Below are 63,570 nucleotides of genomic sequence, written 5' to 3'. Positions count from 1 at the left end.
CCTTAAGCAGAGTGGGCTGTATATACTTGCCGCGGCCCATCTCTACATATCTGTGAGAGCTAATTACTATGAATCAGATAGTTTTTGGCCTCTCTGATGCATCCAGATGTGAACTAATTTGGAACCCAAGGCTTGAAAGGTTAATGTGACCGGTCATGTGTAACGGTCCTTAACATTACCACTGGAGGAAAGACCCAAATGAAGAGGCATTTAGCATACACTATCAGATTCTGAGCACTGCTACTTTATTTCAAATCATTTTTTACGCTCAAGGACACAACATAGGAGCCACATAGTGTACAATGAACATGCTTGAGGTTTGGTGTACAATGACCAACATAAGCTTACATTTACCAAAAGAGTTTCATTTTCAGCAATGTCTAGGCTAACACCATGGGAATTTAGGACTGCATGTGCCTTTTTGTCATTCATTTCTTAAATGTACATCATTGCCGTTAAATGGCTTCGTTGCTTTTGTACAATCTCAACTAAGCAGAAGGAGGCCTTCGAGTCGTCTTACTACAGACAACAATTACTACAATTAGCATGGACACCTGAAAAGATTATTTTTCTGAAATACATGTTTAAAAAAATGCATAGGTAATAAAGTTTTCAGGAACATAATTTTTAATAATTGCAATTTTTTTTTAAAGGCCTTCTCCCACCTCAGCAACATAGGCCATATCCACAGGGAAATAGATAACTTGCTGATCGATGGGGGGACAAATCTAGTCTCACTATATAGGACCTTTTAGTTGTTTTGGCTTGTATCACATTTTCCTGCCCCTTTTTGGACACGTCAGAATTCTGCACGTCAGTTTTCTAGCAGAATTTATACAAGAAAAGTGGTGAAATTTCAATAGCTAATGTGCCACAGTATTGTAATTGTCCTGAAAGGGTTGGGATTAGTGATGAGCGAGCTTACTCGCTAAGAGCAATTGCTCGAGCGAGTATTGCCCTTAGCGAGGACGTGCCCGCTCAAGAGATAAGGTTCGGGTGCCGGCGGCGGGCAGGGAGCTGCGGGGGAGAGCGGGGAGGAACGGAGGGGAGATATCTCTCTCCCTCTCGCTCCCCCACACCGGCACCCGAACCTTGTCTCTCGAGCGGGCAGGTCCTCGCTAAGGGCAATGCTCGCTCGAGCAATTGCCCTTAGCGAGTATGCTCGCTCATCTCTAGTTGGGATGCCTATGAATATTTATGATGTAACTCTTACATAAAATCAATAAGGTAAAACACAGAAGATATCAAAAAGTGGCTAAGGGCAGGTAATGGGTTAAAATAAAAAACAAAATAGTACTCACCAGCCCAGTGCAACCATCATACTTGCCTCTCCGGTCACAGAAGCTTCTGTGTCATTCATAAGTCTTGCAATTAAGGAAGATGGAACTATACCTCTGCAGCGCCTCCATAGGAGATAAGTGAGACCTATAAGGCAATGCAAGCTCCTCTGGGTAATATATATAGAGGGTCTGATATAGGTGACGCTGCAGAGGTATTGTTCTATCTTCCTTATTTGCATATGTTTCCCAGAAGCGCTTGCATGGTCTTATAAGTCTCCTCACTCACCTTCTAGGTGTATTCATCATTCTTGTGACGGCATGTAACCGCTGAGGCCAGTAAATGGTTTCAGCAGTTTGTCTACACATGTTCGCTGAAGCCAGTGATTTGCTGCAGCAGCCTCATGAATGATGCAGGAGCTGCCAGAATCAGAAATGGCAAGGAACAGGGCAATAGTGCTGGGCCAGGGGATGTATGAGATGAGTAGTGCTCAGGTTTTTATTTTTGCTCATTTTTTGTCCTTAGCTACTTTTTAAAAACACACAGAAAACCCCTTCCCGTTCCAGGGCGTAAGTTTACGTCCTGGCAGTGGGGTACTTCCCGCACCAGGACGTAAACTTACATCTTGGGGATAGCGCAAGATGACATATGATCTTGTGCTATCCCGCAGCGGGAGCCGGCTGCAACAGCGGGGGTGCATCGGAGATGCGCCCCCCGCTGTTAACCCATTCCCTGTCGCGATCTATGTATGATATAATCGCAGAGAGCCCGGCCTGTTGCCAGTGCCTGAGATTGCTGTATAATTGCTGTACTGCCCTGCCATGCCTTATCACCGCGATCAGCAGGGCAGTGTTGTAAGTCCCCCAGGGGGTCACAAATTGTGTTAAAAAAAAAGATTTAAAAAATGAATTAAAAAAAAGTGTAAGAAAAAAAGTTAAAAAACCCTTTTTTATGCTTTTTCTTATATTAACATAAAAAAAGTTTTTAAAAAAATTAAAACACCACATATTTGGTATTGTCGCGTCCGTAACGACGCGAACAATAAGCTACACATGCTTTTGACTGTGCACGGAAAAAAAGGTAAAAAAAAAAAAGCTGAAAAACTGAGGCAAAAATGCTAATTTTTAGCAATTTGCCTCACTAAAAACACAATAAAAATGATCAAAAAAGCCGTATGTAACCCAAAATGGTACCAATAAAAACTACAGCTCGTCTCGCAAATAATAAGCCCTCATTGAGCTCCGTACATAAAAAAATTAAAAAAAAGTTACAGGACTTTGAATGCAGCAATTTAGAAAAAAAAAAAAAAAAAAAGATTTCCAAAAAAAGGGTTTATTGCAGAAAGTGGAAAAACCTAAAAAAAGGTAAGAATTTTGGTAGCGTTGTAACCGTACCGACCCGCAGAAAAAATGGATTGTGTCATTTATGCTGCATGATTGACACTGTAAAAAAAAATAAAATAAAAAAATCTATGGCAGAATTGATGCGTTTTCTCTCCCTGCGATCATAAAAAAATAAATAAAAGTTTCACAATATAGTCAAATGTACCCCAAAGCGGCACCAATAAAAACTACAGTTCGCCACACAAAAAACAAGCTCTTATACGGCCGCGTCGACGGAAAAATAAAAAAGGTATGGCTTTTGATAAATGGAGAAGAAAATCTGGCAAAAATCGTTGCGTCCTTAAGCCCAAAATAGGCCATGCCCTTAAGGGGTTAAAGGAGATGTCCCGCGCCGAAACGGGTTTTTTTTTTTTTAAACCCCCCCCCCCGTTCGGCGCGAGACAACCCCGATGCAGGGGTTAAAAAAACCACCCGCACAGCGCTTACCTGAATCCCGGCGGTCCGGTGACTTCAATACTTACCGCTGAAGATGGCCGCCGGGATCCTCCGTCTTCGTGGACCGCAGCTCTTCTGTGCGGTCCACTGCCGATTCCAGCCTCCTGATTGGCTGGAATCGGCACGTGACGGGGCGGAGCTACACGGAGCCGCTCTCTGGCACGAGCGGCTCCATAGAAGACTACAGAAGACCCGGACTGCGCAAGCGCGGCTAATTTGGCCATCGGAGGCCAGAAATTAGTCGGCTCCATGGGAACGAGGACGCCAGCAACGGAGCAGGTAAGTAAAAAAACTTTTTATAACTTCTGTATGGCTCATAATTAATGCACAATGTACATTACAAAGTGCATTATTATGGCCATACAGAAGTGTATAGACCCACTTGCTGCCTCGGGACAACCCCTTTAATCTTAGATTGTAAAAAGTAAATTTATTAGAGACTTTTAATATTTTGAAAAAAAAAGGGTCTCCTTAAAAAAGGGTTATAATATGTACTTTGACATTAAGGAAGGGGCTGTAATAACTTCATAGCTTTCCAGAAAAAAAAGATTAGTTAAAAAAGTAGTTGGAAGGGTTGTGTGGATCAATTGGAAGGGTTGTTTGGATCAATTGGAAGGGTTGTGTGGATCAATTGGAAGGGTTGTGTGGATTGCACAATTCATATCTATGTGAGAGGCCCCCTGAAAATCAGTACTAATCAATCGACCAGTCCAGGGCCCAATCCAATTTCCTTATTGATTGGAATGGCAAGCTAGTCTCTATTTCCGTGAAGTTGCTATGGGCCAGTGGTAAACTCCAAAGATCAGCTAGGTCCACCAGAAAGCACTTTATATGCTTTGGCTGCCCCAGGGTAGCTTCCTCTCTATAACATAGCTCCTAACTGGGTATACAAAGCTCCAAGTATATGTCTCTAGGATACTTGTGCTCATGCAGTGCTTTTAATAGGCAGAACAGTGTATAATACATTGTGGCAATGTGAATGCTCCTTAATTAGGATATGGCCTTGGGGGTTTGCCCAGTAAAGGCATCTATAGTTTAAAATGTCCCGCTATGAACCTTCTCAAGATCAATGCAATCACAAACCGAGTCATTGTCCGAGCTCTGTACGGAATAAATGGAGCACCATGACAAAAATGAACGGAACTAACCAACTCCGTAATATTTACAACACTGTGAAATTGAAAGGTCTCAAGGGATCTTATACAAGTGGCTGAGATGCAAGAGACCAACACTTTTACTTACCCACATGTGGCCAAGCCCTTATGAGCTTTCAGTGCCACTGCATGTGATAACAGAGCACTATGGGTCCCTCAAGTTTAATTAAACCTCTATAAAGGACACCTTTAGTTTAACCACACTACAATTTTTAGAGCCCGTTTTTGATACGAGAACGTGTTACACTATATTATTTCCAAACTGAAGTTGTCAAATAATGTGCCACCCCATCTTCACCACTTCCCAAAACTAGGTGGTCGCTTTGGTGTGTATGATTTTGTGTTTGAGTAGTCGCGCCTTCTGAACAAACCCCTTTCCACATTCTGAGCATGAAAATGGTTTCTCTCCCGTGTGAATTTTATTATGATCGTTTAGTTCTGGCTTCGTTGTAAAACGTTTTCCACATTCAGGGCATTCAAAAGGCTTTTCCCCTGTATGAAACCTCTGATGCTTTGTAAAGTCCGTCTTCCACGCGAAGCTTCGATTGCATTCAGTACACGAAAATGGCTTTTCCCCAGTATGTGTTTTCTGATGCAAGACCAGATTAGATCTGGAGTAGAACGATTTGCTGCATTCAGAACACGGATAAGGTTTCTCCCCCGTGTGGATCCTCTGATGTTTTACAAAATAGGAGATGCTTGAAAAGGATTTCTGACACTCTGGGCACACATATGGTTTTTCTCCAGTGTGGATCCTCTGATGATTGATCAGATCTGATTTCCATACAAAACACTTCCCGCATTCAGAACACACATGCGGTTTTTGTCCAGCATGAATTTTTCGATGCAGAAGAACATTCGAACTTGAAGAAAAACATTTCCCACATTCAGTGCAGGAGTATGGTTTCTCTCCCGTGTGGATTCTCTGGTGCTTCACAAGATAAGATTTGATTGAGAAACATTTGCCGCATTCAGAACAAGCATACGGCTTCTCTCCCGAGTGGATTCTCTCATGTACAACCAGATCTCCTTTCCAGGCAAATGTTTTTCCACATTCCGAACAGGAAAATGGCTTCTCTCCCGTGTGAATCTGTTGATGTTTTGAAAGATGTGACGTTTTCTTAAAACATTTCCCACATTCTTGACAACAGAATGGTTTCTCTCCTGTGTGAATTCTCTGATGGGAAATGAGATTTTCTTTTCGGGTTAGGCTTTTCCCACATTCTCCACAGGTAAAGAGCCTTTTGCCAGCTTTCTGATCCGAATTACTTTTTGACACTGTTAAAATGACTCCATTGTCTGTTTCTTGTCTTTGAACCTCATCTGAAGATTCTGAGTTGAAGGCTACATAATCTGTGCCATTTAAGACATCAGATGATGCACTATGACTGAGTGAACTGATATGGAAGAGTATGGGATATTCGACTGGAGGATATTGTACATCATCATCTCCCATTTTTACATTTGCGTACAACATGTACTGTCTGTCCAAGTTGTTAATTGAAAGAGCTGCATCTGTAAGAGAGGACAGTGGTGATGGAAAACGGAATACTGTAAAATAGACATAAGTATTAACCCCCTTACCCCCCCCCCCCCCCCAACAGTCACAGTAAGGATGTTAAGATGTCACTTTATAATTGTAGACTGTGTGTTGAGTAAATATAGTTGGTGCATTCCTCAGTTGCCTTAAATGGGTGGTCTGAGAATAACCAGCCTTTATTCATCTACTTGTTTTTAATACACAATTGCAAAGCTCTTCATGCTAACACAAGTATTTTGTGGATTCACAATATGGTCATTTTTCCTCACCGAGCTTCCATCGATGTCACGAACACAGTCCACTATACTTTGTGGCATGGTGTGCACATAAGCAGCTACGTGACTGACAGTGGGCCCCTGGGAAGACTATCTGTGCCATACAGTAAGGACTGACTACCAGTGATGTACCTGTTGACGTTGCATAAACAAAAGGAGATAATTGTATTCAAGAAAAACGCAGCAGGCAGCCGTACTTAAGGCTCATTTACACGCAACGATTATCGCTCAAAAGATGTCTTTTGAGCGACAATCATTGTGTCATTTACAGCGCAAGATGAGCGATCACCTTGCGATGCGAGCGGAGGATGCAAAAGACAAGCGGTGTGTCCCCGCTTGTCTTCTGAATCCAGCTGTTCCCCGCTCCGAGCGCCCGGCTGTTATACAGCCAAGCACTCGGAGCGGAGGATGCAGAAGACAAGCTGTAATACAGCCGAGCCCCCCGTGCGGGGTATGGAGAACAGAACTGGACCACTCTGTTCTTCACACCCCGCCTGTGATCAGGGAGCGGGATACAGCTGAAACAATAGTATCAGCTGTATCCCGCTGTGAGTCCCTGATAAGGCTCATCGTCAGCATGCTGAAAGACAACGATGAGCAACAGCATAACGAAAACGGCACGATGTCAGCGCAGTTACACACAACGATTATCGCTCAAAAGACGGCTTTTAAGCGAATTTTGAATGATAATCATTGTGTCTAAATGGGCCTTTACTCATATGGTACATAAATACTGCGGTTTGTGACCTTGCGTATTTTGGCCAAAATATTAACAAATACCTCTTATTTATTGTTACGTTTGCAGTAAGCAGTCCGGTTTTAAAATGCTGGGGGAATTGCACTTGTAAAGTGCAGGGAGGTCTGCTGGATCGATGGTGTCATTAAAGGAGATGTCCCGCGCCGAAACGGGGTTTTTTTTTTTTAAACCCCCCCCCCGTTCGGCGCGAGACAACCCCGATGCAGGGGTTAAAAAAACCACCCGCACAGCGCTTACCTGAATCCCGGCGGTCCGGTGACTTCAATACTTACCGCTGAAGATGGCCGCCGGGATCCTCTATCTTCGTGGACCGCAGCTCTTCTGTGCGGTCCATTGCCGATTCCAGCCTCCTGATTGGCTGGAATCGGCACGTGACGGGGCGGAGCTACACGGAGCCCCATAGAGAACAGCAGAAGACCCGGACTGCGCAAGCGCGGCTAATTTGGCCATCGGAGGCCAAAAATTAGTCGGCACCATGGAGACCAGGACGCTAGCAACGGAGCAGGTAAGTATAAAACTTTTTATAACTTCTGTATGGCTCATAATTAATGCACAATGTATATTACAAAGTGCATTATTATGGCCATACAGAAGTGTATAACCCCACTTGCTGCCTCGGGACATCTCCTTTAATAGACTGCAAGCCTGCGGGGTGCACTACATGTATCAGGCTGACATCCTTTACATGCCTTATTTATGTGCAAACATACGTGCAGTAGGTGTGTTTGTTGCATCTTGGCAAGCTCCCTCATATGCATTTTGCCTTTTCTGCATGCCACTGGTAAGTGGTGTCTTCACCTTCTACTGTACTTATATAATACCATCATATCAGCAAGTTTGGCCCCCTGCTGTTTTTTTTTTTTTGTATGGGATGTCAGCGGAAGTTCTGCGTTTTCGACAGCGCTGGCACGAGATATTACAGATGCATAAAACATATAGAATAACTTATTGATTGCTGCGGCTGGCTAATCCACGCCGCAGTGCCGACCTCTGCCGCGGCGGATTTGCCGTCCCGTGTGGACAAGATTTTTTGATCAATCTCGTCCACATGGCCGGCTAATGCCGGGATTAGCGGCCGCAGGTGGATTTGTGCGGCGAAATTCCGGACGGAATTTCCACGGCAAATCCGCCCCGTGTGAACCCAGCTTAAAAACATTCCTTTTTGCAAACGGATTTGCTTTTGTGTCGCTGCATTCCAAGACCCATAGCATTTTTATTCTTCCATTGTAGTAGCTGTATCAGGGTTTAATTTTGGCAGGACAACCTGTAGTCTTCATCGATATTTTGGGGTACACAGATTTTTTTTATTATTGTTTATCTCTGTTTTTGAGAACAGAGAAACTGCACACAGCTATTCCGGCATTTTTTAATTTTGTGTATTTTATAGTACAGGTGTTTACTAATGTGAGAATACAGATTTTTTTGTAAACTTTTTTTCAATAATAAACAACTGTGTAGAGGGGAAAAAAATTCCCCTTTTTTCTGTAAAACCACTTACATGCCACTTTAGCATGGACTGCATCATTTGAAGGGTCATGGAGACAATAAACAACCTATTTAGGTGCAGAGGAGCAACTGGATGAACAAGTGCTTACCTTCTCACTCCTTTCTCTGGAAGCCCCATTGGGGCTCACAATCTAAATTCCAAACTAACCTACCGCGGGTCCGGAAAGTCTTCAGAAACTTTCACTTTTTCACATTTTATTATGTTGCAGCTTTGTGTAAATAAAACAAAAATCATCATTTTGCACTCAATGCCCCATTAAGAGAAAGTGAATACAGCATGGTAGAAATCATTGTACATTTAAAAAAAATGAAAAACTAACCTTAACATAAGTATTCACACCCTGTACTCAGTACTTAGTTGCAATACTTTTTGCAGCAATGACAGCCTCCAGTCTTCTTGGGTCTGATGCCACAAGGTTTGCACACCTGGATTTGGGGATTTTCTGTCATTCTTCTCTGAAGATCCTCTCAAGCTCTGTCAGGTTGGATGAGGGCCGCCTGTGGACAGCCATTTTCTGGTGTCTCCAAGGATGTTCCATTGGGTTCAAGTCAGGGCTCTGGATGGACCACTCAAGGACATTTACAGAGTTGTCGCTAAGCCACTCCTGTGTTGTCTTGGCTTAGGCCGCCTGCACACGGGCGGAAATCCCTCGGCGGTTTTTCCCGCGGGATTTCCGCCACTGAAAGTTTGCATAGGAGTGCATTACAATACGCACTCCTATGCAGACGGCCGCGGTTTGGCCGCGCGAAATCTCGCGCGACAAACAAACCGCGGCATGTCCTATTTTTGTGCGGGGCTCGCACTCACCCGGCCGCCGGCTCCGGTCTGCGCCGGCTGCGCCGCAGCCGGCACATGAAAGAGCCGGGGCCGCCAGGCGCGGGTGAGTACGCGCTCGTCCCTGCAGGCTCTCGGGTCGGGTCCCGCGGCGAGAATTCTCGCTGCCGGATCCGACCCGCTCGTCTGCAGGCGGCCTTAGGGTCTTTGTCTTGTTGAAAGGTGAACCTTTTGCCCAGTTTGAGGTCCCTTGTGCTCTGGATTGGGTTTAAGAATATCTATGTACTTTGCTCCAGTCATCTTTCCATCAACCCTGACCAGTCTCCCTGTCCCAGCAACTGAAAAACACCCCTGCCACATAATGCTGCCACCACCATGCTTCACTGTAGGAATGGTATAGGGCAGGTAATGGTTTGCTGCAGACGTAATGCTTAGAATTTAGGCCAAAATGTTCAATCTTATTTTAATCAGACCAAAGAATCTTCTTTCTCACAGTCACAAAGTCCTTCAGGTGTTTTTTTGGTATACTCCAGGTGGCTTCCATGTATCTTTTACTGAGGAGGCTTCTTTCTGACCCATCTGCCATAAAGCTCAGATTGGTGGAGGCTGAAGGGGACGGTTGACCTTATGGAAGTTTCTCACATCTGCAGGATCTTTGGAGCTCAGCCAGAGTAACCATTGGGTTCTTGCTCACCTCTCTTACCAAGGCTCTTCTTCCTCAATTACTTAGTTTGGTGGGTTAGCCCGCTCTAGGAAGAGTCCTATTTGTTCCAAATGTCTTCCATGTAAGAATTATGGGGGCCGTTGGGCTCTTTGGAACTTTTAGTGCAGCAGAATTCTTTTGTACAATTCTCCTGATCTGTGCCTACACACAATCCTGTCTGAGCTCTACAGGCAGTTCTTTCCTTCTTGTGCCTTGGTTTTGGCTCTGATATGCATTGTGAGCTGTGAGACCTTATATGCACAGGGAGAGGGGTCTTTTAAAATTATGTCCAATCTACTAAATTTACCTCAGGTGACTCCAATCAGGATGTTGAAACTTCTCAAAAGATGATCAAGAGAAATGGTTGGCCTCTAGAGCTGCATTTCAAGTGTCATACCAAAAGATGTGAATACTTATGTCAATGCAATTTTTTTTTCTTAAAAACTAAGATTTCTAAAATTCTGCTGTCACTTTGCCATTTTAGGGTACTGAGTGCAAAATGGAGAAAAAAATGTTTTTTTTTATTTGCACAAAACCACAACATAACAAAATGTAAAAAAGAAATGAAAGGATCTGAAGACTTTCCGGACCCACTGGCTAAGCATGTTTTTCGAGTCTGGGAGGAGATCCATAGAAACATGGAGAGAACATATCAACTGCATGCAGATGTTGAAACCAAGACCCCAATGCTTCAAGGCAACAGTCGTAACCACAATGCTGCCCCACATGCTCTCTGACTGGTAAGTAGGCTGGAGTTGATATCATGCACAGAAGTCAATGTTGCCCATCTCCCAGGATCATCTGAAGCCATACAGGAACAACCCCCATCTTCTCTGCAAACAACCTGAAGTGAGAGCTGAAAATACACTATATGCAACTGCCACACTAACCACCTAATGAGCTAAAGCCTTTAGAGTATAAGCTCCCTCTGCAGTCAAAGTACTCGAGCTGTGCTGGGGATAAACAGTATTGTCGTCTTCTTAAGGTCTGAGCACAGCTTGGGATAACCAGTTAGGGAGTTAATACCCCCTCCTCTTATTTCTGTCCATTGTGCCACTTTCGTTTTTCTTTGATGGACTATGTTAGCAATTGAGGTCTAAAGAGCTGGTCCGGTTTTGATCAGTTTAAGAGGAAGTCTAGGGATCTGACTCATCGTTTTAGGAACAGTGAATATTCCCATAGTTTGGTGTCTGCGGGGCAATCAAAGTGCAAGCCGTAGTGTACAACTGGAATTGCTCCAGCCTCAGGAGAGAACAGTGGATACTTCATATATATTTCTACCTACCACAATCAGTGGAAGGATGTGAGCAAGATCTTGTGCTCCCACTGGAACATTTTGAGGTCTGATCTTCAAATACAATCAGTAATTCCACTCGTAACGAAACACACTGCTAGATGAGTTCCAAATTTAAAGGATGTTCGTCTGGAGTCATTTTATAAAATCCATGACTAGCATTGAGGGAGGCACTCCTGTTATTGGTTCTTTTCTCTGTGGTGATTGTACGATCTGCCAATTTATGCTACTGCGAGCTTCACCAATCCTATTGATAAGACTTATAAATTATGGTCATATGTAAATTGTAAGTCAAAGCATATCATTTATGCCATTATAGGTTCTTGTCCTGGTGTTTGTGTAGGCCAAACATCACAGGAATTGGGAAAGAGAAGACAAACATTTATCTACCATCTCTTTGGTACAGTAGGACTTGAATAAGCAGAACTCTTTGATGTCAGTGGCGGCATATTTCTTACAGCACCATCAGGGTAAGGCATGAAGCTTTAAAGTAATTGAATTAGATAAAATCTGCACTAATGTCCGATGCAAGGATTACACTGGTAGCCTTTTAGGTTTGGAATCCCGATTGGCTGAATGAGAAGTTAGACAAATTTACAAAAAAAAACCTGTAGAGGCTTTATCCAATATAATAATAATCTTTATTTATGTAGCGCCCACATATTCCACAGCGCTTACAAGACAGGAGGAATAAAAACAAGACCACGGTTACATGAAGTAATCCATTGATGAAAACAATAGGGGTGCGGGTCCTGCTTTAATGAGCTTACATACTACAAATAATAGGGTGATACAGAAGGTAAAGGGGCAGGAGATGTGCGAGGTATGGGGAGGGGGAAAATGCGGGATGGTATATACATAGACAATATTCAAATTGGGCCGTATAGTGGCTGAATTGGTATGACTGCAGGTGCCGGTTGATTATGGCTAGCAGGAATTGCAGTCGGTAGGTCAGGAAGCATGTTTTCAGGCGGAGTAAAGAGTTTAGGGGATATGGTATGCCTCCCTGTAGAAGTGCATTTTTAGAGTACGCCTGAAGTTTTGTGTGTCAGTGACTGCCCGGAATGCTTTTGGCAGCACGTTCCAGAGGACTAGTTCTGCTCTGATTTCGTTAGCAGAGCAGAGGGTGCGGGCTGGGTGGTGAATTGAGAAGAGAGAAGCAATGTAGGGCGGCGAGGTGCTGTGGAGGGCTTTGTGGATACATTGTATTCTGTATTTGACAGGCAACCAGTGAATATTCCTTTCTTAGGTTTTATAGAAGATGTTTGCTATATATAAGATCTCACAACTGGGATATACACCATAAATGTTATGCCATCATTCAAGTCGAATTCTTCCTTGGAGATGCGAGTCAGAGGATGTTCTATTATTTGATGAACCTTTAAATCTTCATATCAGTTGTGACATGCAAATTTCCTATTTTTCCTGCCACTTCTTTACAATTACATATTTTTTTGTAAAGTATATATATTTTAGGCATTATAGAATATCTCCTTGTGTGCAAAGTACTTTTACATCTCATACTCAATGAGTCCTCTTTGTAGTCATTCCAGCTTTATGTATGATTTGCTTTTCTTTTCACACTTGGAGCTTATTTGTATTCTATATATGTGTATTGACACGTCATTATTTTGACACTGGCATGTGTATGTTATATTCTTGTATGCGACACTGTGTATCTATCCTCCTGTTGTGCTTGGGCTCTTTTAATTTTGGCGCACATACTCTGTGAAATGACATGATGGACTGCTTCCTAGCAACGGGTTGCACCTTTCAAAGACAAGAAAGCATATATTTGGCAGGCAACTTGCTACGCTCATTAGGAGAGCTTTAAACTAGAACAATATGGGAAGGGAAGTAAAAGGTCAGGAAAAAATATCCAGCTATTTAATCCATCTGAGAACCTTGTTATTAGAAGTAGAAAGAAAAAACTAAGACAAAAAAATTCAAAAAGGAAGTAGAGGAGCAAGAGACCCCGATCACAAACTAAAATGTTTTTACACAAATGCACAGAGCATGGGAAACAAACAAGAAGAATTGGAGTTCCTAACACAGGAAGAGAAATATGATGTCATAGGCATCACGGAAACATGGTGGAATGATACACATGATTGGAATACAAGGCTTGAAGGATACAACTTATTTATAAGAAACAGACCTAAGAAAAGGGGTGGAGGTGTTGTGTTGTATGTTAGGAAAACATTCATCTCCACAGAGATTCAAGCTTCAGAGCTGGGGGTTCTGTAGAAACTGTTGGGGTAAGAATACAAGGAGAGAACAACAGAAAGGACACCATTGTAGGCATTTACTATAGGCCGCCTGGACAAGCAGAAGATATGGATGAACTCTTTCTACATCAGATGCCAATTTCTCAAATAAGTGCGACATAGTGATCATGGGAAATTATACCTATCCAGACATTTGTTGGCAATCTCGGTCAAAAGTAACGAGTCCAACAAATTCTTATCCGCTCTTGCTGACAACTTTATCTTCCAGAAGGTAGAAGAGAAAACAAGGGGATCTGCTATCTTGGACCTAATTCTTGCCAACAGGGACGAAATGGTTGAGGAAGTACAAGTGGCTGGGACTTTAGGAGGCAGTGATCATGCTATCCTTGAATTTTGGATAACAAGGAGAGGAAGACTCAGACCTCAAGGTTGGATGTCAGAAATGCAGATTTTAATGAACTCAGAAAGAGGGTAGGAAAAATCCAATGGCAGGTTGTTTATAAGGTCAGAAATATCCAAGAAGGTTGGAAATTATTGCAAAATGAGATTCTCAAAGCACAATCGTTAACAATCTAAAAAGAAGGAAGAATGGGAAGTATTTAAAGAAAACAGGATGGAGGAACACAGAACTTGCACACATACTAAAAAGGAAGAAAAATAGCTTTATCAAATGGAAAGAGGGGGAAATATCTAAAGAAGAATATAATGCAGTCTGCAGAAACTGTAGGGCAAATGTCAGATAAGCTAAAGCTAATAATGAATTGAGGCCTGCAGGAGGCCAAAAGCGATTAAAAAGGATTTTGGTATGTCAAAAGCAAAAGAAAAGTCAAAGATGCTATAGACAGTATGAAAATGGTTAATTGGTTAAAAATGATGTTGAGAAAGAAGAAATTTTAAATTTCTATTTTGTATCTGTTTTCTCTCAGAAAGTAAATGTAACATCAGCTGATCTTCCCTGTGCTTTTGAAGCAATACAAGAATGCAGGCTATCTATAAGCAGAGAGATGGTGAGGGAACACTTAGCTAACTTACATGAATGCAACTCTCCAGGTCCAGATGAATTACATCCTGAGGGCTTAGTCACACGGGCGCCGATGCGTCCGTGTGACTGAGCCCTTACTGCAGGAAGAAGACGGCTGTACTTCAAAATGGACGACTCCCCGCAGCGCTGAAGAAAGAACACATGACTGGCAATGAAGCCAGTCACATGTTCTTTCTCCCGGAGCTGCAGAGAGACGTCCGTCCTGAAGTGCGGCCGTCTTCCTCCTGCAGTAACACGGGCGCCGATGCGCCCGTATGACTACGCCCTGAACCACTCGCAGTAATCTGCGAAAATTCCTGAAGAACGGGAGAAGTCCCAGAAGATTGGAGAAGGGCAAATGTTGTCCCTATCTTTAAAAAATGAAAGAATGTGGGTCCAGGAAACTACCGGCCTGTGAGCCTGACTTCTATACTGAGAAAGATCTTTGAACAAATTATTAAACAGCATGTATGCAAGTATTTGGATGAGAATGGAGTAATTAACCAAAGCCAGCATGGGTTTGTAACAAACAAATCATGCCAGATTAATTTAATTTCCTTCTATAACAAAATCCCCAACTGGGTTGATCAGGGAAATGCAGTACATATAGTACATCTTGACTTTAGAAAAACATTTGACAAAGTATCTCATACCATCCTTATTGAAAAAATGACAAATATGGGATCAACCTCAAGGAAAACAATGGTATAACTCCTCATCAACATGGGTTCATGAGGGGTCCATCATGTCAGACCAATTTGATCAGCTTCTACAATGAAGTAAGTTCTAGGCTGGACCTGGGAGAGTCTACTAATCTCATATATCTGGATTTTTCTAAAGCATTTGATACCGTGCCGCATAATAGGTTGATATATAAAATGAGACCGCTCGGATTGGGTGAAAATGTGTGTAGCTGGGTAAAAAACTGGCCCAGAGATAGAAAGCGGAAGATGCTGATAAATGATTCGTACTCTGATCGGGCCACCGTTGCTAGTGGGGGGCCACAGGGTTCAGTATTGGGCCCCATTCTGTTCAATATATTTATCAATGACCTGATAGAAGGACTACACAGTAAAATATCGATATTTGCAGATGATTTATTAAACAGAAGACAATATACGACAAATGGACCTATACAAGCTGGGGGCTTGGGTAGAAAAGTGGCAAATGAAGTTCAATATTGATAAATGTAAGGTTCTGCACATGCGCAGGAGAAACGGATGTTACCAATATACACTAAATGGGGTACTGCTAGGGAAAAGTGAGATGGAAAAAGACCTGGGGGTACTAGTGGACTGCAGACTAAACTGGAGCACTCAATGCCAGTCAGCTGCTGCAAAAGCTAATAAAGTAGTCAGGGCCGTCTGTTTTGTGATTTTGTTAGTCTATATCAGGGCGAGCAGCCACACTGGTGACACTATTGCTTGATCAGCAATTTATTGAAATGCTACCAACTTAGTCGCTACTATAAAGAGCCAGCAGCATATTGTCAGTGGCGGGGAAAACTGAGATAATTTGTTTGGCCATTTTTTATATGGAAAATGGACTCACTCAGATACCCAATAGCTCACCTTTTGATCTAAAAGATACGACAAAATAGATCAAAGATTGCATTCCATAGCATTGTTTTCATCCATATTCCAGACAAATTGCTGAAAGTGATCTGAGCAATGCCAAACTAATCATAGAGAGAATTTCCTCAAAGCAGATGTTGTTGGAGCCTTTCTTATTTCTGATGATCCGCTAATATCAGGAAGTGAAACATGTTGAAAAATTTAATTAACATCTAAGAGCTTGAAAACAAAAACATCAGAGCCTCAATAAAAATTACATCTATTATAGAAATTAAAACCCACCTTAACCCCTTAGTGACAGAACTTTTTTGCTTTTTTCCATTTTCGTTTTTTCCTTCCCCCTTTTAAAAAATCGTAGCTCCTTTATTTAAACATTGACGTTACTGTATGAGGGCTTGTTTTTTGTGGGATGAGTTAAAAAATTCTAAGTGGAGAAAAATTGAAAAAAAAATGACATTCTGCCATCTTTCGGTGCGTCCTGTTTCTATGGCGCACAAACTGCAACAAAAATGACATGATAACTTTATTCTATGGGTCAGTAAGATTACTATAACACCAAACTTGTATATTTTTTTGCTGTACTACTTGTATTTTTTTTAAAGATATTTAATTTTTTTAAATGATGTTCTGTCTCTATTTTCTACGCACAATAACATTTTTATTTTTTTGGCGACATAGTTGTGTGAGGGCTCATTTGGTGCGGTATGTCCTGACTTTTTGATTGCTTTTTATTACATTTTTTCTTGGAGACAGGGTGCCCAAAAAAAGCGCATTTCTGGAGTTCTTTATTTATTTTTTTTAGACGACAGTCACCGTGCTGGGTAAATAATGCATTACTTTGCTAGATCGGACTTTTACGGACACAGCGATACCAAATACATAATTTTGCTTTATTATTGAGATTCTTTTATTGCAAATATGGCAAAAGGGTTTTTTTTTAAAGTTTTATTACTTTTTTTCTTTTATTATTATTATTATTAGTGAAAATGTTATTGTTTTTTTTCTACACTTTCTTTCAGTCCCCAGGGGGGACCAACGATGCTTTAATCGCTCCTGCAGTATGACGTAATGCTATAGCAATCAAAGCATTACATCATACTGCTTTTTGACAGGCTGTCTCCTAAGGCAGCCCTGGAGCCTTTCAGAAGGCCCCCGGCTGCCATGACACCTGCACAGCTTCCCCGATCTCACTGCGGGGAGGAGGTGAGAATTGGCAGCGGCATTTAAAGGGTTAATTGCTGCGATCGGCTGTTCGGCCGATTGCAGCTATTGCCCACGGGCGTCAGCTGTAATAAACAGTTGATGCCCGCGCTGTATGGAGGGAGATAGCGGCGCTATCTCTCTCCATACACGTCCTGCAGGATGTAAAAACACTATTGGGCCGTTACTAAGGGGTTAAAGGGGAAGCTACGACACTAATGCTTCAAATCGCCTTATGATACTAATACTACATAGATCAAGAGATTTGTCCTAGACTTGTTGTGCAATTCTTAATCCCAACAAATCTGGATATCATTATAGCGTGATCTATACTAATATGGCACATCAGGGTACACACTATATAGGATTCCTAACTAGCTGGATAAAGAAATCATTATCTTGGCCCTGAATCCTCTCCAGTGACCAGATTACCAGCCAGGGCCACATCTAATGTGACTCTACCAGCCGTTTGTGTGTCTGAGTACATGTTTTGTACGTTGTTTATGTGTTTTTGTCAGCCCACCTGTAGGATTAGGATTGGATTCCCTCCTTTCCTTGGGGGTAGTTGTGCCCTGTAGTGTACACATTTTTAATAAGTTATCAAATAAATTTATAGTTAAACTGAAGTCTATTCTGTGAAGGGCAAATAATTTATTATAGACTTTTCCTGCTTCTGTGAAGAGTAGAGAAGAGAGGATTAAAAAAAGAGTTAGATAAGGGCGTGGCCTAGCCCGCAGCGGGAACGGACGCCATCTCAGGAGCTCCAGCGTGGAGGTGGAGAGACCCCAGGAGGTTGGACAGTATTGCCCTCATCCTAGACATACCTGGACTACTCCATGTTCCTGCGAATTAGATCTGGACCCTCTATCCAGGACTCTGGAGCTGGTTAGTCCAGTTCAGCTTAGAGAACAATGATCTTCAGCCCTCGACTAGATCAAGACTAGGGGTTTAGGGCAAAAATGGGAGATTGGATGGCGGTTTTCAAAGGTTATAGCCATCTGATTGATGTTAAATTTGATCGGGGTGGTGGTGTGGTGCTTCCTGCAGATTAATCAGTGGGCGCCCACCGCCATGCCGATTTTAAGTACTTGAATATGTAAATGAATGTAACACTAAGTCCTAGTCCAATGGTTGATGGATAGCTGCCTCGTAGTTCAATGATGGTTGGCTCCCTGACAGGACAGACCGATTTCATTCTTGTTCACAAAGGTCCAGTACCGTGTTTATAGAGGTTTCTGTTTCGGATGCGATTTCTCCTTGTATTAGGCAACGACAGGTCACATTAAAAGACTTCTACTGGGAAGGTTGAAGGTCTCGGGAGGAGAGGCTAAAGCGTGCCTAGGCCAGGCCATCCAATGGTAGGTTTGATTTCACATAATGTACGGGGGTTCAACGCCCCAAGTAAAAGGAACAAAGCTTTCCTGACATACACAAAACATAGGCCAGATGTAATGTGTGTCCAGGAGACACATTTTTCTTATAATTCTGCCCCTAGATATTGTAATCAGCACTATTTCAGATTCTTTATGGCCACTGCCACTAAAAAACAGAGGTGTTTTGACACTATTTCATAATTCATTCCCCCTTCAAGTGGAACAGATAGAAAGCGATCAGGAGGGGAGATTCTGTATTATTCTGGGCAAATTACATGACCAACCCTTGGCTATAATTAATATGTATGCCCCCTCGGAGAACCCCTGGCCCACTATGCCAGCAGTTTCTAAGAAGCTCTTTTATAAATTGTTATGGGCGGGTGATTTTAATTTTCCTTTCAACTCAACCTTAGATAGATCAGATAATAACCCAAACAGATTCAGTGTCACAGCGGAGGGAGTGGGAGATTAAATTGTCTCAACTGAGACTAGTGGAAAGCTGGCGGGAGATTCACGGTAACAACAGGGGTTACACTTTTTTTCTCACCGGTGAGTCAGGCATACTTGAGACTCGATTACATTTTGGTATCCACATCCCACTTACCCCACCTAACGACCACCAGGCATTACCTGTGTGCTTGGTCAGATCACGATTTTGTAATGTCAGATAATAATTGCGATATGGCCCAGGGAAACATATTCAGATGGCGGTTGAATGAGGCCTTTATTCGGGATCCCCTCATCTTGGGTCAAATTTCCGATCAGATTGGTCTTAACACTGGCCCAAAGACGAAGCTTCAATGGGTCTGGTTGTCCTATAAGGCTTATATTCGAGGACAGCTTATACGGTTGTCCTCTGAAAGGAAAAAGGAAAAGTCGCCAGCTTCTCTGGCTCTGGAAAGGAGGTTGTTTCTATTGGAAAACTATAACCAGCGAACTCCTTCATGGGCAATGACCAAAGAGATCAGGGATATAAAGCTGCAGCTTAATGCCCTTTTCTCAGAAAAGGTGGAACGGGCACTCCAGTGGACTAAATACAAATATTACAAATATGCAAATAAACTGGATAGACTATTAGCGGCAAAACTGCAAAACACACAGCGGGTGAACTTGGTATTTAAGCTATATACCCCCCATAATACCACTACACACACCAATATCCAAATTACTGGAGACATTAAAAGATCGCAGCTGCTAAGAGACACCATAGTAACCTGGAAAGAGTTAAAGGGGTTGTCCCGCGCCGAAACGTTATTTTTTTTTTTCCAATAGCCCCCCCGTTCGGCGCGAGACAAACCCGATGCAGGCATAAAAAAAACAAACCGTCCAGTACTTACCCGAATCCCCGCGCTCCGGCGACTTCTGACTTACCTTGTGAAGATGGCCGCCGGGATCTTCACCCTCGGTGGACCGCAGGTCTTCTGTGCGGTCCATTGCCGATTCCAGCCTCCTGATTGGCTGGAATCGGCACACGTGACGGGGCGGAGCTACGAGGAGCCGCTCTCCGGCACGAGCGGCCCCATTCAGAAGGGAGAAGACCGGACTGCGCAAGCGCGTCTAATCGGGCGATTAGACGCTGAAGATTAGACGGCACCATGGAGACGGGGACGCCAGCAACGGAACAGGTAAGTGAATAACTTCTGTATGGCTCATAATTAATGCACGATGTACATTACAAAGTGCATTAATATGGCCATACAGAAGTGTATACCCCCACTTTGTTTCGCGAGACAACCCCTTTAAGGAAGGCATTTAACCTACCTTTTCTAATATCCAAGCACATGCCACTGATAGGACACCCTGAATTTCATAGGGGACTAGATGATAAGATCTTTAGAGATTGGAGTGCAAGCGGCCTGACAACAGCAGGGCAGTTCATGCATGAGGAAGACCGGAGATGGCACACACAAAAGGAAATTCATGACAAATACAAGATACCCGGCACACAATTGCTACAAATCAAACAAACACTTTCTTTCTGTTGAGACAAACTGATGAACTTAACCAGAGAAGCCCCGGCCAATGATTTTGATGCGTTGATTGCGCAGATACAAAAAGCAATTCGACACAAATTCAATAAAAAAAGGTAAAAATAAGCTTTTTTTACAATGGAAAGGGATTACTAATGACCTGGATCTAGAAAGCAAAATACTGAAGGGCTGGAACACGATCCGTAAACATGTTCAAAGTGAGGTGTGGAGGGAAACTTTTATCAAGGTGATGCACTACGCCATATATGGCTTCAACATACCTGCCGTACCACATAGGTCTAATCATTTGGTCGAATGCCCAAAGTGTGGCACATGCACTACTGACTTTGAACATGGTATATGGTCGTGCACATATGTAAGCAGATTCTGAACCACCATAGCACAACATATCTTGAATAAATGGAAGATAAAAATATCAGTAGACGTACAATCCATGCTATTCCGCGCTGCACCACAACAGACAAGGGACACGCCAGGCCAGCAGACAAGGGACACGCCAGGCCAGCAGACAAGGGACACGCCAGGCCAGCAGACAAGGGACACGCCAGGCCAGCAGACAAGGGACACGCCAGGCCAGCAGACAAGGGACACGCCAGGCCAGCAGACAAGGGACACGCCAGACCAGCAGACAATGGACACGCCAGACCAGCAGACAATGGACACGCCAGACCAGCAGACAATGGAAACGCCAGACCAGCAGACAATGGACACGCCAGACCAGCAGACATTACCACCTTTCCTACATATTTTTCTCTTGGCAGCCAAACGGGCATTACTTAAAGGGGTTGTCCCGCGGCAGCAAGTGGGTCTATACACTTCTGTATGGCCATAATAATGCACTTTGTAATATACATTGTGCATTAATTATGAGCCATACAGAAGTTATAAAAAGTTTTTTACTTACCTGCTCCGTTGTTAGCGTCCTCGTTCCCATGGAGCCCGACTAATTTTCGCCCTCCGATGGCCAAATTAGCCGCGCTTGCGCAGTCCGGGTCTTCTGTAGTCTTCTATGGAGCCGCTCGTGCCAGAGAGCGGCTCCGTGTAGCTCCGCCCCGTCACGTGCCGATTCCAGCCAATCAGGAGGCTGGAATCGGCAGTGGACCGCACAGAAGAGCTGCGGTCCACGAAGCAAGAGGTTCCCGGCGGCCATCTTCACAGGTAAGTATAGAAGTCACCGGAGCGCGGGGATCAAGGTAAGCGCTCCGGTAAGCTGTCTGTACGTCCCTGCATCGGGGTTGTCTCGCGCCGAACGGGGGGGGGGGGGGTTGAAAAAAAAAAAAACCCGTTTCGGCGCGGGACAACCCCTTTAAGCACTGGTTAGAACGAACAATGTCAGATGTAATGGAGGTAGAAGCACAACTCATACATGTAATGACACTAGAAAGAATAGAAGTGGAGCGCAGCAAGGAAAAAGGGGCAAAACACCATTTTAAAAAATGGAAACATTTTCTGGTATCTCATTTCTCAGATTCGGAGATTTCAGCTATAGTTGTTCCCTTATAATACACAAAATGGTACCTAATAGAGGAATTGAAAGGTACATTAGGGAGACTAGCGGGGCGAGAGAGAAGCAATTGTTCCCAAAGAGAACTGACACGCCTGCAAGAAAATCGCAAGGATCTGACAACCCACGACACGACGGGGGCAAACGGATATAAAAGATCCCCATCAATATCTCCACCCCTAACCCATATTTTACCCAACCACCTATGCACCCCCCCCAATAAAGAAGAAAAGGGTAATCTAAATACATTGACCAAAGGTAACTAATGTAACCTTTACTTAGGAAAACATTAGGAGTACAATTGTTTAAATAATAGGGATAAAATAGTTTCAAGAAGAAAAAAATGTTTTTCTTCTTTTTCTTTGAATGTTATTAGTTATATGAACATGTACAGCATGAGTATGCTCCAACTATGTATCTTGTTGTTGTTGTTGTTTAATACAAACAGCTGATTTATGATTCATAAGTTCATACACTTGGCTTATGCTATGTAAAACAACAAGTGTGATGTAAATGTTTTTGTACTTATTTTAATTGAAGAGAAGTTTGGGGAAAAAAGAAAAGTCTTAAATATCATTGATCAGGCGCAAAAAGAGTAGCACTCCCCTGACCCACTCGGCTTTAGATATCGAGAAGGCATTTGACTCCCTGTCATGGGACTACTTATTTTTTATATTACAGCGAATGGGGTTTGCAGGGGCATTCACACAGGCCCTCAGGTCCCTCTACTCCTCTCCTTCCACCTTTTTAAAACTCCCTACTACTAATGAAACTCCCATTTTAATTAGGCAGGGTACTCATCAGGGAAAAAATGTAATAGATTGTAATAAACTATGTAAAATGCCTATTGCAATCTGTGCTTTTTCTGCCTGCTGGTATCCTGACTAACTCGCTCCCCCTCCCAGCGTGCTCCTAACAGTATACTCAAGATGGCGCCTCCCTCGTCCAGGATTCCAATATGATGACATCAAGCTCCTGAAGGAAGAAACCTATATAAGGCAATAACCAATCAGGGACAGAGTCATACTTCATGACATATGAGCCATGCATAAAGTCTATATAACCTCATGCATCTGTTACAATAAAGGAAGGAAGCGTCACTTAGCTGAACTGTGTGTCAGAGTGTTTTTAATCAGGAAGGGGGCAGATATTCAGTGGGTACCAATCCATTACATCCCCTCTCGCCAGAGCTTTTCACACTGGCGATGGAACCTTTGACGATTGTGATTCGTTGGAACTATAATATAAAAGGAATTAGCCTGCAGGGGGAGGAGTACAAACTAAGCTTATTTGCGGATGATCTTCTGCTCACGATCAGTCAGCCATTGACATCCTTGCTAAATTTGATGAGACGGAGGCGTGGCTAGCAAATGGCGGGATAAGTCGCTCCTCAGGCGAGCTCCCGCGTCCCTCACCTTAACCAGCGCTCCGAGGCACCAGCGAGAGGCTAAAGGTGTTCGCCCGACACGCCATGGGCAAGAGGAGACCCCTGCGCTCACAGTCCTGCACTCCAGCGGGACGCAGAGGCACACTAGAGCGATTCCTGGGCAGCGGAGGAGAGACCGCCGCCAGAGGCAAGATGGCGCCGACTCCCGCGAGACCGCGGTCACAGGAGCTCCAGGACAGCACAGAGACGGCGCGGCACCACAGGGAACAAGAGGAGAAGATGGCCAGCCGAAACCAACCATACACAGGCTCATCAGCAAGGGGAGGAAGCCCACAATCCCAGAGAGAGAGAGAGCAGGACATCCAGGAGGGAGACAGAGCTACCGGAGGCACAGTGAGTACGCCTAGCAACAGCCCCATCATGCAGCATAGCTCACCACTGCACACTCCACAGATGCCTATAACTGATGGGAGCAGTAGTCCTCCCTGGCTGCTCTCTCAGGCATCCAGCACAACCAGCAGCCCAGCACACAAGGAGGGAAGGAGCTCCCCAGATAAAACACATGAGGAGGCATGGAAGAGCCGTATAATGGACATTCCAACTAAAAAAGATCTTGACAAATTTTTCCAGAGGTTAGAAACATCTAATAAAAAAGCACTAGAAAACATACATCAAGATATACAGCATCTAGGACATCGAATACTACAAGTAGAGGACGCGCAAGAAGGCACAGCAGCCATCTTGGAAACGCATAGGCAGGCCATTCAAGCACAGGCAGGCCATTCAAGCACAGGCTGATCAAATCTCGGGCATCGTCATGCATTTAGAGGACCTAGAAAACAGAAATAGGCGAAATAACCTGCGGATTCGGGGTCTACCAGAGGAAGTAGAGGGTCAGCACCTCGACGCGTGGGCGCAGTCTTTCTTCCGACAAATATTAAACCGCAAAGCAGAGGACCGTATTGAAATTGATCGAATTCATAGAGCCCTAGGTCCCAGAGCCACTGACCCTAACAGGCCAAGGGACGTTATCTGCAGAGTGCATTTTTATAAAGACAAAGATGCGATTCTACGGAGGGCCAGAGAAAAAGGGGACCTGCAACATGAAGGAAGGCCAATAATACTCTTACAAGACCTTGCTCGCCACACGCTACGAATGAGGGGAGCGCTCAGACCCCTGCTGACAACCTTGAAAGTCAAGGGGATCCCGTACAGGTGGGGGTTCCCCTTCTCACGAACAGCCAGCAAAGACGGGAAGTCAGCAGTGTTTCGGTCAGCCGGCGACCTCCCTAACTTCCTGGGCACACTCCAACTGCCAATGGTGGCAATACCTGATTGGCCTACGGTTCCTACGGTCTTGGCCCCCACAGCCCAGGAACAGTGGCAGACCGTACCTCCCAGAGCCCGAAGGGAGAAACCCTCACCCCAAAACACCTGATCGCACGCCAGCCCACTGTAAAGAAGATATTGATTCCTGAAGAGTGCCTACCTGCAGCTTTGTTGGCATGAGAGGAACTCCCCAAATATTTGTTCCGAGGCATAAACCTCATTAAGAGCCTACAGAGGGGACTGACCGACAGGCGTCTTTTGATAAGACACGGGAACACGCAAGTCCCCATCCTGCTTATCACAGAGCGGACACTCTATCCAGGACATAGGCGGGAAAGCGCCTTAACTCACCTTAAATTCAACTAACGATAGAAATTAGTTTGTTTAATTTTTACTATTATCATTGATTTACTCATTGGTGCCTCTAGCGCTTTAATCCCAAGACCCCAGAAAGGGGCAAATAGCAACCCAAAAGGGGTCGTGTTGTGGGGGGGGACGTGGGGGCCTTAAGCCTGTCCTGACCGGGCTTCCGCGTACCTCACATAGGGCGACCAATCGCACTTCGTGCGAATACTGGTACTTGACGACCAGTAGTTCTCCCTGACTGTAAACGCAGCAAATACACGCTGCGCAAGGCCCCATTCTTCTTCTTTTGGGCCTTTCTTTGTTCCTAACCTCTATCTATACTCAGGGTTATACCGTACCCATGCCTAAACTCTATGTACCCCTCCCCCCCCCCTCTTCCCGTACTGACCTACTCACCCTTCTCCGTCCGGCGTCAAGTGTCGACTTATTGCTTGTCATAAGATGATGGCTAATATCACTTTTTGCACCTTTAACGCCAGGGGCTTGAACGGGCCTTCTAAGAGAGGACAGATCGTGGACCACCTGCACCGTAAGGGGATTATGATCGTATTCTTCCAGGAGACGCACTTCCAAGAAACGAAAACACCTAACTGTAAATATCGGCACTACACGACTTGGCACCATAGTCCTCACCCAGACAAAAAAGCTGGGGGCACATCCATAGCGATACATAAATGCTTACCCCACAAATTCTTAGCTATGGAAAAAGACAAAATGGGGAGGTTCATATTCTTAAAAATTCAAATAGATAACGAAATCCTAACATTGGCAAATGTTTATTTTCCGAACCAGGACCAGAAACGCTTTGGAGTCCGAGTGCTGGGGGAGCTGGCGTCCTTTGCTGGAGGATCTTCCATCATCCTTGGCGGAGATTTTAATTTAGCCATGGACCCATCCAAAGACACATCCGGGGGTAAGTCGGGGATTTCCCATCCAGCACTACACAGAATCAAATCAGAATTAGCCAACCTCCAACTGATAGATCTCTGGAGGGTCCTACACCCAGGGGAGAGAGACTTCAGTTTTCACTCCCTGGCACACAATACATATCATAGACTAGATTACCTATTCATCTCACACAATTTACTAGACAGATCACCAACATCAACAATGGGCGCATTTATATGGTCTGACCATGCTCCGGTCTGGGGATCACTGACAAGGAGACAGGGGGGCAACCCGAATTCTACTTGGTGACTTAATGATAACCTATTGGAGGATGGGGCGTGCCTACAGGACATACAGCAAGCTATTGAAACATTTGTAGAAGTTCACAACGCAGACACAACATCAGCCCCATTAAAATGGGAAGCCCTTAAATGTGTCCTCAGAGGCATTTTTATCTCCCACGGGGCGCGTCTCAAAAAATTAAGGGCAACCAAACTAGAAGGACTACTCTCGCAACTAAATAACTTAGAGACGACCAACAAAAACACACCCTCGAACTCCATTGCAACAGAAATATCGGCAATCAGAATTAATATATTACGCATATTAGACCAAGCTTCGCTTTGTCAGAGAGATAAAATAAAAGGATGGCATTACGAACACGGAGACAAAAGCGGAAAGGGTCTAGCTAGAGCTCTTAATCCTAGATCACCCCAAACATACGTCTTTGAAGTACATAAACTAGGGAAAGGAACAGTCCACAGCAATACAGAAATCCTTGAGAGTCTCCTTATGTACTACGAGGAACTATACAATTTAAGGAAACACCCCGAGGACTCTACAGGAAATATAGAGACAGATAGGAACGCGTATGTGGCCGAACATACACATAGGTACATATCAAGCGAGGACGCACATGCATTAGAAGAGGACTTCACCCTTCAGGAGCTAAAGGAAGCTATAGCATCATTAACAGTAGGAAAGAGCCCAGGCCCCGATGGCTTATCCCCTCGCTTTTATAAGATCTGCATGGATCGCTTGGCCCCTCTGATGCTGGAAGCATTTAACACAGTCTCTAGAACCTGCCCCTTCCCGGCACAGGCACTACAAGCGACCATCACGGTACTTCCTAAACCTGGCAAGGACACAACATGTTGTGGAAACTACAGGCCGATCTCACTATTAAATATAGGCACCAAATTATTTGCGAAATTAATAGCGAGTCGAATGCAAACTTATATCCCAACCCTAATTCATGGAGATCAGGTTGGCTTTGTGCCGGGGAGGGAAGCAGGAGATAACACCATAAGGTCCATAGCCCTGGTCTCGAGAGCCACTAAATCAAAAGACCCACTGTGCCTGCTGTCAGTCGATGCTGAAAAAGCATTCGATAGAGTAGAGTGGAACTTCTTAGAAGCAGTGTTAAAACAGATTGGACTAGGCCCTAGATTTATGGGTTGGATCATGGCATTATACAACAAGCCATCAGCAAGAATCCGAGTTAATGGCAGACTCTCACAGCAGGTACAGATAGGGAACGGAACGAGACAGGGCTGCCCGCTGTCCCCTTTTCTATATATTTTGGTGATGGAGACCCTGGCAAATGCCCTTAGGGCCAATCCCAGCATCAGAGGGGTCCAAACAGCTAAAAATGAACAGAAAGTCGCATTATATGCTGACGACCTCTTACTATATCTTACAAATCCAAGAGTGGCCCTTCCTAACGTATTAGACGAGTTCCGGAAATTTGGTAGACTCTCTAATTTTAAAGTTAATCTAAATAAATTAGAAATCCTAAATGTCAATATATCGGAGGCGGAGGAGAGCCCTAAGGGCGTCCTTTCCATTTAAGTGGAGGAAGGAAGAAATTAAATATTTAGGCATACACATCACCCCGAAGATAGAGGATCTATTTCAAAAAAACTACGAACCACTTCTGACAAAAATAGGAAACGACTTAGATAAGTGGCGAGCAGTACCCTTATCCTGGTTTGGCAGGACCAGCTCAGTAAAGATGAATGTCCTCCCTAGACTGCTGTATGTCATGCAGACCTTGCCGATACGTCTCCCTGGGACCTTCTTAAATAAACTGAGGAAAATGGTGATGAGATTCATCTGGGGCTCAGGGAGGCCCAGAAGAAACTGAGGAGCCCTTACTGGTCATAAAGAGAAGGGCGGCATGGGGATTCCGAACATTGCTTTATATTATAGAGCAACGCTGACCAGATACATATTAGAGCTGACACAGGGCAGGTCCCAAAAAAGATGGGTAGCCATGGAACGGGATGCAGCCCCCCACTGTACAGCCGGCCTAATCTGGATCCCGGGCAACGGGAAATACAAAGACGTAGGCCTATCCCCATTCATAGAAGAGATAATTACAGCTTGGCTGGGTTGGGCCACAGGATCGGGACTGATCAGGAGACCAGGCCCATTAACGCCACTAGTGGGTAATATAGACATACCAACATTCTTTAAGGGCTCGACTCTGGTTAATATGCTGAAGGAGAGTGAAGCACTAGACATCCCCAGAGTAAGAGACATGATTAACGAGGGGGGGGGGCTGAAAACACTGGAAGAGATATTGATGGGAAGGAGATCCCCGACCGGAGCATGGTACCAGTACCTGCAGTTGGGTCACTATATAAGATCGATGGGGGAGATTCAGCAGATTGGGACCAACCCAACCCCTTTTGAAGCCCACTACATCCTTAACTCATCTACGAAAGGTAGCACCTCCGAACTATACCACTTTCTAGTGGATAGGGACACACAGACAAGCGGGATCGCGTTAGAGAGGGAATGGGCAACAGACTTAGGTCAAACACACCAGGAAGAGGCTTGGGAAAAAGCGTTTATCCTTACACACAAGCTGAGCATCTCCAGCAGATTGCAAGAGCTGAACTATAAAATCTTAATCAGATGGTACAGGACGCCGGAGAAGCTCGCCAGAATATACCCCCAGTACTCGGACTCATGCTGGAGATGCCAATCGGAAAGAGGTACCTATATTCACATGTGGTGGTCGTGTCAACCGATCTGTCCTCTATGGCGGGAGGTGGGAGCTCTTTATTCCTGGGTCAGCAGAAACCCCCTTCAACTGACACCGGAGTTAGCCCTTCTATCAATGTTCACTGGGTCCTTGTCAAGAGTTAAAAAATCTCTGCTAAGATTCTTTATATTAATGACCCGCCAGGTAATTGCGAGGAAATGGAAAGCTACGCTAGCCCCCTCTAGACTAATGTGGCTGGAAATGTTAGACAGAATAAGCTACATGGAAGAATTGTGTGCTAGAGATGAAATGCGACGCAACAAATATTTAGCGATCTGGAGCGGTTGGATCTCGCAGAGAGAGTCGATAGAGGTGTCCAATTGGGTCCAAACAGGATCAATCCCTCCCCCGAGGGACCATTCCACGAAACTATAAGAGGAATCAGTTGACACGGGTAGAACTAACGAGAAGAAGCAGGACGGTAGCCCTCCCCCCCCATCCCACCCCCTCACTCCTTACCTTTTTTCCTCCCCACCTTTCTCTGCCCCTTCAAACGCAACCCCACTACTTTCTATCTCTACTATTCTTCCATCTGGGACCAACGCACCTTGAGTCTCTTCTGAAGGTGCGCTGGGACACCTAATTGAGTTATGTGTTATTGTTGAATAGCGGAAACGGTTCCGAAAACTTAAGTTAATTCACAGCAAAGAACAGAATGCAAGAACCAAGTACTAAGAAGATTTATTTAAGCTGTTTTAATTATAAGCAAAGAATGATGTAACGTTGTTAGTTGGCCTGGATAGTAGGCCTTGTTGTTATACGCTTTATATAACATACAAAACAAATAAATACCTTTTGAACCATAAATTTGATGAGACGGCGTGATAACTGGCCATCTGTCACAGGATTCAAGGTAAACTCTGATAAAAGCGATATCGCCTACGTGAATATATCACCCTCTCTAGCAAAATTAGTGGAATTGAATTTTGGCTTTCAGCATCAGGCCCATAATATCCCTTATTTGGGTGGTAATTTGACCACCTCCTTGTCCACTTTATATAAATGGAACTATCCCCCCTTGGTACGGAAGCTCTCCTCAAAGTTACTTCAGTGGGATGACCCAATGCTGTCGTGGGTGGGAAGGATTCATGCTGTCAAAATAAATCTGCTCCCACGAATATTGTATCTCTTCCGAACCCTGCCTATTCCTGTTCCCAGGGGGGGTATTAAATCATTTTCAGAAACTTATTTTTAAATCTATTTGGGCTAATAGACACCATAGAATCAAAAATAGTTTAATGCACTGCCATAAAAGACAAGGTGGTCTATCTGTCCTAATCTAATAAAATACTACACAGCTGCTAGAACCGCCAAATGGATGAAGACTCTACGGGGAGACAGAGCACCGCTATGGGTGGATCTGGAGGCATTTAGAATAGCCCCACACACATTTAAGCTCTTGATATAGTCAAAGGGTCCTATAGTAGCCAATCTGTATAACATTAGCCCGTTTACCTACTATTCACTATGTACTTGGAGGAACATTCGCTTTAAGTATAATCTTTCTGCAAACCCATCTAGGTTGCTGCCTCTGATACCAAATGTGAGATTCCCACCATCTCCAGTGGTGGAAAATTAATGAAGTAAAAAGCCTCCACCATTTGGTAGAGAGTTCCCGCCTCCTAACAATGGCTCAATTCCAAGCTAAATTTGACCCCCCCCCCCCCCTATCCGAAAACTATCGGATAAATCAAGTTTTCCATTTTCTATATTCTCTACAGCTACCACAAGTTCTTCCACACATGACTATGTTTGAGAGACTGTCCTTGCGAGATCCCATGACAAGGGGCACTCGGCCTTTAATCTACAGTATCTTGAGCAACCCAACGGGGGAAGGCAGACCGCCTTTTATGACAAAATAGGAGACCGATTTAGGCATTAATATGTCAGTGGAAAGATGGAGCCATTTTTGTGAAACGGTCTCTAAAAATAGTTATCAGGTTACTTTAATGGAAATATTCTTAAAAATATTCCACCGTACCCACTTGGTGCCGGCTAGATTGAACAAAATGTATCCAACATCTTCACCCCTATGTTTTAGAGGATGTATGGAGGTGGGGACACAACTACACTTTTGGTGGACCTGTCCTGAGGTGGCTAAGCTCTGGACTTAGATACATAGGCTACTATATAGAATATTTGTAGGCCCAAACCTCCTTTAGCATTTCTCCTGACGGCGACCGTCAGCCACAGGTTACATATCAGGCGCATAAATTGATTCAGATTATCTGTATGGTGGCCAGAATCCACATTGCGGCCAGATGGAAGCAACCACACCTTTCCTTTCAAGATGTGATGAATGTAATCTCACAGATTGCGTTGTACAAAAGGCTACACGCCATAGGGTCAGATATGTTAGAAAAGTATGGAAAGGTATGGGGACCTTGGGCAGAGCTCGTGGATATTCCGGATTTCAGGCATATCCTCTTATCGACCTAGAGTGACCTTTTGTAGAGGTACTGCTATAAACCTGTCAAATAGAGTAGGCTGTTTAATAATACATATAGAAAACTCTAAAAGAAATGACGACCTTAGGTTTGTTCAGTTAAAATGTATGGCTCTAAGTTATAAAATCAAGCATTGCATAGATTTCAATTTTATGATAGGGAAAAGAAAAATACTGGAGGAAAAGTTTAAAGTTTTATGAGTAATTGTACTTGCCATAATGAGTGCGAATTTTACTGTCAAGCCCCCTGCGTGGGGATCATTGTTGCATAAAGGATATGTGTACCACATTGTGCCACTTTAATAAAAATCTTTTGAAACTAAAAAAGATTTAGACAGACTTCAACAGCGGGCAGCAACTAACAGAATGGTATTTAACAAGGAGAAATACAAGGTCCTACATCTGGGCAAGAAAAACAAAAAAAGCACATACAGAATGGGAGGAACTGGGCTAAGCAGCAGCACATGTGAAGAAGACTTGGGTATACCAAAAAAAAAAAAAAATCACAGACTGAACATGAGTCCACAATGTGATGCAGCAGCCAAAAAGGCAAACACAATTCTGGGATGTATTAAGAGAAGCATAGAGTCCTGATCACGTGAGGTCATTATCCCCCTCTGCTCTTCCTTAGTCAGACCTCATCTGGAATACTGTGTCCAGTTCTGGGGACCCCAAATTAAAAAGACATAGACAAACTGGAGCAAGTTCAGAGAAGAGTTACCAAGATGGTGATCGGTCTGCAAATCATGTCCTATGAGGAACGGTTAAAGGATCTGGGAATGTTTAGCTAGTAAAAAAAGAAGGCTGAGAGGAGACTTAAAGGGGTTGTCCCGCGCCGAAACGGGGTTTTTTTTTTTTCAACCCCCCCCCCCCCCCCGTTCGCCGCGAGACAACCCCGATGCAGGGGTTAAAAAAGAACACCGGAGAGCGCTTACCTGAATCCCCGCGCTCCGGTGACTTCTTACTTACCTGATGAAGATGGCCGCGGGGATCTTCTCACTCGGTGGACCGCAGGGCTTCTGTGCGGTCCATTGCCGATTCCAGCCTCCTGATTGGCTGGAATCGGCACGTGACGGGGCGGAGCTACACGGAGCCGGCATCCAGCACGAGCAGCCCCATTGAAAAAAGAAGAAGACCGGGACTGCGCAAGCGCGGCTAATTTGGCCATTAGACGGCGAAAATTAGTCGGCACCATGGAGACGAGGACGCTAGCAACGGAGCAGGTAAGTGAATAACTTTTTATAACTTCTGTATGGCTCATAATTAATGCACAATGTACATTACAAAGTGCATTAATATGGCCATACAGAAGTGTATAGACCCACTTGCTGCCGCGGGACAACCCCTTTAATAGCTGTCTAGAAACATCTGAAGGGCTGTCACAGTGCAGAGGGATCAGCCCTATTCTCATCTGCACAAGGAAAGACTAGAAGCAATGGGATGAAACTGAAAGGGAGGAGACAGATTAGATATTAAATAGTGAGGGGGGTCATTGGGTAGAACAGGTTGCCACGGGAAGTGGTGAGTTCTCCTTCAATGGAAGTGTTCAGAGACTTGACAGACATCTGTTTAGGATTATTTAGTGAACCCTACGTTGAGCAGGGGGTTGGATCCAATGACCCCGGAGGTCCCTTCCAACTCTACTATTCTAGGACTCTACATATAAAAGCCAATAATGGTTTGGGTGTAAACTAGACACAAAACAACCAATGACAACATCTATATATATAAAATTGAAAGTATGCGTGTCTGTCTGTCTGTCTGTCTGTGTTTGTCCTTTATGCGCTACTACACCATTCATCCGATCGCCATGAAACTTTGGGAAGTTGTTGAGTACACTCCTGGGAAGATTATAGGCATAGTAAAACTATCCTACGATAAATGGCGCACGTGCGAGCGTCGTCGACAGTTGCGCCCCCTCCCCCCCCAAGTAGATCGTTTGATTTCCATCACTGCCACTAATTCTCTCACTTCGCGATGTCGTAGAAACATGAAATTTGGCATGAGCATTGATTATGTCAAAAATAGGAAAAGCTAATGGGTCCCAACTCGATTATTCAATTGTAAGCGCCAAAGAATTAGCGTCCACATTTTACGTATGGAATCTAACTCTCTCACTTCCTGATATATATAAATGAATGTGTGTCTGTCTGTCCTTTATGCATTACTACACCATTCATCCAATTGCCATGAGACTTTGGGAAGTTGTTGAGTACACTCCTGGGAAGATTACTGGCATAGGACATCTATCCTGCGAGCATTGTCGACAGTTATGCCCCCCAGACAAAGATCGTTTGATTTCCATCTCAAGCACGAAAGCAAAAGGCATTACGAGCAACGGGATGCGTGTTCAACTACAAAATGATGCATCCGCCGAATGTTTCGCAAGACAATTGCTGCATATTGAGAATGCTGAGGTAAAATGAAAGCTGCGCTGTGATTGGTTGCTATTTCTTATACTGCTGAGGTAACATGAAAGCTGTGCTGTGATTGGTGGCTACTTCTTATACTACTGAGGTTGCATAAAAGCTGCGCTGCGATTCGTTGTTATATATTATACCACTGAGGTAACATGAAAGCTGCGCTGTGATTGGTGGCTATATATAATACCGCAGAGGGAGGGGGAGAGGGAGAGAGGGGGAGGGGGAGAGAGGGGGAGAGGGAGAGAGAGGGGGAGAGGGGGAGAGGGAGAGAGGGAGAGAGGGGGAGAGGGGGAGAGGGGGAGAGGGGGAGAGGGGGAGAGGGGGAGAGGGGGAGAGGGAGAGAGGGGGAGAGGGGGAGAGGGGGAGAGGGGGAGAGGGGGAGAGGGGGAGAGGGGGAGAGGGGGAGAGGGGGAGAGGGGGAGAGGGGGAGAGGGGGAGAGGGGGAGAGGGGGAGAGGGGGAGAGGGGGAGAGGGGGAGAGGGGGAGAGGGGGAGAGGGGGAGAGGGGGAGAGGGGGAGAGGGGGAGAGGGGGAGAGGGGGAGAGGGGGAGAGGGGGAGAGGGGGAGAGGGAGAGAGGGAGAGAGGGAGAGAGGGAGAGAGGGGGAAGGGGGGGAGGGGGAGAGAGGGAGAGGGGGAGAGGGGGAGGGAGAGAGGGAGACAGGGGGAGAGGGGAGAGGGGGAGGGAGACAGGGGGAGAGGGGGAGAGGGGGAGGGGGGAGGGGGAGAGGGGGAGGGAGAGAGGGGGAGGGAGAGAGGGGGAGGGAGAGAGGGGGAGGGAGAGAGGGAGAGGGAGAGAGGGAGGGGGAGAGGGGGAAGGGGGGGAAGGGGGGGGAGGGGGAGAGGGGGAAGGGAGAGAGGGGAGGGAGAGAGGGAGAGGGAGAGAGGGAGGGGGGAGAGGGGGAAGGGGGGGAAGGGGGGGAGGGGGAGAGGGGGAGGGAGAGAGGGAGAGGGGGAGAGGGGGAGGAGAGAGGGAGAGGGGAGAGGGAGAGGGGAGAGGGGAGGAGAGAGGGAGAGAGGGAGAGAGGGGGAGAGGGGGAGAGGGGGAGAGGGAGAGAGGGAGAGAGGGGGAGAGGGGAGAGGGAGAGAGGGGGAGAGGGGGAGAGGGGGAGAGGGGGAGAGGGGGAGAGGGGGAGGGAGGGAGGGAGAGAGGGAGGAGAGGGAGAGAGGGAGAGGGAGAGAGGGGGAGGGAGAGAGGGGAGAGGGAGAGAGGGGGAGAGGGAGAGAGGGAGAGAGGGGGAGAGGGAGAGAGGGGGAGAGGAGAGAGGGGGAGAGGGAGAGAGGGAGAGAGGGAGAGAGGGGGAGAGGGGGAGAGGGGAGAGGAGAGAGGGGGAGAGGGAGAGAGGGGGAGAGGGAGAGAGGGAGAGAGGGAGAGAGGGAGAGAGGGGGAGAGGGAGAGAGGGAGGGGGAGAGAGGGAGGGGGAGAGGGAGAGGGGGAGAGGGGGAGAGGGGGAGGGAGAGAGAGAGGGAGAGGGGGAGGGAGAGAGAGAGGGAGAGGGGGAGGGAGAGAGAGAGGGAGAGGGGGAGGGAGAGAGAGAGGGAGAGGGGGAGGGAGAGAGAGAGGGAGAGGGGGAGGGAGAGAGGGAGAGAGGGGGGGAGGGAGGGAGAAGGGGAGAGGGAGGGAGAGGGGGAGGGGGAGGGACACGAGCCAAGAAAAAAAGAAAAAACTCGGGACCCTGCGTTCCACATACAGAAATGCTCGAGTCTCCCATTCTAGTCAATGGGGTTCATTACTCGAGTAGAGCTCTCGAATTTTACGAAAAGCTCGACTCAAATAACGCGGACCCGAGCATTTGGGTGCTCGCTCATCTCTAGTCTTCTGACATTGATGCTTGTCCTCTTTACATTTTTGTACATGGCCCAGATGCGTCTCCATGTGCTTTGCTGCACATATATAAAACATACCCTATCGGACATGTATTGCGGGTCTTCTTACATGGCGCCATAATGCATGGGCTTTGTGGCACTCGCACTGCACTCCAGGACTCTCTGTGCATCCTCCAATATTACGGAAATGGTTTCTGCCCACTGGAACATCTGCTAGGGGTGCAGTTAACATGGCCATTATATAAGCACTCGTGAGGACTTATTTCCTGAGGAAGCCATCTTCTATAGCGATATGCATAGGGTTTTCTTTCTTACAGCCATATCCCTTGATTTTTACCATTCTGGCTCCGTGACACATTATCTTTTTGATGCAATTTGCACTTTTTAAATTTCATTATGGATTATTGAAATGAACTTTATGGATTCGGTAGTTGCAAATACAGCATTATTAAATTAAGATATGCAGCATTCCATCTATTAAAGGGGTTGTACCAGAATTTGAAGTTATCCCCTACCCACAATAAAGGGAATAACTCACTGCTGAGACCCTCACCAATCTCAAGAATAGGGGTCCTGAGTTTCCCTGTTGTCCTCCTGTGGGATTATAGTGACCCACAGTGAGGAGGAGACTGAACGAAGCATTGGTCATGGAAAGGGCACCATTCACTTTTAATGGGACTGCAAAGATACCCATCGGCCCCTTTGAAATGAATGGAGCGCTGACCACACAAGCTCAACCAGAGCTCCCTTCATACTGATGTCAGTGCAGGGGGAGATGTGACCCTCACAGTGACAGGAGAATGGGACATGGGAGTCCCATTCTTAAGATCAGTGCCGAGACCCCCACCGATCTGCAAGTTAGTCCCAATCCTGTGGCTGGGGGACCATTTCAAATTCTGGTCATTTTATTGTACTTGTGAATGTAACCATTTAACAATTAGACTGATCATCTTTATAAGACTTGTAGTCGAATAGGTAGGAGAAGACTGGCAGTCCGTCAGCAAAGACATCCTGGTCATTTTACATTATGGCTTGTGCAGGGTTAGAAACTGAAAATTTAGCAAAATAGTAAGTTATGCAAATATGTTAAAGACATTCCTTTAGCATTTGGGGAAACTGAGGCTGCTGGAGATCATCCGAAGGGTGGATTCACAAGAACGTATATCGGCTCAGTTTTCACGCCGAGCCGATATACGGCGTCCTCATCTGCAGGGGGGGGGGGGGGGGGGGGAAGAGCCAGGAGCAGAAACTGAGCTCCCGCCCCCTCTCTGCCTCCCCTCCACCCCCTCTGCACTATTTGCAATGAAAGGAGGCGGAACAGGGGCGGGGCTAAGTTCTGATAATTAGCCCCACCCCATCCCACCTCTCCTCATTGCAAATAGTGCAGGGGGTGGAGAGCAGGCAGAGAGGGGGTGGGAGCTGAGAGCACTGCTCCTGGCTCTTCCAGCCTCCCCCCCTGCAGAGAGAGTCGACGTATATCGGCTGGGCGTGAAAACCCAGCCGATATATGTTCCTCTGAATCCAGCATTAAAGGGGTTTTCCGATTACTTAAAATTGATCCACAGCCCCTCTGGTGTTTCTGGTTGCAGCTGATCAGCACATGTGACTGCAGCAGCTAATCAATGGCCACAGCAGTGACCTTCTATAGGCAGTGATTGGCTGCAGCGGTCACATGTCCTGGTCGTCAACAAACAAGTAGGACTGAGTGGCTGTGAAGCAATATTAAATAATGGGAAAACCCTTTTAATATGAAAAAAAATCCACCATATAAATTCCTCCTACTAAGACACTAATATACACAAAGTGATAGGAAATATGCAGCGAGTACGTTGCTCCTAGAAACACCAGACTGTGATAGTTATGGCACAGCGTGCTCACCCACCTGGATGGACACATATAGAAGTCTCCTCCTCCTTACGCATCTTCTCATCCCCAACCTGTGATCCGACCACGACTTCTCTCATGGCGACGTCCTGCATCCATATGAAAAAGTACATTTATAACAAGTATTGTACAGGAAACCTAAGCAGCAAAGCTCCTGCTTCAACAAACCTCATAATAGAGAAGATTCTCGTCCTTTTCTTCATTATAATGGGGATGATGAGAACCGGGACATCTCTCAGGGACACTTCTGTTGCTGGACCCATCTGTAGAAGCCACACCTGATGACAGAATACATTTGGATGCCATCAGAGGCCCCTCAGAACATTCGAGCAGTGACCTGCCTGGTTGCCACGGCCAGCTACACCACTTCTCCCTTTTGATACATTTCTTTCATTGTTTCTATAGAGTTTATCCCACAACTGTATGTAGATATGTCCCTTACCCGGTGACGTGAGGGTCTGGTGGTCCTCCATCAGGACGTCCTCATACAGATCCTTGTGCCCTTCTACATACTCCCACTCCTCCATGGAGAAGTAGACGGTGACGTCCTCACACCTTACCGGAACCTGACATATAGTGATGCAGTCATCATGCAGGCACCTCCTTTAACATTACTATATACCTTCCCATCTTCCCTAGCAGCACTTACCTCTCCGGTTAGCAGCTCAATGATCTTGTTGGCGAGGTCCAGGATCTTCTTCTGACTGTTCCTGTTATGTATCAGTGACTGAGGTAAGCGTACTGCCATGTGGTCCTGGGTTTTGGACAACTTTCTTGACTCATGGAAGTTGTTTGGATGTGTCACATGATCAGTAGATTCCTTTTTTATTGTCATATAGTCCTGGACAATTAGACACATATTCAAAACATACATTATCCCATAATCCTCAGCAATGTACTATGACTTCACTTTAATATGAAGGGTGTCCCTTATGCCTCACGTCCCAGTTTAATTTATAGAGACAAGAGTGATGTCATGTGACATAATTCCCAGAATCCTTCACCTCTCATGTCCCTGTTTAACCCCTTAGTGACCAGGCTTTTTTGCTTTTTTCCATTTTTGTTTTTTCCTACTCCCTTTTAAAAAATCGTATCTCCTTTATTTATCCGTCGACGTCGCTGTATGAGGGCTTGTTTTTTGCGTGACGAGTTGTATTTTTCAATGGCACTATTTATTGTACCATATAATTTACTGAAAAACTTTTAAAAAATTCTAAGCGGAGAGAAATGGAAAAAAAACGACATTCCACCATCTTTCGGTCGTCCTGTTTCTACGGCGCACAAACTGCAACAAAAACTACCTGATATTTTTATTCTATGGGTCAGTATGATTACTACGATACCAAACTTATATAGTATTGTGTTTGCTGTAGTACTTGTATTTTTTTTTTAAGATATTTAATTTTTTTCAATTATTTTCTGCGGTCATTTTGTGTGCGCGATAACTTTTTTATTTTTCTGTCGACGTAGTTGAGCAAGGGCCCATTTTTTGCGGGATGTCCTGTAGTTTCCGATAGTATCAATTTGGAATACATATAACTTTTTGATCTTTTTCTGGGAGACAGGGTAACTAAAAAAGTGCATTTCTGGCGTTCTTTATTTTTTTTTTTTTCGGACGACGTTCACCGTGTGGAAAAAATAATGCGCTACTTTGATAGATCGGACTTTTACGGACGCGGCGATATCAAATACATATTTTTATTTTATGATTTTGATTTTTTTAATAATAGATATGGCAAAAGGGGGTGATTTAAACTTTTATTACTTTTTTTTTTTTTAACAATTAAAAAAAAATTTATTGATTTTTTTTTTTACTTTACTTTGAAGTCCCCCTGGGGGACTTTAACATGCGATGCTTTGATCGCTCCTGCAGTATGACGTAATGCTATAGCATTACGTCATACTGCCTTTTGACAGGCAGTCTATCAAGCCACCCTGTGTGGATGGCTTGATAGGCAGTCTGTTAAGGCAGCCCTGCGGCCATTCATTAGGCCCCCGGCTGCCATGACACCTACACGGCTCCCCCGATCTCACCGCAGGGGGGCCGTAAGGGACCCCCGAACATCGTTCGGGGGATTTAAATGCCGTTGTCAGAATTGACAGCGGCATTTAAAGGGTTAATAGCCGTGCTCGGCCGAACGTGGCTATTGCCCGCGGGTGTCAGCTGTAATAAACAGCTGACGCCCGCGCTGTATGGAGGTAGATAGCGCCGCTACCTCCCTCCATACATGTGCTGCAGCAGCAGGATGTAGTTTTACTATAGCCCTGTCACTAAGGGGTTAATAAATAGATATGGGGGCAGCCATGTGACATAATTCTCATAATCCTGATTGATATACGTGTTATACTGATACAAATAAGAGGGATGTCATGTGACAATTGTCAGAATGCATCAAGTCTCCAACCATGTCCATATTTTATAATACAGAGACCATGTGACATAATTCCCAGAATCCCTCACCTCTCCGGTCAGCAGGTGGATGATCTCCAGGGTGAGACTCAATAACGTCTTAGTCATGTGATTCCTGTCTTTCTCCATCTTGAAGACCTTAAGACTGATCCTTGATCTTTGATCCTATAGACATCGGCAGCTAGAAGCACAGTAATTGACACGCTATACAATGTCTACGTACATTAATTGCACATATTAAATATCTTAATAACACATTTTGTTTCCATACAGACTGTAATAACGAATGATAAGAAATTGGGGTGATGTGTTTTTGACCCTCAGTAGAGTTTGGTTCTGGTCTGTGTAGAAAGAGGGTTCAGGGGTGTTAAAGCACAAGTGCCAAGTTGTGGGAAACTGCAGGACAGGAACGGACCCCATTATAGTCAATGGACCGGAGCAGGAAAACAGAAGTCCCCAATGTGGAGGTGAACGAGCCTTAAGTGGTGTAGTCAGGGCCATGGCCCGCACACCGGCTCCGGCGCCATATCCGGCAGTTTTCCTCTGCTCAGTGGAGCTATTACTTGTCTTATGACTGCTCAGTATGCGGCAAGTGATGAAGGTCACAAGCACAGCCTCGGGAGCAGAATGATTAAAGGGGTTGTCCCGCGCCGAAACGGGTTTTTTTTTTTTCAACCCCCCCGTTCGGCGCGAGACAACCCCGATGCAGGGGTTAAAAAAGATCACCGGAGAGTGCTTACCTGAATCCCCGCGCTCCGGTGACTTCTTACTTACCTGATGAAGATGGCCGCCGGGATCTTCTCACTCGGTGGACCGCAGGGCTTCTGTGCGGTCCATTGCCGATTCCAGCCTCCTGATTGGCTGGAATCGGCACGTGACGGGGTGGAGCTACACGGAGTCGGCATCCAGCACGAGCCGCCCCATTGAAAAAAGAAGAAGACCGGACTGCGCAAGCGCGGCTAATTTGGCCATTAGACGGCGAAAATTAGTCGGCACCATGGAGACGAGGACGCCAGCAACGGAGCAGGTAAGTGAAAAACTTCTTATAACTTCTGTATGGCTCATAATTAATGCACAATGTACATTACAAAGTGCATTAATATGGCCATACAGAAGTGTATAGACCCACTTGCTGCCGCGGGACAACCCCTTTAAGAACTGGGAAGAAGTTCTTAAAATGGAGCCATTTATGATAGTAGCAGAAGGGAACAAGAACTCTCATCTGAGTGCTGACTGCCACGTTGGTCCTGACCAGCGCTGGTTTCTGGGGATGAGCTGCTACTGGCTGACGTCTGCCTGCAAGATGCACAACCGACAGAGCGTTGCCTCTTCTGTTGGTCCTTTTACACGACAGTCTGGCAAACAAACAAACGTTTAGAGGAGCCTTTGTGCCAATAATTGGACCGCGTGAGAGGACCGCAGGCAGCAGCTCATAAGGCCACAATCACAGCAGCGAATGCAGAACCAATCCGCAATGGCCACCTCCAAACCTTCCAACCTTCACGCTGTGGATTTGGGTTTCGCAACACGTTTACAATGCGCTGAGCATTCACTGCGGGAATGTTCTACTCCATATAGACAAGGTTTATCTCCCCCACCTGGTTCGGGCGTACGGTGAACGAGCCCCAGCATGGGGGGCCCGGCTGCAGACCCCACTGTCACGGTCCGGAGTTACAGCGGTGGACTCGCTATATAAGCGCTGCGGAATATGTTGGCGCTATACAAATACAGTTTATTATTATCATCATCTGCACGGTCTCACTGTTTTAGAAGCGGGTTCCACCGCCTCACTTATTATATATATATTTAAATTTAGCGAAAACACATTTTTTTGGCTCCTTAATGTTTCAACTTAAAAATCAACAGAGCCAAGCGCACATTGTTCTCTAGCCATACGTTGGCAGCCGGCGTGTTCCCTGGTCTCTGCAGGGTGATGCAGACTGCTGGGTCTAAGAGCTGTTTGTTTACATAGCTTTAAAGCTGCACCCAAAGAGAGCGGCTAGACTGCAGAGTGGCCTCCATACCCAACTTCACGAGTATCCACGGACAGCCGGGGTGCTGCCCCTCCCCTTATCAAAGCTTTAAAGTTGCACCCATGGAGAGTGGCCTCCAGACCCAGCTGCGCGATTATTTACAGATGGCCAGGGTGCTCCCCTTATCAAAGCTCTAAAGCTGCACCCACAAAGAGCGGCCAAACTGCAGAGCGGCCTCCAGACCCAACTGCTCAAGTTTAAACAGACGGCCGGGGTGCTGCCCCTCCACTTATCAAAGCTCTGAAGCTGCATCCACGAAGAGCGGCTGGACTGCAGAGCAGCCTCCAGACCCAACTGCACGAGGGTACTATTGTATCTTGTCTCCACCACAAGTGTGGGTGGAGACCTAGTGATTGGCTGTATCCATCCAGTGTACGCCCACAAGCTACTGATTGACTGCCTGGAGGAAGGTCCTAGCAGCATGGGGAGTGAGTTTTGCCTTGGGTGGAGGGTAAGTTTCAGTGTTAGGCTTACATTATTAGCTGTAAATGCTTCCATTTGAGAGCGGGACTGTGTAAGCCTAACACTAAAACGAACCCTAACCCTCCATCCTAAGTAAAACTGATTCCCCGCGCTGCTAGGAGCTTGCCGCCCGTCTAACATCATCTCCCCTCCAGCCTCCTCACCCCCAGCTGCCAACTGTTACTGGGGCCACGCCCCTCGAGCCAGCCATGGACAGAGCGTCACCCGCTTCATGGGCACAGTAGGAGCAGCTATTGGCAGAGCAGAAGGAGTGAGCCGTGAGCGGAGAACGGGGAGGGTGTGAGTGGCAGGACCTGAGAGGCAGTAGACGGGAACGAACTGTGAGCAGATAAGGGAGACCTGGATGGTGAGTGATCCATGCAGCGAATCAGGCACTGGGGGCGTCACCTGAGTGTCAAACAGCCTTACCCTTGTCTCCACTCATACTTGTGGTGGAGACAAGATACAATTGTACCCTGCGCGAGTATCCACATACAGCCGATGCGCTGCCCCTCCCCTTATTACAGCTGCACCCACGCAGAGCAGCCTCCAGACCCAGGGTGCTGCCCCTCCGGCACTAGTGACCTGGCGTCCATGCAGGGGATTGACGGGATGTTGGCGAAACTGGTGAAAATGCAGAGATTTGGGTCCTGTGACCCATCCTGCGATCGTTAGAAGAAGAGGCGCGCATGTGGGGAAGTTGGCGGAAAGGACAGCCAATACAACGGAACTCTAAAGGGGATTTATCAGGATATGCCACTCTGAACACCCAGAGAACAGCCCATCCCCCGCTCTCCTCCGACCCACAACCAATCAACTCCAGAGCGCTCCCTCTGGCACCCAAGACATGATGCCAGGAGCACCGATTGGTTGAGGGGGGTTGTTCAGAGCGGCACATTAGGTGCCTCAGTATATACACAGTGCGTTGGTCTGCAGCCCATATACATAGAGAAGACCTGCTGCCATTATATATGACTGAACTCCTTGATATCCATGGCTGCTATCTACAGGGATAACGGGTGTCTAGGCCGCCTATATGCCAGCCTACCTGACCCTTCTATATAGCGGCAGCACGGGGGTCTGAGCACCGACAGGGGGCGGTCACCTCATCCCGCCATACCTGCATCTGCCCCGTGTATACCGCCGTCACCCCCGGCCTGAGCTACTGCAGCGGCTCCGCCTTTGTCTTCCGAATGTACAGGAATGGTTAGAATGTAGGGGCTCCTACGAGGTACGATGACGGCAGGGAGTCACATGATCTGGTGGTCACATGACTGGACGGGAGGGGAGGAGCCTACAATTTCCGCAGGTCCGTGCAGCGAGCAGAGAAGGAGCTGCTGCTTGGAGTTCTGCTGTAGGGGGGGGATGAGTGTGATTGGGGCGCACTGCTGCCGCAAGCTGTACTGCAGGAGGGCCTGTCCCACCAGTAATCCTACAGGCGAGTCTGCCCCTCCCGGGGCCCTGTAGGGCGGTCTGCCCCTCAGGGGTGCAGTGGGAGGCATTGTCCTCAGTGATTCTGCAGGTGGGTCTCTCCCTCCGGGGGTCCCCCAGGCAGGTCTCTCCCTCCGGGGGTCCCCCAGGCAGGTCTCTCCCTCCGGGGGTCCTCCAGGCAGGTCTCTCCCTCCGGGGGTCCTCCAGGCAGGTCTCTCCCTCCGGGGGTCCCCCAGGCAGGTCTCTTCCTCCGGGGGTCCTGTCAGTAGGCCTTTCTCTCAGGGCTGCAGTGGGAGGGCCTGTCCTCAGTGATTCTGTCGGAGGGCCTGTCCTCAGTGATTCTGTCGGAGGGCCTGTCCTCAGTGATTCTGGAGGAGGGTCTGTCCCTCAGGACAAGCATACATCTCCACAGAGATTCAAGCTTCAGAGCTGGTAGTTCTGTAGAAGCTGTTTGGGTAAGAATACAAGGAGAGAACAGCAGAGAGGACACCATTGTGGGCATTTACTATAGGCCGCCTGGACAAGCAGAAGATATGGAGGAACACTTTCTACATCAGAGGGCCAAGCTCTCAAAAAAGCATGACTAAAAGCTGATATAGACACAACATTTTTGCTCAAAAATCACTGAAAGCCGTCTTTTGAGCGATAATAGTTGTGTTTATCTGCACGGACATCGTGCCGTTTTCTTTAAGGAATCATTGATCGCTGATCTTTTAGCATGCTGAAAGACAACAGTGAGCCTTACCAGGAATTCACAGCGGGATACAGCTGATACTATTGTTTCAGCTGTATCCCGCTAGCTGAACACAGGCTGGGTATGAAGAACACAGCTGTTCAGCTGTGTTCTTCATCCCCCGCTCCGAGCGCTCGGCTGTATAACAGCCGGGCGCTCCAAGCAGAGAATAGCTGGACGCAGAAGATAAGCGGCCCCACTTGTCTTCTGCATCTCCCGCTCGGCTGTATAACAGCAGGGCGCTCCGAGCAGAGAACAGCTGGATACAGAAGACGAGCGGTCCTGCTTCTGCATTACTCGTCAGAGTGCAAGATGATCGCTTAATGTTTGAGCGATAATCGTGTCTAAACCAGGCTATAGGGATTATGGGAGATTATAGGGATTATGGGAGATTATAGGGATTATGGGAGATTATAGGGATTATGGGAGATTATAGGGATTATGGGAGATTTTACCGATCCAGACATTTGTTGGGAATCTCTCAGGTAAAAGTAATGGATCCAACCAATTCTTATCCGCTCTTACTGACAACTCTTCAAAAATTAGAAGAGAAAACAAACCTAATTCTTACCAACAGGGAGGAAATGGTTGAGGAAGTAAAGGTGGCCGGGACCAGTGATCATGCGATTCTTGGATGTTGGATAACAAGGGGAGAAAGAACTGAGAAAACTCTGACCTCAAGGTTGGATTTCAGAAAGGCAGATTTTAATGGACTCCGAAAGAGGGTGTGAAGGATCCAACGGCTCTGGTCCCCACTGTTAGAATAAGGGCCCCTGGAGATTCGTGCCAGGCTTTTGATATAGCCACAGCAAAGAGGAGATTGCATCAGAATAAGGTCTTTAACGGACACTGTCAAACGACATATGGGTGGTGGTTAAGGGGTTAGAGCATTCTGGCCACAGACATTTATGGCATCCACATCAAGAAATCTATGAGACCAGTACCTATCAGACATTTATAATATACTAGTAGAAGGCCGGTCCCAGGACGGCAACTGCCATTTATATATATAATACACTCTTTGTCAAAAAAAATCAAGCCCCATGAAGAAGTTGTCGTCTTGCTGCAAAACTCTGCATACAGTTCCATCTCAGGCTAATATGCAAATCATTAAAATTGTGGAGTGATTGGATCAACAGTCGTACCACCTGAGGCCCTAAAAGTGGTCCACCCTTGGCCTATAAAAAGGAGGCTCCTTGTGTGGAGTGTATTTTTCCACTTGTGTAGAGCTTGTTGACGACTAGATGCCTCTAAAGTGCAGAGAAGAGATTTCACCCAGTTAACAGAATCTAAGAGGGGGTATACGAGAAGTTGGATGGTAGTAGCAACAAATTGTTCCCACCTGGGCCATTCTGACCAGACTGTTAGGAGACGGTGGGACCAGTGGATGTGAAAGGGCATGTACACAAGGCGACCGGGCTCAAGATGCCACGGACAGACCACCAGTAGAGAGGATCATCCAACAACCACGAGCAGCTGCAATGGTTTTGTTGTCCGCCATGCAGAGATAAGTGGCACCATCATTACTATGTCTGTTTTAACCATTTCCATGCTCTTGGCTGAAGGACATTTGTTCTCATGGAGCCCTTTATGTGTACTGTCTTAGATACTTGCCCACTGTCACCTCTGTTTCTAGTAGTGTCTTGAATGATGAAATTGGACTGCTACCGAGAGCCACCGGGTTGTCTTCACTGATGAATCCAGGTTAAGTTTGAGCACCGATCCAGGCATTTTCATGTCTGGAGACCTAGAGATGAGCACCTCAGTCTTCCCACTCTCCCCCCACTACTGGTGTGATGTTCTTGGGGGCCTTTGCATACAACAGTCGGTCACATACAAAACCTGTACCAGATTATTTAGACAGAAAGCAAATCCAGAACTGCTGCAATAATGGGACACAATCTGACAGTTTGGGGAGATGAGAAGCAATGTCAGGAAATATTTTACTGAAAGAGTAGGAGATGCTTGGAAGAAACTTCTAGGAGACGTGGTTGCAAAATTAACAATAAATGAATCCAAGCTGCTTGGGATAATTCTAGATCTATCCTGAGAAAGAAATAATGTAAGGGCCGACTAGATTACCCGTTAAGGCTCTTTCTACTGTAAATTTTCTTGTGTTTCAGAGTTAGACTGGGAGAACGTACCTGCTACTGGAAGTAGACATGAAATGACAGCCTGCACTAGCACTATTGTGGTAGTGCAGGCAGCTGTTTCTTGTATTTCGCCACCCATGAGGTAAAATGCAGATTAGTTTTTTTTTTAAAAACTCTTAAATGTGCCTAAATGATCGTAAAAGGATAATTTATTGTGGAAAACTGACCCCTTGAAGGGAGGCACTAGTACCCTGTTGAGCCGCCTCTAGCTTGGATACAAGATGTGATATGGGTGGGCATGAAGGCTCTAGTACCCTGTTGAGCCGCCTCTAGCTTGGATACAAGATGTGATATGGGTGGGCATGGAGGCTCTAGTACCCTGTTGTGCCTCCTCTAGTTTGGATACAAGATGTGATATGGGCGGGCAAGGAGGCTCTAATACCTTGCTGGGCCGCCTCTTGCTTGGATACAAGCTATAATATGTGGGGGCATGGAGGCTCTAGTAGCCTCTTGGAGGGCATGACGGTATATAGGTTCTGTATGGTCTCCTGCAGCATATCGCTCTGCATTTGCTGTAACTGATCCTCTAGCTCGTGCAAACTCATAGGTTGGCAAATTTGGCATCCCAGATAGTCCCAAACATATATTATTAGTGATAAGTCTGGCAACTCAGCAGTAATGGAAGTGTGGCAATCTGGTGGAGGCATTCTTTTGACACCCTTGTGTGCATGTCCGAGTATTATCCTGCCTCTTGGAAGCTGCCATGAGAGGCAACCCATGTGACCGAGGATGTCCTGAATATATTGTCATTGTGCCTTGTACCACTACGCGGGGTGACCAATTGTCATCTGCAATGGTCTCCTAGACCATAGCACCAGCAGTGGGCAGCTCCACAACAAAGGCAGGATTGAGGCACTCACCTCTAGGTCTCCAGACATGAACACGGCCGTCATCAGTGCCCAAACTAAACCTGGATTTGTTGCTGTAGACAACCCAATTTCACTCTGTAATAGTCCAATTTCATTATTCATGACACTACTTTAAACAGAGGTGATGGTGGGTGAGTGTCAAGGGCAGTAAAGGTGCCATGTGTTATATTGAGTCCCTCCTACCTGCGTATGTGTACGTTCTGTTACATCATTCATACTCATGAACTGGCAAACTCCGGCAAAACTAGAAAACAGCGGACATGACTCACAGACAAACGCCCAAAACACGACCAAGCAAACCCACACGCGTAAACAGATGTAAATAGATAAGATGCAAGGAATTGGTTTGTATTTTGGCCAAGAAATGTAAGCCCACTTCAAGGGTCCTCGTCTCACAGGTCCCTACTCTAATGAGATAAGTAACCTCAGGAAACCTGCCTGGAACCTAGAGACCTACCTCGTCCTAGATGATAAAACACAGCACGACTGAATGCAGCTCACACTATACATGACAGGGATTTGCATACAACACAGAACACCATGCACTCTGAACAAGACTGTTCACACTAAACAAACAGAGGAAAACACAGCAGCCCTAGCAGAGGAGCTGATATATATGAGCAGCAGACCTGGGGGATTGACTGGTTGGAGAAACCCAACCAGCTCAATCAACCTCCACCTGTGGGGCTCTGCTGCTGGAAACCCATGTAGAACAACAGATCCCAGCAGCAAACCCTAACAGTTGCTACCCATTTAAGAGGGGCCTCCGTAGACACAGGCACCTAACACAAAGGGATTGGCTGTCAGGAGCAATCCACACTCAGCCAGCTCAATCAACCCCCATATGTGGGGCTGCGCTACTGGAAACCCATGTAGAACAACAGATCCCAGCAGCACATCCTAACCGTACCTCTTTCTTAAAAAGGGGGCTCCAGAGACACAGCCACCTAAATACACAGGGGTTCAGTGCAAAGAAATACTGCTGAAATACACACACAAAACACCAAGAGAAGGAGAACAAGTCACACGACTAGACATACAGAAATTACTGAAAAACGAACAAAGAAGGCCTAGCGTCTACCTACCAACAGACGAAGGGATCAGGAACAGGTTCGGGCGTCCACCCATCAATGCAGGGGTAGAACAAACAAGCAAGAAGCACGCGTCCAACAACCAGTGGACGGGTGGATCTGATATAGGCCGGAAAACAGACACAAGCCAGACTGACAAAATGATGTGCAGGACTTAAACGATAATCGTTGTGTGCATTTAGACGGCAAGGTGATCGCTGAAACGTTGAGTTATCACTTTGAAATCCGAGCAGGGTATGCAGAAGACAAGCAGGGCCACTTGTCTTCTGCATTCAGCTGTTATACAGCTGAGCTCTCCGAGTGGGGTATGCAGAACACAGCTGGACCACTGTGTTCTTCATACCCCGGCTGTTCACGGAGCGCTCAGCTGGTATACAGCTATGCACTCTGTGCGGGGTATGCAGAACACAGCTGGACCACTGTGTTCTCCATACCCTGTCTGTTCACGTAGCGGGATACAGCTGAAACAATAGTATCAGCTATATCCCGCTGTGAACTCCTGACAAGGCTGATTGTTCTCTTTCAGCATGCTGAAAGAGAACGATCAGCGGCTGGTTAATGAAAACTGCACGATGTCACTGCAGTTAGACACAACGATTCTTGCTCAAAAGACATTTCTGAGCGAGAATCGTGTCTAAATCAGCCTTAATTCATACAGGTCTCATACACATATACAAGTATGACAGATAAGGAGAGGGACCAGAACAAAGGCACAACACACACACACACACACACACACACACACACACACACACACACACACACACACACACACACACACACACACACACACATCTATTGACAAACTATTTCCTTTACTTACTTTTCTTTGTATACCAGTTCATCCTTCTCTATCCTTCTTCCTGTAATCTTCAGTCTCTAATCTTCAGTATATATAATCCTTGCCTTTATATCTTTCATCTCTTAATACATTTCTTTGTTCTGTATCCTTCTTTCTGTAATCTTCAGTCTCTAACTTTTAGTATATAGAATCCTTGCCTGTATATCTTTCTTCCCTTAAGTGCTAATGCCCACGGATGGATTTCTGCCACGTGAAACGCTGCGGAAATCCATGGCGTTATGCCGCAGCTATTAGGTTCTATTGAACCTAACAGCTCAATGTTCACACTGCGGAATTCTACCGCAGCATGTTCTAATTGTCACGGAAAAACGCAGTTGGTTTCCATTGTAGTCAACCCTGCTAGTGGTCAACAAGCTCTACACAAGTGGAAAAAGAGGTTCACTATATACAAAGAGCCTCTGAGAACCTTTTGTAGGACAAGGGTAGAACCACTTTTATGACCTCAGGGGACAAGACCATTCATCTAATCACACAACAAATCTAATAATTTGTATATCTGCCTGAGATGCAGCTGCATGCTCACTTTTGCAACAAAACTACTTCTAGGGGCAGAATTGTTTTGTTTTACATATTTTTGCATTTTTCTTTTGCTTTATATTTATAGCAAATTCTGACAGATTTTTTTTAATTTTATCAGTCAATGAGGCCATATGAGGGTTGAATGTAAATGCAGACCCAGGCCAAGAGGACCAATGTCAGGAATTTGGGACCTCCTGCGATCTAAGAAGTTGTTGTTATTGTTGTTAGCCATTTAGTCATTCATGACGCTCGGCGAACCTAAAGGTGAGCTCCTTCCATGTTTTTTGGGTACTCCCAGAAGTAGCCCTTTTTATTGAGCTATCCAGCCTGTGTACAGTCCCCCTGCATGATTCCCCGATTCCAATTCTCTAGCTCCTGGTCCTGACTTTAATTGCCTATTAATTCACAGAGGAGGCAGTCAAAAAAAGTCTCCAAGAATTACATGTAAGGCCCTATCACAGTGGTGACTTCAAGTAAAAGAAATAATTTTATTAGGAAGGTAATTTAAAATAGGACACGTAGGGGCACAACAAAGAAAAGAAAAATATGACAAACGTCAAAAACACATAAAGCGTAGTTGCTGAAACTCAATGTCAGATAACGCAGTTATTGGTCTGTTAAGAGTGGTGTCTTTAGCATGACCAAAACAATCTTAAGCGTTGAAGAACTGACATATAGGACCCTTGGGGTTGAAAAACACCAGAATTCCTATCCCACTTAGTAACATCAATAATAGAAGGATGGATATAGGAGATATTGTGTATCACCCGAGTCCAAAAGGGGGTTATGTTTTGACAGCTGCCGATTGGTTTCTCACTGGTTAGTAGTGTTGTGTGATCAAAAATGCACCCAGTGAGCTTCAAAAATGGTAGCTGTTTTGCGGTTTCTTCGCAACTGTCTAAAACAGGAAATGGTTTCAAGTGGGATAGGAATTCTGGTGTTTTTGACGTTTGTCATATTTTTCTTTTCTTTGTTGTGCCCCTACGTGTCCTATTTTAAATTACCTTCCTAATAAAATTATTTCTTTTACTTGAAGTCACCACTGTGATAGGGCCTTACATGTAATTCTTGGAGACTTTTTTTGACTGCCTCCTCTGTGAATTAATTTTCTACTATGCATTTCAAATGGCAGGTTTTTTATCACAAAATATTAGTACGACCCAATGGCTGTCAGAGGCTGATACGGTTTTTTCAGAAGCCAATTATACATCTAATTCCAACAATTTCTCAATTCAAACCACTTTCAAAGAATTGACCCGCACCTACCGCAAATACGTTAGGTGCTGGTGGGAAATTCAAGGCCTTTCCAAATACGAAGAACATAAAATTGTCCCCAGGGGGCTTAGGAATAACATACTCCCTCCCCCCCGGTGTAGGAATCCGGAATTTCCTTAAGAAGTGGGAAACCGAGGTCACAGAATCATCTCTGCGACTTATTAGATTCCTTATTGAAGAAGAGCAAACAAATCTCACTAAGAATAAGAAATCGTTAGAGGAACTTATCGAAAAATCAAAAAAGTTCTCATCAGACTCCGAATATCCAACTCTTGAAAAAAATCTTCAAGAGAATATTGCGAAATATACTCAGAGCATTAAAGATAGAAAACACAACTTATTTACAAGAGATCTAACCGATTTTCGGGAAAACCGAGCATATACCAATACCAGTAGACAATCAGGCACTGAACTGAGCTCTTCGGAAACTGAACAATCGGATAACGAAAAATTCAGGACACAACGTAGACATAGGCCCCCTAGAGTAGGCCGAGGTCCGGGTAGACAGAGAGGCCGTGGACGTACCAGGTCCCAGTCACAACATACTCCCGAGTTCCCAATTACACAGTATTTTTTGAGGGATCGTCGGAACCCCCCGGACAATTATTGACGGTATCTGATCTGTCTGACGAACCTGACCACGATAAAATGCAGATTATAAATCTATCTAAACATAAACTTACCTGTCACGAAATCCGTGTCCTGGAGAGGGGGCTGTCCTTTGTCCTGACGACCCGCTACGAGCCGTTCATCTGGACAAAGGACATCTCCCTCTTCATGAGAAAACTCAGGTGGAAGAAATACTTCGCGATCCAGGATCGTAAGATGGCTAATGAGCTGGGTATGTCCATTTCTGACATCCTGGCGATTAGAGTCCTCCAAAGTTTGGAGGAGGACACATCTGGACCGATTGTCTACACTGACTGCAAACCCACTAATAGATCTCATCCTCCTGCAATCAGTTGCCCTGAGCTGGATATCTTTGAGAATCTGGTTTTAAGAGACATAAAAAAAATTAAAACTAAATATGAGAAAAACCCAAATATGACTCAAAACGAAAAGAAAGCCCTCAGAGCTTTGGAGACAAATGACAACATCATTATTAAACCATCTGATAAAGGTGGAAATGTGGTTATACTAGATAGAGATAGTGTATTGACATCCTTGATGATGTAACTACATATGCCGTTTGTCATATTTTTCTTTTCTTTGTTGTGCCCCTACGTGTCCTATTTTAAATTACCTTCCTAATAAAATTATTTCTTTTACTTGAAGTCACCACTGTGACTTTAATTGCCTCTATCTTTAATTGCACTTCATATACAAGCCTGGCCCTGACACTCCCTCAGTGCGAGATTATTCTGCTCCACAGCATTTGATCCAGCTTCTATTCCACCTGCTATTGCTACAAGACTTCCTGTTACCAACTCCTGGCTTTCCTCCTGACTACATTACCCGCCTCATCCTTTATACTGTAAACGGAGACTTCCCATTTCTAACTTCTGGCTTCCTTCTGACTACTCTCAGGACCTGCCGCTGCTACACCAGGGTCTTCCATCCAGTGCCAGTAAGATGCTTCAAAATAATCTCGTCTCAAACATGGAGCCTGTAGTGACCACCCTGTAGAACCAAGTTACAGAGCTCCAGGGATTTTTTGCCTCCTATCAAGAGAAGTTCACTGGATAACAGACACTAGTGGTAGATCAACAAAAGAAAAACTCAAGAAATTGATGACAGTGGAAGTGGAAAGAAAGAAAAAAATCATGCTCTCAGGGTGACCTCAGTAGGGAACACCTTGTCAAGAGGCCATACCTGTGTATGGTCAAGTTCAATGACTATGCAATGAGGTGAAAAGACTAGTCGGTGATGACTTGAAGAAGTGGAGTTTTATTAAAATAGGACAAAGTAGTGCAATGTGTTTCGAAGCTCTCACGGCTCCTTTCTCAAGCACAGTATGACTAGTGAACATATAATAACAAGTATGGAGAATGGTGAACATAGAAATACACACGATAATACACATCTAGCCATACTGTGCTTGAGAAAGGAGCTGTGAGAGCTCTGAAACGCGCTGCACTACTTTGTCCTGTTAAATAAAACTCCACTTCTTCAAGTCATCACTGACTAGTCTTTTCACCTCATTGCATATTCATTGCAATTGACTATGGAACGCTAGGGAAGAGAGAGTATTCAAAAAGGTCTAAAAAAGCTTGAACAGTGGGCAGCAACTAGCAGAATGGTATTTAACAAGGAGAAATGCAAAGTCCTACATCTGGGAAAAAAAAAAAATGAAAGAAGCAGCAGCATATGTGAAAAAGACTTGGTTATACTAATAGATCATAGACTGAACATAAGTCCACAATGTGATGCAGCAGACAAAAAGACAAACACAATTTTAGGATGTATTAAGAGACACATAGAGTCTAGATTATGAGAGGTAATTATCCCGCTCTACTCTTCCTTCTTTAAAGGACCCCACTTTAAGAAAGATATAGACAAACTGGAGCAAATTCAAAGAAGAGTTACCAAGATGGTGAGCAGTCTGCAAATCATGTCCTATGAGGAATCATTAAAGAATCTGGGAATGCTTAGCTTGTAAAAAAGAAGGCTGAGAGGAGACTTAATAGCTGTATACAAATAGTAGTGTGTTCTCCTTCAATGGAAGCGTTGAAACAAAGGCTGGACAAATATCTGTCTGGGATGACTTAAGGCCCATTTAGACCCAACAATTATCGCTCAAAAGACATATTTTGAACGATAATCGTTGTGTGCATTTACACGGCAGATTGATCACTCAAACGGGAGTTCGAGTAACAGTTTTGAAACTGTGGATGGGTCACCCTTGTTCTCGGGAACTGTCACACAGAGACAATCAAACCACATGAAACCTGACCATCAACAAACGATCAGCTTCCAGCTCATCTTGTCTCCTTCTGATTCTTGGGATCCCCTGGTTCTCTACCCATAATCCCTCTATCAACTGCGAAACAAGGACCATTACTTTCTTTTCAGAATACTGTAAAGCGAACTACCAGATGGTACCATCTGCCCCTAAACCAGTGCAAGACCACAAGGATGGTCAACAGGACTTTAAGAAATTACCAGTTGACTATCAGATGTTCAGGGATGTCTGCAGCAAGAAGAAAGCTGACCAGCTGCTACCTCATCAGCCATATGACTATCCTATTGAACTGCTCCCTGGATATTTTATTCCATTCGAGCGTATCTACAACCTCTAAAAAAGGACAATCCGGCCTTCTTTCTCCATGGTAGGAGCACCTATTTTTTTCATTGAAAAGAAAGTTTCTACTCTTTGACCGTGCATCGATTACCAGGAACTAAGCAAGATTACTATTAAGAATCGCTACCTTCTCCCGTTAATACCAGAACTGCTGGATATGCTTTGGGCATCCAAGGTCTTTAGTAACCTGGACAATCTGATACGGATCTGTGCCAGAGATGAATGGAAGACAGCATTTGGAACAAGATATGGACACTTCAGATCTCTAGGGATGCAGTTTGGTCTCTGCAATGCTCCTGCTACCTTCCAGCACTTTATCAATGACAGATTTCGAAACCTGTTGAATCAATTTGTAGTGGCACATCTCTATGACATCCTCCTCTGCTCTGACAATCTGGAGGAACATCGCAGGCACATTTGGGTGGTCTTGGAACAAATCCAAAAGAATTACCTCTACATCAAGCTAGAGAAGTGTGAGTTTAAACAGACCCAAATGCAATTCTTCGGATACATTATATCCCCAGATGGCTTAACTATAGATCCCAACAAGATTAAAGCCATCCAGGATTGGCCCATTCCAAGAAATTTGAATGAAGGAAACCTGATTAGTTTTACAAACTTCTATAAAAGATTTATAAAAGACTTCTCAAGTCATCTCTCCCATCACCTTGCTCTCAAAGAAAACAGACGTTTTCCTGGTCTTTGGATGCACAAGTCACTTTGGAGAAACTAAAAACTATGTTTACTTCAGCACCAGTATTGATCCACCCAAGGCTTGAATTGACTTTTGTCATGGAGGTGGATGCCTCTGACTCTGCTGTAGGAGCTATCCTATCATGAGTCGGAGAAAAGATGCAACTACATCCTTGTGCATTTCTGCCCTACACCCCATCACCCGTGGAAAATCAAGGTGTCTTTCTAATCTTGGAAGGAGCCCATCATCCAGTAATGGTACTTACTGACCATAAGAATTAAGAATTTCTCCATACTGCGAAGAGGTTATCTGTAAGGCAAGCATGATGGGCCCTGCTCTTCTCCAGGTTTAATTTCACTGTGTCCTACCGACCCACTTCCCGAAATGGCAAGGCAGATGTATTGTCAAGGGTATTTTCGGAGCCTGAGAAGAAGTGAAATACAGACCACACAATCCTGTCCCCTAAAAGTTTTTGGGGTGTCCTGCAATCTATGGACCTCCTAACAAAGCGTAAGGGGGGAGGGGGGGGGAGGTATGAAAATGAACCTTTTCTGAGTCGTCCTTCTAAGAATGTGAACCTCTCTTTCAAAGATGGACTTTGGAAGCAAGAATTCTAGAGACACTTTTGTACAGCCCTGGGAACCATCATAAATTTTTCTTCTGCCTTCCATCCCCAGTCTAATCGCCAGACCGAGAGGATGAACCAGATGCTGGAGCAGTATTTTCCCTGCGTCATTTCTCATCTCGAGGAAGACTGTGTGGACTGTCTACCAATGGCAGAGTTCACTTAAATAATGCCAAGCACAGTTCCACAGCCCAGAGCCCATTCTATGCCAACTGCAGGATGCACCTCTTCTTCATTCCTGGCCTTTTTACCAACACTCCTGTCCTAAAGGCCAACCACAGACTGCCAGCATTGGCAGATATTCAGAAGGAATTAAAGTAGGCTTTGCAGGAAGCTCAGAATGCCTACAAAAAAGTGGCAGACTGACACGGCCAAGCGAGGAGCATTACTGCTGTGAGGGCACATTATAACTGCGAGGGGTCACTGAGGGGCATTACTATTGTGAGGGGACTTTATTACTGTGAGGAGTCACTGAGGGGCATTACTACTATGAGGGGGTCACTGAGTGGCACCACTGCTGAAAGGGGCATTATTACTGTGAGGGGTCACTGAGGGACATGACTTCTGTGAGGGACATTATTATTGTGAGGGGGTCACTGAGTGGCACTACTAGTGTGAGGGGACATCATTACTGTGAGAGGTTACTGAGGTGCATTACTGCTGTGAGGGAACATTATTATTGTGAGGGGTCACTGAGGGGCATTACTACTGTGAGGGGACATAATTAATGTGAGTGGTCTCTGAGGGTCATTACTACTGTGAGGGGACATCATTACTGTGAGGGATCGCTGAAGGGCACTACTGCTGTAGGAGGATATTATTACTGTGAGGGGGTCACTGAAGGGCACTACTACTAAGAGGGGCATTATTACTGTGAGGGGGTCACTGAGTAATATTACTGCTTTGAGGGGACATTATTACAGTGAGGGGTCACTGAGAGGCATTACTAGTGTGAGGGGGCATTATTACTGTGGAAGTGTCACTGAGGGGTACTACTACTGTGAGAGTACATTATTACTGTGAGGGGTCACTGAGGGGCATTACTACTGTGAGGGGACATTATTACTGTTAGGGGGTCACTGAGGGCACCACTAGTGTGAAGGGCATTACTACTTTGAGAAGTCACTGTAGGGCACTAATACTGAGAGGGGCATTATTACTGTGAGTGGTCACTGAGGGGCACTACTATTGTAAGGGGACATTATTACTGTGAGGAGTCATTGTGGAGCATTACTGCTGTGAGGGCACATTATTACTGTGAGGGATCACTGAGGGGCATTACTATTGTGTGGGGACATTATTACTGTGACGGGTCACTGAGGGGCATTACTGCTGTGAGGGGCATTATTACTGTCAAAGGTCACTGAGGGGCACTACTACTGTAAGGGAACATTATTACTGTGAGGGGTCAGTGAGGAGCATTACTGCTGTGAGGGGACATTATTACTGTGAGGAGTCACTGAGGGGCATTACTATTGTGAGGGGACATCATTACTGTGAGGAGTCACTGAGTAGCATTACTGCTGTGAGGAGACATTATTACTGTGAGAGGTCACTGAGGGGCATTACTATTATGAGGGAACATCATTACTGTGAGGGGTCACTGAGTAGCATTACTGCTGTGAGGAGACATTATTACTGTGAGAGGTCACTGAGGGGCATTACTATTATGAGGGAACATCATTACTGTGAGGGGTAACTGAGTAGCATTACTGCTGTGAGGAGACATTATTACTGTGAGAGGTCACTGAGGGGCATTACTACTGTGAGGGGACATTATTACTGTAATGGATCACTGAGGGGATTACTACTGTGAGGGGTCACTGATGGGCATTACTACTGTGAGGGGACCTTATTACTGTGAGGGGTCACTGAGGGGCATTACTGCTGTGAGGGACATTATTACTGTGAGGTATCACTGAAGGGCATTACTACTGTAAGGGGACATTATTACTGTGAGGGTTCACTGAGGGGCATTACTATTGTGAGGGGACTTTATTACTGTGAGGAGTCACTGAGTGGCACCACTGCTGAGAGGGGCATTATTACTGTGAGGGGTCACTGAGGGACACGACTTCTGTGAGGGACATTATTATTGTGAGGGGTTACTGAGGAGCATTACTGCTGTAAGGGACATTTTTACTGTGAGAGGTCACTAAGGGGCATTACTATTGTGAGGGGACATTATTACTGTTAGGGGGTCACTGAGGGCACAACTAGTATTAGGGGCATTACTACTTTGAGGGGTCACTGAAGGGCACTACTACTGAGAAGTGACATTATTACTGTGAGGGGTCACTGAGGGGCATTACTGTGAGGGGACATTATTACTGTGAGGCAGTCACTGAGTAGCATTACTGCTGTGAGGAGACATTATTACTGTAAGAGGTCACTGAGGGGCATTACTATTATGAGGGGACATCATTACTGTGAGGGGTCACTGAGTAGCATTACTGCTGTGAGGAGACATTATTACTGTGAGAGGTCCCTGAGGGGCATTACTACTGTGAGGGGACATTATTACTGTAATGGATCACTGAGGGGATTACTACTGTGAGGGGTCACTGATGGGCATTACTACTGTGAGGGGACCTTATTACTGAGGGGTCACTGAGGGGCATTACTGCTGTGAGGGACATTATTACTGTGAGGTATCACTGAAGGGCATTACTACTGTAAGGGGACATTATTACTGTGAGGGCTCACTGAGGGGCATTACTATTGTGAGGGGACTTTATTACTGTGAGGAGTCACTGAGGGGCATTACTACTATGAGGGGGTCACTGAGTGGCACCACTGCTGAGAGGGGCATTATTACTGTGAGGGGTCACTGAGGGACACGACTTCTGTGAGGGACATTATTATTGTGAGGGCTCACTGAGGGGCATTACTATTGTGAGGGGACTTTATTACTGTGAGGAGTCACTGAGGGGCATTACTACTATGAGGGGGTCACTGAGTGGCACCACTGCTGAGAGGGGCATTATTACTGTGAGGGGTCACTGAGGGACACGACTTCTGTGAGGGACATTATTATTGTGAGGGGGTCAATGGGTGGCACTACTAGTGTGAGGGGACATCATTACTGTGAGAGGTTACTGAGGAGAATTACTGCTGTGAGGGACATTTTTACTGTGAGAGGTCACTAAGGGGCATTACTATTGTGAGGGGACATTATTACTGTTAGGGGGTCACTGAGGGCACAACTAGTATTAGGGGCATTACTACTTTGAGGGGTCACTGAAGGGCACTACTACTGAGAAGTGACATTATTACTGTGAGGGGTCACTGAGGGGCATTACTGTGAGGGGACATTATTACTGTGAGGCAGTCACTGAGTAGCATTACTGCTGTGAGGAGACATTATTACTGTAAGAGGTCACTGAGGGGCATTACTATTATGAGGGGACATCATTACTGTGAGGGGTCACTGAGTAGCATTACTGCTGTGAGGAGACATTATTACTGTGAGAGGTCCCTGAGGGGCATTACTACTGTGAGGGGACATTATTACTGTAATGGATCACTGAGGGGATTACTACTGTGAGGGGTCACTGATGGGCATTACTACTGTGAGGGGACCTTATTACTGAGGGGTCACTGAGGGGCATTACTGCTGTGAGGGACATTATTTCTGTGAGGTATCACTGAAGGGCATTACTACTGTAAGGGGACATTATTACTGTGAGGGCTCACTGAGGGGCATTACTATTGTGAGGGGACTTTATTACTGTGAGGAGTCACTGAGGGGCATTACTACTATGAGGGGGTCACTGAGTGGCACCACTGCTGAGAGGGGCATTATTACTGTGAGGGGTCACTGAGGGACACGACTTCTGTGAGGGACATTATTATTGTGAGGGCTCACTGAGGGGCATTACTATTGTGAGGGGACTTTATTACTGTGAGGAGTCACTGAGGGGCATTACTACTATGAGGGGGTCACTGAGTGGCACCACTGCTGAGAGGGGCATTATTACTGTGAAGGGTCACTGAGGGACACGACTTCTGTGAGGGACATTATTATTGTGAGGGGGTCAATGGGTGGCACTACTAGTGTGAGGGGACATCATTACTGTGAGAGGTTACTGAGGAGAATTACTGCTGTGAGGGACATTTTTACTGTGAGAGGTCACTAAGGGGCATTACTATTGTGAGGGGACATTATTACTGTTAGGGGGTCACTGAGGGCACAACTAGTATGAGGGGCATTACTACTTTGAGGGGTCACTGAAGGGCACTACTACTGAGAAGTGACATTATTACTGTGAGGGGTCACTAAGGGGCATTACTGTGAGGGGACATTATTACGGTGAGGGGTCACTGAGGGGCATTACTACTGTGAGGGGACACTGAAGGGCACTAATACTAAGAGGGGCATTATTACTGTGAGGGGTCTCTTAGGGGCACTATTACTGTAAGGGGACATTATTACTGTGAGGGATCACTGAGGGGCATTACTATTGTGGGTGGACAATATTTGTTAAGAAAATTGTACATCAGTGTATCGGTTAATTGTTCTTTTATTGCATTGTAGACTGGAAAGATATAGCATGATGCCAGTATAAGTAGTGAAGAGGTTAAAAAAAAACTTTCTATAGCCGTGCATGGTACTGGGACAGACAGACAGGAGATAAGACAGTCCCCCAGACCCCCCCTTGCATTCCTTTTCACTGAATTCATAAAGGTTTCATTGTATGTTATAGTTACACCCTAAAAGGTGTAACTTATGTTAAACATTTTAGTTTCAGCCTATCATGTATTATTATTAATCTTGGAGGTATATACTTTTCCTGTGATGTAATTTATGGTATATAAACCACATACACCTTAGAATAAATTAGGAATCATTTGATACTGCAACAGGCTGGTGTGATATGTATTTCTCCTGGGTCCCAGACTTCTATACGAAATCTGGGAGTGTCTTCTCTTTGATAAACACATAAATTCTCCTTACATTTTTGGTCCTTCGAGCCGGAAAGACTCACTGCAGAGGGAAAGGGCAGCCTGGCTGTGAAAAGGTGGGTCTGAAGTACTCTCCGATTATTAAAAGACCTCTGTCTTGCTTAGACGTCATTAGAGGCCAGTCGGGCATCCTGTCTGAAACAGTGACGCTTTTCCGAACTAGCCTGAGAATTTAGAAGCCTCCCAGATAACGTGTAGTAAGTATAGCAATGGTTAAACTTTTCTTCTCTCTTCTGTATACTTTAGTGTTAGTAGAATTTACAATATGTATTGTAAATGAGAAGCAAGTATAGATGAATGGGTTGTCAAGGGGCAATAGCAGTAGTCTGTGTGAGACTATAGCCATTGTGAGAAGGCTACAGGAAAGAATTACTCCATGTAGCACGTAAAAGAAGTAGTTAGAAGACATCATGGGACACAGGGGTGTCCAGGAACTTTACTTATCTTCCTACTACTTCTTTTTCTTTAATATTGTGTTATAGAGTAACTAAGAATATACAGAGGGCGGCCGCCTACTAACATAATGTAATATTTGTATTGTTGTCTTATGCTGCATGAAGCGAATGTGTGAGTCATTGAGATAAGCGGATCCGATACGTTGGCACTGACCTCTAGGACACATTAAGGACCAACCTCGCTGTGCTGGTTGTTTTCGGACAAGCCCCTCATTTTGTTCAATGTTCACAGGCCCTACTTGGAAAGGCAAGAAGGAGTCTTCGTGTATATAGCGAACCACTGATTCTGGTCAGGAACCCCTGCGTTTTCACTATATATTTTAGTGGCCAGAGGCTTGTTTTAAGTTGTTTGTCTTCTAAATCGATGTCAAGAACATAATTACTAACAATGGGAAATACAAATTGTAAGGCATTCTCCTATGCATGTCTCTGTTGTTGTTGCCAATGACAGGAAGTCCTTGAAGGAGTTAGGATGTACATGCACAAGTTAGATCCTGACTATGTCAAATATCGTGACAAGTGGGAAAAGAAATATGGATTTAAAAATAAATTAAAAGCACCTAGTTGTAAAGAATTATGTGATAAAATACGGACAAAATCAGCTAAAGATCAGTAGAAATACGGATTATCCGCTGCTGAAGCCTGGTTAAAAGAAGCCCCAAACTGTCACGCCCATATAAAAAATAGACCCCCGACAGTTTGATGAACAATTCAAAGGGTAATCAGGAGTTACAATTGAATGGAAAAATAGAGAGAGCAGATAGAAAAATTCTAGGGCCAGATTGGAGTTCTGTAGAAGGAAATTAGAATGGGGGAGAGAGATGATCCTAATACTGCATATAATCAGCCATTAAAGAATGCGTTTGTAAGTGGAGTAAAGAAGGAAATAGGAGGTTCTATAATGAGATACATGGTTACCCTTAGGATGGGATCATTGCAGGATGTTTTGGAATATGCAAAACATGCAGAAAAGTTTTACAAAGAAAAGGGTGAGAAAGTGAGAGTTTTTATACAGGGAGAGGAATGTGATACGATGGTTCAGGAAAGTCAGAGAGGTCATTGGACAGTTAGAGGGCGTGGAAGTATGAGGCAGAGGAAGAAGCAGAGGTGGGATTCAGCACAGGGATTTAAATGTGTGTTTGAATTATGGGAAATCTGGTGATTTTGCCCAAGAATGCTCTGAGAAACAATGTTCTGAGGCACCTTGGGGAAAAATGACTAGGAGGGGTGAATGTATAACACTTGGAGGATCTCTTGACAATTTCTACTGCCTGAGATAGATCTCCAGGTGAATGGGCGGATGATTACTTTCCTGGTAGGCTCAGGAGCCACCAGGGCATTAATACATCCCAACATGTACCTAATGTAAAATGTAGTAACAGTCATATCATGGTAAGAGGTGTTAATGGCCGGACCCACAGGGAATCCCTCTCTGAATCACTAATAACGGACCTAGAGACAAATAAGCCTGCAAAATGTCAGATTATATAGTCTTGAATATGTCCAGTAAAAGTGTTGAGATGAGATATTATGATAGAATTAGCTATACCTTCACCAGAGTACCCCAGGGCCGCTGTGAATCTCCAACAATTTTCTTCCAGGCTATGTCAGCAAATAGCCCAGTTCCAGCCTCCTAGAGGTAGTCAGCTACTACTGTATGTTGGTAGCCAGCAGCAGACACTGGAGAGAATTGTGGGGGAACACAGTCGCACCCTTGAGGTTTCTTTATGAGCAAGACCATAAAGTAAACAGGTAGAAACTCCAATACTGTCAGCAAACGGTTAAATATTTGGGGTATCATCTGTCAGATGAAGGTAGGCAAGCAATTCTGGAGGTTCCAAAACTATGAGCAAATTATGTCCTTTTTGGGAATGACAAACTTCTGCAGAACTTGGATCCCAAATTATGCATCTCTGACAGCGCTTCTTACCAGACTCCTCTATGATGAACCTCTGGCTGCAGCTGACAGGATCCAGTGGGATGCGCCCTCTGAGGAAGTCTTTGTCAGGTTAAAACAGACTCTGGTGGGCACATCAGTCTTGGGGACTGCCGAACTACAGCAAGCCCTTTGTGCTTACTATTGACTCAAGGGAAGGACATATGACCCCTGTGTATGGCTTTTCTCATATGACTCAGGAACAT

General features: G+C 45.3%; 1 protein-coding gene across 1 annotated transcript; it reads right to left on the bottom strand.

Annotated features, from left to right (window-relative positions):
• Positions 1-3,524: 3,524 nt before the first annotated feature.
• On the bottom strand, positions 3,525-43,750 carry LOC136588085 (zinc finger protein 436-like). Its single transcript, XM_066587028.1, has 7 exons — positions 43,636-43,750; positions 40,072-40,201; positions 38,260-38,451; positions 38,053-38,176; positions 37,779-37,888; positions 37,609-37,699; positions 3,525-5,785 (listed from the first exon to the last, which is right to left on the bottom strand). Exons 2-7 carry the CDS (start codon positions 40,147-40,149, stop codon positions 4,581-4,583), a joined length of 1,800 nt encoding a protein of 599 aa, XP_066443125.1. The 5' UTR covers positions 40,150-40,201; positions 43,636-43,750; the 3' UTR covers positions 3,525-4,580.
• Positions 43,751-63,570: the final 19,820 nt, after the last annotated feature.

Source organism: Eleutherodactylus coqui, chromosome 13 (genome assembly GCF_035609145.1).
Source record: "Eleutherodactylus coqui strain aEleCoq1 chromosome 13, aEleCoq1.hap1, whole genome shotgun sequence".
NCBI classification, from domain to species: Eukaryota; Metazoa; Chordata; class Amphibia; order Anura; family Eleutherodactylidae; genus Eleutherodactylus; species Eleutherodactylus coqui.
The sequence above is the reverse complement of the archived record's forward strand: the minus strand, read 5'-3'. Positions and strand labels throughout refer to the sequence as shown.

What these genes read in the sequence shown, in the direction of transcription:
- LOC136588085 (XM_066587028.1), bottom strand. Translation starts at nt 40,149, where the DNA reads ATGGAGAAAGACAGGAATCACATGACTAAGACGTTATTGAGTCTCACC. An exon ending in TCCACCTGCTGACCGGAGAG is followed by an intron (nt 38,452 to 40,071) that starts GTGAGGGATTCT and finishes CTAATTGTCCAG; the next exon opens with GACTATATGACAATAAAAAA. An exon ending in AGAATCTTCTCTATTATGAG is followed by an intron (nt 37,700 to 37,778) that starts GTTTGTTGAAGC and finishes ATATGGATGCAG; the next exon opens with GACGTCGCCATGAGAGAAGT.